The sequence below is a fragment of the Panthera leo genome, chromosome B1 (genome assembly GCF_018350215.1).
Source record: "Panthera leo isolate Ple1 chromosome B1, P.leo_Ple1_pat1.1, whole genome shotgun sequence".
NCBI lineage: Eukaryota > Metazoa > Chordata > Mammalia > Carnivora > Felidae > Panthera > Panthera leo.
The window spans coordinates 148,001,426-148,073,514 of record NC_056682.1 but is presented as its reverse complement, the minus strand read 5'-3'; the positions used below and the strand labels follow the sequence as shown (position 1 = coordinate 148,073,514).

The 72,089-nt window shown below is 38.5% G+C and overlaps 2 protein-coding genes and 1 pseudogene across 2 annotated transcripts in view; all 3 read left to right on the top strand.

The window, feature by feature from the left end:
* The window catches only part of AMTN (amelotin), a 14,635-nt gene extending 13,993 nt beyond the window's left edge, over window positions 1-642 (top strand). The window contains exon 8 of the mRNA XM_042934018.1: window positions 605-642. Coding sequence (XP_042789952.1) covers window positions 605-615 — 11 coding nt within the window. The 3' untranslated portion in view covers window positions 616-642. The remainder of the gene's footprint in view (window positions 1-604) is intronic.
* A 29,425-nt stretch (window positions 643-30,067) lies between these two features.
* Window positions 30,068-30,559, top strand: LOC122218488 (annotated as a pseudogene).
* A 4,094-nt stretch (window positions 30,560-34,653) lies between these two features.
* AMBN (ameloblastin) lies at window positions 34,654-51,680 on the top strand. The gene is made up of 11 exons (XM_042936709.1): window positions 34,654-34,716; window positions 39,966-40,034; window positions 42,546-42,596; window positions 44,163-44,210; window positions 44,711-44,821; window positions 46,225-46,461; window positions 47,588-47,626; window positions 48,121-48,180; window positions 48,276-48,320; window positions 48,757-48,801; window positions 51,055-51,680. Exons 1-11 carry the CDS (start codon window positions 34,654-34,656, stop codon window positions 51,589-51,591), a joined length of 1,305 nt encoding a protein of 434 aa, XP_042792643.1. The 3' UTR covers window positions 51,592-51,680.
* Window positions 51,681-72,089: the final 20,409 nt, after the last annotated feature.

Sequence of the window (72,089 nt, the reverse complement as noted above, 5' to 3'; positions counted from 1 at the left end):
GGATCCCCTATACCTAACACTCACAGTTGGTTCCAGTACTGTGAGGGAGTATTTTTATTGGGCCACCAATTCTATTGTATCAACCCAGAAAGGAGACATTTAGTTGCTGGCATAACATACTTTCTATCTTAGGTCTGATCTGGGAGTATTTGGAAACAGACTGTCCTTTCCCTTTCTCACCTCCCTCTGACTCCCAAACACACGCAGGCCTGCAGCAGTCACAGTTAATCAATCATGATACTTTTGTCCACTCACCCATCATAGATGAGACACAGAACCTTCTTAACCTAGTGTTGGAAGCAGTAATACTTCCTGTCTATAGTAATAGTCATAGTAATAGATAGGATTTAGCACAGTAGGTGAACATATGTGCCATTATCTTGAGATGGGACTTAAGAAATGTTGCAAAACTAAGCTCTTTAAGTACCAACAAGCAGAAATAATCATTTAACATGTACAGATCTCTGGAACCAAATGTCCTTGGAAAGAGCAAAACAATGATTTGAGATGGATACTCCTAGAAAAGAAATTTTGATCTCAAGTAAAAATGTTTCAATCCAATATGCTTTTACCTACATTTAAAAAGTGTTTTGTTTTCTTCCAGGAAATCAGTAAGCTGTTTCAATTTTTTTTCAACTAAGCCGCCTCAAATGCAAATCTTTTTCACTGATCATATCATGGAATAGATGGAGACACACTAGAGAGTATCAGAAGAAACTCTTAGTTTACCTAACTTTCTTGAAGTTTCAGAAAATATATTCTTCCTGGAGAATAATGACTTCTGAAAACAAATGGATAAATTTGTCTTTGAAATGTAACATTATGCCACCTTGGACTTGGAAAGTATACGTATTAAATGTATTTTGAAACTGAATTTTTTTCTTCTTTGGGGAGAGAAGAAAGTGGGACCCTTTCAGAAACTGCATTACATCAGGACTTAGATGATGTTCCAGATGGAGGGCTTTCTTTGGAGTAGGAGGCACTGCAGTCACGAAGTGGATATTGAGCAATGTAAAGATAATTTCTGATTTCCTCACAACCAACTTATTACCCACTCTCTCCCATAAGAGCCACAGCTTTAATTTTCTACAAGCACTCCCAAAATATGAAGTGGAAACAAAGAATTGTAAATCACACTGCCTGTCCTCAAGTTGCTTAAATACAGAGTTAGGGATTTTGGCATTTAGTGCTTTATTTTGGTATATCTAAAAGTGAGAAATGACATGAAGTAATCACTAAAAGTGATTCTCTTGCTCCACACATCTAAAAGGTAGAAGTTAGTCTGAATGAGTTTATAACTCAGACCACCACAGTTCATTCAGAGTGGGAAGGAATGGAAAGGATTCACAGAAACCACAATAGAGCCCCACAAGGGAAAACATGGATAGGTTTCATAGCATCTCTCACTATGTTTGACTCAGCCCCATCAGTATGGAACAAATCCAAATATATATGCCATGATAAGCTTTTCACGTGGTTAAAGATTTACTAATGGCTGACCATTTATTAGCCACAATGTTTCAGATTTGCAGAGTATGAATAATATACTTACAAACTGTCAAAGTTTTCATGGCCAAATTGAGTAAATCAAGACTGAATTTTCCAAAACTATTTTTCCATTAGTGCCATGTGATACAAATTAAAAGAGCTGTCAAATGGTTTCCTGGATGACCCATTATCAAAAAAAAAAAAAAAAAAAAGAACACATTCTCTCTCTCTTAGCCTCATTTTTCTCATCTGTAAAATGGGAGCAAAAAACCCTGCTATAAATGTCCCACAAGGTTTACACAAGTAGATAGTGCATAAAAGTGCTCTGCGAACTCCACACCACTATAAACTTTTAGTAGCCTTGTAACCAATTGAAATTATCTGTCCTTTGAGATCCACCCTTTGTCCCTATCCTCCCTCTCTGTGCTTTAATTATCAGTTTAGTTGTATGATTACCAGTTAGACAATCTAGACCGGGTGTCTTCCTGGAGCATGCTACTCCTGCAGGAACATGAAGACTTTCCAAGGGCTACAAACAGATGGTTTTGAGGGTGACATCTCCATTCTTAACCCCCACATGTGTGTTTTGCAAAGACTGACCTTGATCGAGAACATGTCTCCTCTTCCTTCTCTCCTTCTCTGCTTACATAGTCTCTTTCCCAACATTACCCAAAAAAGGACTGTCTCACCTACCACCAATCTCATTGTGGGAAATTGCTCTGTCATAGAACACCTCCAAGATACATAACAAAGAATTTCAAATATTGGTGCTGATGTTGAGAATGAAAATAACCTTTTGCAACTCAGTAGTTTCTTGTTCTTAGCTTTCAACAAAATTAAATGAGGACCTAATGGAATTATCATGTAATTGATCATTGAAAACTTTTTTTTTAAAGTTTATTTATTTTGAGAGAGAGAGACAGAGACAGAGAGTGCACAAGCAGGAGAGAGGCAGAGAGAGAGGGAGAGAGAAAGAATCCCAAGCAGGCTCCACCCTGTCCCCACAGAGCCCAACATGGGGCTCAAACTCACAAACTGAGTTTGTGACCTGAGCCGAAATTAAGAATCAGATGCTTAACCAACTGAGCCACCCAGGCATCCCAGAGCCAGAATTTCTAGAGGATGGATTCCTGAAAGTGAATTACTGGATAAAAGGATATGCTTTTTAATGTTTAAAATTTTGATAGATATTGGCAAATTATTCTCTAAAATGGCCATGTGGATGTACTTCTACCAATATTTCTCTACATCTTTTCTTTTTTTTCTATTTTTTTAAATATAATTTATTGTCAAGTTGGCTAACATACAGTGTATACAGTGTGCTCCTGACAATAGAGATTAAGAATATATGAAATTAAAAATGTTTAGTTATCCATTCACTTAAAGACATCAATAATAAACAAATTACATGTTGGTACAAATAACATATTTTTACATGAAAAATACTGTTTTTGGGGTGCCCAAAGCATCTGACTTTGGTTCAAGTCATGATCTCACAGTTCGTGAGTCTGAGCCCCACATCAGGCCCTGCACTGACAGTGAGGATGGGATTCTCTCTCTCCCCCCATCTCTCTGCCTCTCCCTCTCTCTTTCTCTCTCTCTCTCTCTCTCTCTCTCTCAAAATAAATAAATAAACTTAAAAAAATAAAAATAATGAAAATACTGTTTTATTAATGAGAAAGCCTTATTTAATTAAGAAAATGTAGTGAGAAGAGTGGATTTATCTTTGAAATTTCTCTCATGTCTGACTTAACAAAAGATACAATTCTCGGAGCATCTGGCTGGCCCAGTCGGTAAAGCATCCGACACTTGATTCCAGGGGTTGTGAGTTCAAGTCCCATGCTGGGTGTGGAGCCTACTTAAAAAAAAAAAAAAAAAAAAAAAAGATAGGATTCTCATACCTACTTATGCATTCAATCTGTATGTATCTGTCGTAATATCACATACATAACTGCTCAAAATTCCACTGAATACTCTTGAGAAAATGAGAATGGAAAAGCAAAATATAATCTGTGTATCACTACAAAAGTATTTTAACTCACTGATGTACCAAAAGGATACCAGGGACCCCCAAGGATCATCACCAAACTTTGAGAACAACTTTGAGCATTGTAGCATCCATTCTTTTTTAATCTTCTCCCTGGAATTATATTGAAAATATATGGTGACCTATCACAGGTGTGTGACTTCACACACAGGTCTTCTCATTCTTATTCTACAAACACAGTAGTTTTGATACAATCAGTTTCGTTCAATTCCCACCAAAAAAGAAAAAAAAACTATAGTAAATATGTAATTGTATGTGCTGCAGTATTAAATCTATTCTTGGCAATTGAGATCTTCCCATTCAACAAAGCACCAGTGAAAGCTGAAACCTGCTGTCAACTTCACAGTCTGATCGGTAAAATTTTCTGCAGATCAGTCTCTGTCTTTAAACATCATACAGAGCTTTTTTTTTCTTCCCTTACCACGTACTTCTGCTTCCAAGCACCACAAGACAAGTTCATACTGCCTTCACTTTGGTGTCCCAAAATTTGGTGGGTTGAGTCTCTGGGGCAGGGGTGGGGAGGACAGTTAGGAGTATTCCCAAGAGCCATGTGCGAAATGAAACAACCAGAGCAACTTAATTATTCACAACCCATATAAATATACCCCACTAAACCCAAATTCAATATGACCCTAAATCAACCTTCCTTAGGCCCGTCCCCAAAATCCCTGTGATCACCCCAATGCTATTTGACACAAGATAGAGTAAGATGAAAGGAAAGTCAAGGTGAGAGAGTCAAATGTTTTCACTGGTTGTGGTTAAAATATCTATTTCAAGAGCTGCAAAACATAAGACTCTGTGAGCACATTATTAGCCTCCTCTCCTCTCAGGGGCTGGGAAGGAACCCATACAAGTGAAGAGCACTGCAGCGTGAACTTGAACTTCATTAGCTTCATTATAAACCCACCTCTGTCTCCTAGATCTAGACATGTGCTTTGCCCTCCTTTCCTTGTGCTTTGTGTTATGTTTACATTAATCCTTTTTATGTCCTCATTAAAAGGCAATAAGTAATAATATCTACTTCATTCCAGATGACAAGGGGTGCCTGGGTGGCTCAGTTGTTAAGCGTCCGACTTCGGCTCAGGTCATGATCTCACGGTTTGTGGGTTGGAGCCACGCATCGGGCTCTGTGCTGACAGCTGAGAGCCTGGATCCTGTTTCAGATTCTGTCTCTCTCTCTCTCTCTCTCTTTCTCTGACCTTCCCCTGTTCATGCTCTGTCTCTCTCTGTCTCAAAAATCAATAAACGTCAAAAAAAAATTTTTTTAGATGACAAATTCTTCTTGGAGCCCAAAGAAGAGGGAAATAATATATACTTAGGGCATTCTATTTAGGAAGTACAAAACAGAATATTTTTAGAAAACTGAATTCTAATTTACTCTTGACATGATAATGGATACCAAAGTCTAAAGAAATGCCATCCAGCAAAAATATTAAATGAGCCATATAGGTCACTTTGAATTTTCTAGTAACCACATAAAAGAGGTAAAAAGAAGTAGGTAAAATTAATTTTGATAATGCATTTTGGGGCACCTGGATGGCTCAGTCGGTTAAGCACCTGACTTCAGCTCAGGTCATGATTTCAGGGTTTGTGAGTTTGAGCCCCCTGTTGGGCTCTGCGCCGACAGCTCAGAGCCTGGAGTCTGCTTCTGATTCGGTGTCTCCCTGTCTCTCGCCCCTCCCCTGCTCATGCTTTGTCTCTCTGTCTCTCTCTCTCTCAAAAATAAATAAAACATTAAAAAATTTAAAATTTAAAAATTTTAAAAATTTTTGATAATGCATTTTATTTAACACAACATATATATGTAATAGCATATTTTGACATATATGCAACATAAAAAATTAATAGTCTATTTTAGACTCAAACAAAAATCTCTTCGGTTTTGTTTTTGTTTTTGCTTTTGGTTTGCTTTGGTTTGCTTTGGTTTGGTTTTGGTTTTGGTTTTTTGGGTTTTTTTTTTTTTTTTTTGGTTTCTAAATCTTTGGAATCAAATGAGAATTTACATTTACATCTCAATTTAAACTAGTTACACTTCAAGGGCTCAATAGCCTCAGGTGATGAGTAGCTACCACATTGGACAGTGCAAGTCTAGATTTAAGAAGAGCCACCCGTTTTAAAGTAAAATTCCTTTTAACCTATGGGAAATCTAAAGCTTAGTATAAGTCACATGTCCAAGGTCACAGAGAACCTAGATTTGAACTTGGGTTTGCATAAGTTATAAAGTTGGAAGAAACTTTTTTAAATTTCCAAAGATAAAATTTTCTCAATAATGCTACAGGAAAGACCAAATCATCTTTCCATTCTTTTCTATCTTTTTATTCTCTATACATTAAAAAAAAGATACTATAAAATCATTGTCATATAAGATACAAAAAATGTCAGAAATAAGGAAGGATGATCCTCTCAACAAATGGTGCTGGAAAAACTAGACATTCATATGCAAAAAATAAATAAATAAAACAAAATAGAAAAGAAAAGGAAAACAAATCTAGACCCTGATCTTACAACTTTCACAAAAGTTAACTCAAAATGACTTATATACCTAAATTTACCCAGAATATAACAGAGCATAAAATCTAGGTGACCTTGGGTATAGGGATGATTTTTTAGATACAACACCAAACAAACAAAAAAAAAAAAAAAAAAAAAAGAAGAAGAAGAAAACCCAAAGTCCATTAAATTTAAAATTAAAATTGGGGCGCCTGGGTGGCGCAGTCGGTTAAGCGTCTGACTTCAGCCAGGTCACGATCTCGCGGTCTGTGAGTTCGAGCCCCGCGTCGGGCTCTGGGCTGATGGCTCGGAGCCTGGAGCTTGTTTCCGATTCTGTGTCTCCCTCTCTCTCTGCCCCTCCCCCGTTCATGCTCTGTCTCTCTCTGTCCCAAAAATAAATAAAAAAAAAAACAATGAAAAAAAAATTAAAAAAAAAAAAAAAAAAAAACATTAAAATTAAAATTAAAATTAAAGGGGTCCCTGGGTGGTTCAGTTGGTTAAGCATCTTACTTCAACTCAGGACATGATCTCATGGTTTATGGGTTCAAGCCCTGCATCAGGCTCTATGCTGACAGCTCAGAGCCTGAAATCTGCTTCAAATTCTACGTCTCACTCTCTCTCTGCCCGCTCCCTGTTCCCTCTCTCCCTCTCAAAAATAAATAAACATTAACAATTTTTTAATTAAAATTAAAATTAAAAATTTCTGCTCTGCAAAGATAATGTTAGAAAAATGAAAAAAAAAAAGCCACAGACTGGGAGAAAATAGTAGCAAAATTGATAAAGCATTATTATCCAAAATATACAAACTACTTATATAATTCAACAATAAGACAACAATACAATTTTTTTTCATGGACAAAAATATGAACAGACATCTCACCAAAGAAGATATATAGATGGCAAATAAATATATTAAAAAGATAAAAAGTTCAACATCATATGCATGAAATTACAAATTTAAGAAAAAACTAAATACCTCTACATGCCTATTAGAAAGGCTAAAATCCACAACACTGATAACACCAAATGCTGGGGAGTATGTGAAGCAACAGGAACTCTTATTTGTTGCTGGTGGGAGTGCAAAATGGTATCGCCAACTTTGGAAGACAGGTTTGTGGTTTCTTCCAAAACTTAACATACTCTTAAATAAATGATCCAGCAATTGTACTTCTTGGTATTTACCTAAATGAGTTGAAAACTGAAGAATCGTCATACAAATGTTTATAGCAGCTTTATTCATTATTGCTAAATTTGGAAGCATCCAAGATGTCCTTCAGTAGAAGACTGATTAACAAACTATGGGACATCCAAACAGTGAAGTATTATTCAGCTATCAAGCCATGAAAAATCCACCTTTTGAAGGAAACTTAAGTGCGTATTGCAAAGTGAAAGAAGCCTATCTGTGCATAATACATACTATATGATTCCTGCCAGATGACATTTTGAAATAGGCAAAACCATGAGATAGTAAAAAGATCAGGGTGGCCAGACGTTCGGAGGGAGGGAGGGATTACTAGGTGGAGCACAGAGGGTCAATGAAACTATCCTGTATCATACTGAGATGATAGATAACATGTCATTAGACATTTGTTCATCAAAACTCATGGAATCTACAACATAAAAAGTGAACCCTAATGTAAACTATGGAAAACTGTTAATAAAAATATATCAGTATTGGATCAATTGTAACAAATGCACCACAGCAATGTAAGATATTAGTAATGAGATCAATGGTTGGGGTGGGAAAGAGGACAAAGGGGAAATTTCCTTACTTTCTGTTCAATTTTTCTTTAAACCTAAGACCTTTTTTTTAAGGGTCTATCAATTTTTTTTAAAGATTCCTAAACATTTGTTGGTATTTTAAAATATTAGCCCAGGGCTACCTGGGTAGTTCACTAAGTTAAGCTTCTGACTCTTGATTTCTCCTTAGGTCATGATCCCAGGGTCATGAAATCAAGCCCCATGTAAGGCTTTGCACTGGGCGTGGAGTCTGCTTAAGATTCTCTCCCTCTGCCTCTCTGCCCCACTCTCACTCTTTCCATCTCTCTCAAAAAAATAAAAAATAAAAAATTATTAGCCCACAATATTTGCAATTGATATGATTTGCTAGAAATTATCAGGCCAAAGGATAGAAAATACCTCCCCCTGGTGGTCCAGAGACCGAAAAACCAGAAGTGTAGTGAACCAACTCAAGCCAAGGAAAAGAGAGCAATAGCTGTTTCAGGGGAACAGGGCACTTTTAGAAATAAATTTAGTCTCAAATCTGATAGCTATTCATAAAATCCAAGTTAGAACCCATGAACTCAGGAAGAAGGTTGAGGAAGGACAACACTTAAGGAAAATCAGAGAACGTATGAGCAAAATAAATAAGTGATTGATACCTTCTACAATGGGAGTGATTTGGAAAGGAGGAAACAATATTCCATAACTCCTCCAACTAAGTATCCCTTGGGTAGGAAGACCTCTGCAGGTCAGGAAAAGAAATCATCCTAAAAGAGCTGTAAAAATGCAGGCTCATTCTCCCAGTGAGATATTGACAGACCTCACCAGTAAACATCTAACCTAAGACATTAGGAGCCACATTCAAGAAACTCAATGGAACTAAGGAAACAGAAGTTGAAATTTTATTATTATTAACATAATTAAAACTTTAAATTTGTAAAACTAAAATCACATACCTAGCATGAAACGACTGTGTGACAGATGTTAGACCAACACATAGGACAAATAATTGCAAGAAGTATTCATTTCAGAGTAAAACTTGAGAGAAGCAAACCAAGAAACAGACCCTTAACTATAGAGAACAAACTAATGGTTACCAGAGGGGAGGTAGGTGGGGGCACCGGTTAAACAGGCGATAAGGATGAAGGAGTGCACTTGTAATGAGCACTGGGTGTTATATGGAAGGGTTGATCACTATTTTGTACACTAATTATTATTACCTGCATGGTAACTAACTGGAATTTAAATAAAAACTTTAAAAAAAAATTTTTTTAACTTTAAAAAGAAAGAAAAGAACAACTAGTTTGAATTAAACTTCCCTTAAATTTATAACCACAAGAAAACATCACATATAAGAACATCTCAACAAGTAGTATACTTATGTCCTTTCCAGAATCTATTAAACATTTTTAGAACCCAAAGAGCCTACCAGTCTATTTTAGTGTCCTTGTGCATCTGAGAATAGAACAATGTGAAAAGTCATAGAAGGCAATCATGGAAAGAATGGAAGTTAGCACACTTTCTGTGTGCTAACACACATCACCTTCTGCACAGATAATCCTGCTCCTTCCCCACTACCATTCAAGGTGGATAGCCATCACCGGTTTGGGTGGACACATTCATGTTACAAATTGTATCCTCAATACCCTGGGGGTAAACTCTGAATGTCAATATGTATTTCTTTTTTTTTTTTTAATTTTTTTAAATTTTTTTTGAAATTTATTTATTTTTTACAGACACACACACACACACACACACACACACACACACACACACACAAGTGTGAGTGGGAGAGGGGCAGAAAGAGAGGGAGACACAGAATCCGAAGCAGGCTCCAGGCTCTGAGCTGTTAGCATAGAGCCTGACACAGGGCTTGAACTCACAAGGCATGAGATCATGACCTGAGCTGAAGTCAGACACTTCAGCCAACCAACTGAGCTGGCTCAACCAACTGAGCCACTCAGGTGCCCCTGTCAATATGTATTTCTAAAAACCTTCATTGTCACCCTACATTCTAACCTTCTGACCTATGTTTCACTTATTAGGTTGCTGTGGGTTTTTTTACAGCTGTAGCTAATCTGCAGTTAAACCCATCTATTGTTTTATAATTTTGTTGACTGACATTTTCAATTCCAAATTTCTGTTTGGCTCTTTTTGAAATCTGCTATACCATACTTATAGTTTCTTGTTTCCTGATAAGTTTTTTGAGCTTTGGTTTTTTCAAAGCAAAGTATAATCCTAGTAATCTTGTTTCAACTTTGATCTCTCCTATTTGGTTTTTCTTCTCTTTCTTACTCATGAGGTCTTGCCCCCTATTGAATCAAGTTATCTTGGATAGCACATCAGATGTTGTTTCTAAAAATTTGTGCAGAAACAATTAAGGTCAGAGAGCATTTTTGTTTGCCTCTGCCAGGAGCCCAGGGGAATGTCAATTTGGATCATCTTAACCCAATTTTAGAGTTTGAGATTTTTCTGGTCTACTCAGATAATGGAAAGTTGGGCTTCAATTTCTCCAGAACTGACTTCCTTCTGGCTCACCCTTACTGGGCCCTAACAATAGCAGATGGTAGCTCTCTAGGGCTCCCACTTTTGGTGGGCCCTAGACTCTGACTGTTGCCCCTCAAACCTAGCAGCCCTATTGAACGTGCAGGTTGGTCACTTCCAGATTAGCCACCAGCTCCAGCGCAAAAATGATTCCAAATGTTGGACTCTCCTCTCTAGATTTCCAATCCCCTTCTGGATCTTGGCCTAGTAATTCCTCACTAGGACATTAACTCTTTGATGGTTTAAACTTTTTTCAATGTATCATTCACATGTTCTGTTTTCTCCAGCAGACAGAATCTGTCCAAACGACTTAATCTATCATTATGGAAACCAGAAATCCATTTCTGGTGTTTATTCCTAACCCACTCCACAGTATCTTTGGCAGGGAGGGCAGGGAGGGAGATCTACTAACAATCAAAAGGTGTAGAGTGCTCAAGGAAGCAGCTAGTCCTGGTACCTGATGGTTCCTGGAAACGAGGAATGTGAATGCTCAGCCCCTGTTCTTCTAATCTGAGGCTCAGTTGCTAATTCTGATCAAGTGGGAACAATTCCACACGGTACCTCATCCAATATCAAATGAGAAGTGATTATTCATTAGAAATATGACACATCTGGTATCTCAAATATTAAGCATTAATGGTCCCTTCTGGTCCTCAATCAGAAAAAAACTAACAAGACTTTGATAAGGAGGGTGTGTGAATTTGTATATGTACAAAATGAACTCTAAATATTACAGTAGTTATTCTGTGTACTTTGAATGTGTACATTAGTTTTCATTTTAAAAGTAAACAAAATCATGCCAGGACTGACTGTCAAAATATCCACTGTAATTTGGAGCTTGTGCACTTTCCAATAAAGAGATTTTCAGCCAGTCACCAGCTGATTCTTGTGACTTTATCTTAGAGAAGAAGCAAACAGAAAATTTTCTAAACGCAGAAAATTCTAGGAAAATCAGTCACCCAAATTTTACCATTTATGTAATACTACCATTAACACTTTCATGAATATTTTCTAGTCGCTTTTTTCTGTACATATTTTGTGTATTTTTTTCACAAAGCTGAATTATCTCCACAGTAACATATTGTATGATATAACATGCTTTTTCCCCTTAACTATATATCATAAATATTTCCCTGTCATTATTTTGCCAAAAACTCCATATTTTTAATGTCTAAATTGTATTCCACCTTACCAATTAACCATAACTTATGTAATCAATCCTTTAACATTCTTAAAGGGATTTTGCACCTTAACAAAATCTTTAATTATCTCTGTTACCACTATAAAAAGTGAAAATAGAATTCCCTATCACTGTGACCTTCTTTTCCTCCTTCTCCCCACCTGAAAACTGGTATCAGTGGGATGATATTTGGCCTTTTTTTCCTTCCTCCCTCCCCATGTCTGTGACATGATATATACCAAGGGTAACAGAAGAGGGATTTGGTAAGAGAAGGAAGGAAACAGAGGAGAGAGTTTTTAGGAATAATGTCAACTGAAAGACTAAGGTGTGGTCCTTTTTGACAGTGTGAAAGGTCTAGCTGGCTCATAGACCCTCACCATGAGATGAAACCCTCCTCAGTTAGCCCCATCCAGTGGGGAATCAGGTGGAACTAACAACTGGCTCTGGAAACTTAGAACAAAAAAAAAAGTGGAACCCTAGACTAAAGGAACCTGAAGGCCATAGAATATATTTAAGTCCAAATAGGTTTTTCTCCTAGTATAAAGCAATATGGAATCATAAATGGTTATTTCCATGAGAGATGGAGGAACTCTTATCTGTGAGTAACAGACAGGGTTGACTGTACCCATGGTCCTTGTTGTAGGACTTGACTCTGACCTGAAGGACTGTTCTGTACATTCCTGTGGGTACTGTGTATGTGCTTCATCAGCTGATGTAAGATTGCTCAGTAACATACTATCTCTCCCCACCCTCTCCCACTCTGAGGGATGTAGTTGTGGGGTTACAGAGAGAGAAAACTCATATTCTTTAATAACTATAGACATGTTTCTTTATCATTGTTCAAATCAGACTTTGTGTCAGCAAGCTTCTCCTAGTTAATTATCAATCATTTACCCCCTCCACGCCCCGTCTGCCCCACACACTGTAATTGCAGTCTGATTTGCTTTTCAAAGGAATGTCTCCCCACGCTAATTGAAGCTAGTTGCACCAATGCAATCCTCAGAAACATGCTTAGGGAAGATTTCACACCATGCCAGGCAAGTGGCTATTAGATGGATCTGCTGAAAGTTATGAGTTTACATTCTCTTGTCTAATCAAATCTCAGTCTCTGTTCCATTACAATAGCATGCACATGTAAATTTTTTAAATCATAACAAATTATTCTAAGTACTTTAAAGAAGTCAAGTAAGGGGCACACTGTAAGTTCAGAGTATACACGTGGCATATACAAAAAAAAGAAGTCATCTTACTTCATATTCTTCTTTCTGCACCCTGTTTTTGTTAATGGTACCACCATATTCCATATCGCCAAAGCTTATAACCATCATGACCCTTTATGTTTCCCTCTTCTCCTGCTAATCATATCCAATCAGATGCCAATCACCTCCACATCTGCTTCCACCTGCTTGTAAAATCATAAAGAAAATTGCATGAGATTATCTATTTAAAAACATTCGGCAAACCCTCTAGCATATTGTAAGAATGCAATAAAGGCTGGATATTATTATTAATTATTAATTATTAATTATTATTATTATATAAGGATTACCCTGTTTTCTGACCTGCAAGGGAAAGAGAATTTGACTGTCCACTTTCACTTTCAGAGAGAATAGGAAAGTTTCAGGAAGGTGGAAAAGAGTGCCAGCCAATAATTAACTGTGGCCTTAGAATTTGGTGAACATCCTACAGCCTGTATTTTGAAATCTATAAAACAGGGATGCCAGTTATGATTGCCCTATCACTTACAGCTGGTGTGCATGAAGTGAGATATAAATATAAAACTGCTTTTAAAAGTATAAAGTAACATATAAACATGTAGTATTATTTCCATCCTAACTATGAAATGAAAATAAGCAGGCTGGACTAGCTGATATCCAAGATGAAACTCTATTGATTGTGAAAAGATGTTCCAGAAATGCTTATGCCAAGAGAGATTCAGTATATTGCACAATTTTCATTTCACAGGAACAATGCTTTGCAGACCTGACAATGAAGGAGTGACTATAAACAGCCAAGAACTCTGTTCCATAGTAGAAATGATCACTCTTTACAAAAGGAAAACCTAATCACATTTATTTTTTTCATTTCCTATTTTTTGTAAAGAAGGTTTTGGTTGCAGCCATATGTTGAGAACTGAATCAAGATGAAGAGGGAGAATTAAACTTTTTCTTTTTCAGTATAAACAGGTTTTTTTATGTTTTAAAATTTTTTGGAAAAAATTTTAGACTTAGAGAAGAATCACAGAGTGAGTTTCCATATATTCTTCAACCAGGTTCATATAACATCTTACACACCTATGGTATGATTTTAAAACTAAGAAATTAACATTACTACAATATTATTAACTGAACTACAGACTTTATTTGGGTTTTATCAGTTTTTCCACTACTGTTCTTCTTCTGTTCCAAGATCTAATTCAAATCCCACATTTCATTTCGTTGTCATGTTTCCTTAGCTTCTTCCTATAGGGGCAATTCCTTAGGCTCTCCTTGTCTTTAATAACCCTTTGAAGTGTATTGGTAGGTATTTTGTAGACTATCCCTCAACTGGGTTTTTTCTGACGTTTTCTTGTGATTAGATTGAGGTTATAATTTTTTAATTTATTTTTTAATTCCAGTATAATTAACGTACAGCTTTATATTAGTTTTAGGTATTCAATACAGTGATTCAACAATTTCTATACAGTCAGTGCTCATCACTGTAAATGTACTCTTAGTCCCCTTCACCTATTTTACCCATCCCCCAACCCACTTTGCCTCTGGTAGGTGCCAGTTTGTCCTCTATATTTAAGAGTCTGTTGTTCTGTTTGCCCCCTTTTTTTCTTCGTTCATTTATTTTGTTTCTTAAACTCCACACATGAGTGAAATCATATGGCATTTGTCTTTCTCTGAGTCACTTATTTCACTTGGCATTACACCTTCTAACTTCATCCATATTGCTGCAATTGGTAAGATTTCATTCTTTTTATGGCTGAATAATATTCCATTTCATATATATATATATATATATATATATATATATATATATATATATACATTTCATATATATATATGTATATATATCTATATGATATATATATCACATCTTTTTTATCCATTCATCTATTGATGGACACCTGGTTTGCTTCCATAATTTGGCTATTGCAAATAATGCTGCAATAAACATAGGGGTGCATGTATCTTTTCAAATTAGTGTTTTTGTATTCTTTGGGTAAATACACAGTAGTGAAATCACTGGATCATATGGTAATTCTATTTTTTAATTTTTAAGGAATCAGATTGAGGTTATAATTTTGAGGAAGAATACCACAGAAGTGATATGCCCTTCTCAGTGCATCTTTCAGGGGATAAATGGAATTAGTATGTCTCATGTAATGTTGAACTGGTGTCTGTTAGGTTTCTCCACCATAAATATACTACTTTTCCCTTACTAAATATTTGGGGGAGATGATTTTAGGCTATCCAAATATCATCTTTTTCTGTAAAAGTTTGACCCACTAATTTTAGCATTTATCTGTGGATCTCTCCTACAGTAACAATTACTGTGGGATTCTAATGGAGAATTTCTATTTCCCTCATTTCTTCTCCATTTTTTAATTGGAATTCTTACATAATTCTTTTCTCCCCCAAATAAACTTTATTTGCTATGTCACCAATAGCAATCATTCTTCAACTTTTCACATGGTTTATGATCCAAATATCCTGACCATGTTATGGAGTTATCATGAGAATTGAGTAAGATAGAACATATACAGGATAAGACTCAATGGATATGAGTTCCTTCTCGTCCACTACCCATTGCTTAATTCCTAGATGACTCCAATATCTTAGCCATCCAGTTAACACTCAGTCAGCCATAATAAACAAAACTTTTTATTATTAATTAACTTTGCATACATGTAACCAGACCAAATAGACTATAAGGCCCCAAGATGAGCAAACAGATTTCCACATGGTCACACAGACTCACAGCACTAGTACCGTATACCGTATAAAGACAATCTAAAAATGTATTAAATGAATGGATGATTGGGTATTTGATGAATGCTAAGAGGAGAGATACAAATGTTAAGGGCCTTAAATGAGAATCAGTTTAAATATTCTTCCCTAGTTCAGGACATTCTTCCCTATCTCTCTCTTGTGTCTTTTGCTTCTAGATAGATTTAAATTTCAATGCCAATAGATTTCTACTTCATAATTCATTCATGTCCCTTGTTAAGCCATCAGAGCTTCTTCATATATCCAAACATCTGAGAAAATCACCCTAATTTTAAAACAGGTGAAGGATGAAAATGGGCAATTTAAAAAGATAAGCCAGAAACAGACAATAAATGCATGAAAGAGAAAGTTTAACCTCAAAAATTGAACTTCAGCAGGTTCAAATAAAAACAAGCTACTGTTTTTGCCTTATCAGATTAAGAAAAGACATTATATCAGTGCATCTCAAGCTTTAATGTGTGTTCAAATGACCAGAAGATCTTGTTAAAGCTTAGATCCTGATTCACTAGGGCACAAAAAGAGTCAGAGAGGCTACATTTCTTATTATCTCCAAGTGATGCCAGTGTTGCTGAAGCTGGGGACCACACAATCTCCAACCATAATGATAAGTATTGGTGAAAATATCTGGTGCTACGTGTAACATTCTGCTGTAAATCAGTGCAACCTTTTTGGAAAGTAGTCTGGCTATGTAACTTACACCTATGCTTGCTGGCCCTGGCTGTATATTAAAATTTCCTAGTGAACTTTACAAGCTATCTATGCCCAGATCCCATTCCAGCCTAATTAAATCAACATCTCTGGGAGTGGGGCCTAGTAGTGAGTATTTTCACTCAAAGGAAAATGAATATTTTACTGAATAGATAAAATTGTGATTATGTGGATATTTAATGAAATAATGAAATATAAAAGGAAATGTTAAAAATACAATGTAAGAAAATGCTTACAATATAATACTGAATTTTTTTTCATCTTTATGGAGGTTAATTAACCTATAGAATTGTAAGATATTTAGAGTATACACTGGTAATTTAGTAGACATATACATTTTAAAAGAATTCCCCCCATCTAGTTAATTACATCCTTTACCTCACATATTTATCTTTTTCTTTCTTTCTTTCCTGCCTTCTTTCTTTCTTTCTTGAGAATGGTTAAGTTTTACTCTCTTAGCAAATTTCAACTATATAATATAGTGTTATTAACTACAATCACCATGTTTTACATTAGTTGGTCAGACCTTATCCATTTTTATAGCTGAAAATTAGAACACTTTTACTAAACTATCTTATTTTCCCCAACCCCCAGGCCCTGGCAACTACTTTTCTACTCTCTATATGAGTTTGACTTTTTTTTAAACTCCACATGTAAGTGATACCATGCAGGATTTGTCTTTCTCTGTCTGACTTATTTCACTTAGCATAATGCCATCCTGTTCATCCATGTTGCCAGTGGAAGGAGAGAAGGATTTCTTTATTTCTCATGGCTGAATAATAGTCGTGTGTGTGTGTGTGTGTATGTGTGTGTAGCTCACATATTCTTTATTCATCCATCCATTGATAGACAATATAATGCTAAATGACACAAACTGTATGGTAGTATAATTTTAATTATTGATTAACTAATTCAACAGCTTCATTATTTAATGCCTATATGTGCCAGGTGCTATTCTTTTTTTTTAATTAAGGGCTTTTTTTAATGTTTGTTTATTTATTTTGAGAGAGAGAGGGAATGGAAAAGTGAGGGCAGAAGAGACAGAGAAAGAGGAAGAGAGAGAATCCCAAGCAGACTCAGCACTGTCAGCACAGAGCCCTGATGGGGGGCTCAGTCCCACGGACTGTGAGATCATGACCTGAGCCAAAATCAAGAGCCGGATGCTTAACTGACTGAGCCACCCAGGTGCCCCATAGCAGGTACTTGGAATAATCTGGTAAATAATACAAAAATCCTTTTCCTTAAGAATCCTACATTCTATGTATTATGTATACAAAGATAAAAGTAGAGACAGTGAAATGTGAGTAAAAATTAGTTGTAAACAATCTTTTTCTCCTTTAAACATTCTGGAAGCTTCATGTTTCAAATCAGATAAAAATAGACATTTCCCTCTAATATATTATCCACATGAGATCAAGATTATTTTTTTTTTTAATTTTTTTTTAACATTTATTTATTTTTGAGATGGAGAGAGACAGAGCATGAACAGGGGAGGGGCAGAGAGAGAGGGAGACACAGAATCTGAAACAGGCTCCAGGCTCTGAGCTGTCAGCACAGAGCCTGACGCGGGGCTCGAACTCACGGAGTGTGAGATCATGACCTGAGCTGAAGTCAGACGCTTAACCGACCAAGCCACCCAGGTGCCCCGAGATCAAGATTATTTAGCATTCTAAGAGTAACAGTTTATTGAAAGAGTTAAATTAAGCCTTCTTGACGATTTCAAACTCATGCTTCCTTTTTTTGATGATTGCTTTTCTATGTCTAGAAATTTTCTCATTTCCCTAGTTTATTCTGATACTGACATGGATCTTGGACTCCCTCTGCTGACCAAATGGTATTAGAGAAGAAGACTGAATGGAGAACAATCCTGGAAAATCACAAAGGGCAGTAACCTCTGTATGCACTTCTCCTTCATTCACTCAATCCAAGCACACTTACTGAATGCCTATTATGTACTGGCTAGGTACTGGAAAAAAACAAAAGAAATAAGATACTATACCTGTCCTTGAAATTCTCCTATACTTTTCTTCAGGAAATTACCAATCCCAGATTTCTTGGACAAGGCTCAAGAAAAAGCATCCACTCTCTGCCTAGAAAGATGATTGGTATGTATTCATGCTGGGCTATGACAATAACTTACATCTTTGTGAAAATCAGAAAATCCTTCCACAATACCCTCTAGAAGATACTGAAATATTTATGCTTCAATTTCCCTAAATAATGGCAGTCAGCATGAAGTAAGAGACCTAGACACTAGAGGAGAAAAGTCAAACAAAGCCATGAGAAGTTTGGGGTAAAAATGTGGTCGGTTGTCCCAAGAAAAACTTGGGTACATTCTTTTTTTCTTAACTTAGACACAAAGATTTGCATCGTTGCAAGACTAAAAAATTTCACAAAATGAAAATTCTTACCCCCTTCATTACATGACCACTAGTTACTGATTTGAAGTTTGGGGTGCGCAGACATGATATTCCAGGAATGACATTCCTGAAATGAACATTCCTTACAATTGACATTTTAGCCACAAATGCCCACAGCAAACTCTGCTTAAACACCTACTAGTGAGTGAATACAAGTTGCAAACTCACTGTTTTTTATCCAAGGAGTTTGACCCTTTAGAGCTGTGATAGTATAACAATTACAAAAACATGAAAAACTACAGATGAATGAATTTTAAACTAAAGGTATTAAAACATTTCAATAACAATGAGTACTTGGTGTTATATGTGATGACTCAATAAATTCTACTCCTGGAACAATGATTACACTATATGTAACTAACTTGGATTTAAATAAAATAAATTAAAAATAAAAAAAATAAAAGAGATGAGTGCTCTTATGAATGGGATGAGTGCTCTTATAAAAGAGGTCCCAGAGAGTTCCCTACCCCTCCCACCTGTGAGCACACAATGAGAAGATGCCAGCTGTGAACCAGGAAGAGGGCCCTTAGAAAAGGCAGCCATGCTGGCCCCATGATCTCAGATTTCCCAGCCTCCAGAACTGTGAGAACTAAATTTCTGGTGTTTTTATTTAAAAAAAAAAAACTCCAACTGGGGCACCTGGGTGGCTCAGTAGGTTAAGCCTCTGACTTCGGCTCAGGTCATGATCTCACACCTCGTGAGTTCGAGCCCCGCATCAGGCTCTGTGCTGACAGCTCAGGGCCTGGAGCCTGCTTTGGATTCTGTGTCTCCCTCTCTCTCTGCCCTTGCCCCACTCACACTCTGTCTCTCTCTGTCTCTGAAAAATACATAAACATTACAAAAAAAAAAAAGTTTAAAAAAACTCCAGTAACTTGTCACGACCTTTTTTTTTAACGTTTATTTATTTTTGAGACAGGGAGAGACAGCATGAACAGGGGAGGGTCAGAGAGAGAGGGAGACACAGAATCTGAAACAGGCTCCAGGCTCTGAGCCATCAGCACAGAGCCTGACGCCAGGCTCGAACTCACGGACTGCGAGATCATGACCTGAGCCGAAGTCGGATGCTTAACTGACTGAGCCACCCAGGCGCCCCGTCACGACTTTTTGAATAAAATCTTTGGCCTTGGATTTAAAAGTCTCTACTAGGCCACCTGGGTGGCTCAGTTAGCTAAGCATCTGACTTCAGCTCAGGTCATGATCTCATGGTTCATGAACTCGAGCCCCACATCAGGCTCGCTGCTGTTAGTGTGTCAGTGCAGAGCCTGCTTAGAATCCTCTGTCCTCCTCTCTCTGCCCACCCCCAGTTTGCTCTCTCCCAGAAACAATTTTTTTTTAAAGTCTCTGCTAATTGGTTCTGCCCAACAGAAGGCCTCATTCTCCTTCAAACCCACTGTACTGCATTAGTTTTAAGTATAACTTTACTTGGCCTAAGCCTTTTGTTCTTGTTGCATGGTAACAGCATCTTGTAATGGAGATGGGAAAACCCTATGGGGGTATTTTGGCAATTTTTTTCAGACATTTTTAACTGTCATATGATTGAAACTGCTATTGATGTGTAGTGTCAAGGGACAGTCCTGCTAAATGTTGTGCAACACATGAGCATGTGCCAAACAAGGAAGATTGGGCTCACATCCTACATGACTTCCAAACATCCCACCAGATTTTCACGGAAGTAAATAAAATAATTTGTATATCTGAGCCTAGGATTCAACTCTTTTTGATATATAACACAACGTGGTTTTTGCACAATGTTAATATACACAGAATATTTTAGGCCAGCACCTTCCTCTTAATCATGAAAATATCATGCTTTAAAGAAAATAGTATGCTTTGGTTTTGTTCAAATTTTTTCAAAAGTTGCTAACCATTGTAGAAAATCTTGTCTCGAAATGCAAGCATGCAAACCCATGTTCCACACTTGTACCATCTGCATTTGTAGCTGCAAATATTTGGTGCTTACAAATATTTTACAGTGAAGATTTGAGACAAATATTAATATTAATTGATATACATGAAATGTAAACATCTCATCACATTGTATTAATAATCATATTACTTTAATTTTGTGGTGTAATGGTTTCTTGTTATGTATGTTATGAAAATTAAACTTGAAACTTTTTCTTGAAACTGCTTGCTATTCTTCAATCTCACTTTCTTTCCAACCCTTCATCCCCCAGAGATTTGCCACAAAACTTCTGTATTGTCCCTTGAATTGCTATTTCTTTTTTTCAATAGATCTCTAATTTCCTGTTGATTATCAAAGCAGATGGTCTCTGTAGTCCCTGTGGATGTTCAAGACACAATGTACACCTCAACTTGTGGTTTCAAGATAGAATTTATTTACTGCAATATTCTGTCTCGTCCATCCCAGGCAACACAGGGAATTACCTTGACACACACTGATAGATAAGATCCAGCTCATTTGCAAGAATACCATACTTCCTCATTTTCTCACATCAACAATCTATAATTTGTCTGCCATGTTATCTGTGCTGCAATTAAGGTGATTTCCCTCCTTCTCTCATCACATATAGACAGGTCTAGTCTGCCATTACTCACCCTAGCACTAGTTTTTATTCTATGTTCACTGTACCTCTGCTCTTTCATTTTCCTCTACTTCTTGTTCAACGTGGCTTCTAATCTTACTTCCTTGAACTTCTGTCTTAGTTATTACAAGTGGTTAAACATCTGACTACTTCATTTTGGCTACTTGTGTAGTCGTGCTGAAGGATTATGTATTAAAATGCACTGCTTATTATATCTTTCTTTCTCCTTTAAATTATGGTAAGCACGTTATATTTATATTTAAAGTAATTGCATTTTTAAATTGCTTGTGCATGTACATTATGGAATGAATTTAATTTCAGAAAAGGAAATATTTGTTATAAGAAGAGGGCTTCAGGTCTGAAAAGAACAACAGGTTTACACTGGTCGCCACTGCCGACCCTTATTAGACACCTATCCCTCCTCTCTGTCCTGTGGTCCCATCTGCCCTTCAGAGCTCATTCAAGGGGATTTGAAATTCGGTTTTTGAAACTTCTGTTGCCTTTGAAGATCTCTTCTCTGAAATACTATGGCTCTATTTACTATAAATAGTTGGATTTTAATCTCATACTGTCTTGAACCACCACTGCTGATCGTTGGTGTGTGTACATGTGTGCATTATTCTCTCCAACTAGACTCTTAGCTTCTAGAAGGCAAAATTATTTGTCATGCCCTACACCCCCCTAGCACTATATTTAGCACAGAGTTGGAACTCAATAAATTCTGGTATAATAAATAAACCAACTTCTAAACTGTACATGGTAGCATAGCTCTTGGCATATCCCTCTGCTATAACACTTATAAAACCAAATTAGTTCTTGATGTTTGACTCTCTCACAAACCGTTAGCTCCTTGCAGAAAGGGACTGTGATTAGCCAGCTTCATAATCTCAGCATCAGAACACACTGACTAGTTCACAGAAACCATCCAGTGAGCGTTTGTGAATGACCAGATGATGCTTTAATTGAATCCATGAAACGGATTCTGGTGTAACTAACTGTAGATTATGTGGAAACAACTGAATGATAATGAATGCAATTAAGGTGACTGCCATAAAGGAAATCCTAGAATGGAGCTTCCCAGAATTTTATCTTCAGATTCACAGTACCATTTTGTCAAGATATCATGTCTAGTTTTCAATCCTTTCCTCAGCAGGAGTTTTCTCTACAAGGGAATTCTTTGAAAGAAATCCGAAAGAAAAGAGAGGTAAAGAAAAGGATAAAGCCCATCCCCAGGTTGGAAAGCTTTTCTCCTCATTTGAATATGAGAGGAATTGTATTTTGTAGAGTTTTGGTGGGACTAAATTTTGTAGTGTTAAAAATAATCCTAAATGTCTGAACAAGTTTATTCTGACAGTCATAACCCCTTCTGGGAGCTTCAAAATGCCTGCCAGGCCTATATCCCCTTCCAAAGTCTTCTTTAATCATGCTTTACTCCTTTCACCTTGCTTCCTTCCCTGGACACCACTTATTGGACTAGGGGTGGGTTCTTTTTCTGGCCAGAGTCTGTGAAAGTGACTTGAGTCAAAAGCTCTGCCCAATGAAGACCTCCTATATGCAGAGATGACTAGTTGAATCAGGTCCTCCCAGGAAATCTACCCTGGACACTTAGGAGACGCAGTTAGTAACAGCTGAATCATTCAGCGCAGCACAGGCAATAGCTGTGTCTCCCTACAGGTGACTGCCACTAAAAGAGAGAGCTAGAGTGCCCTAAAAGTCTTGAAGCTGCCAGCAGATGCCAGAGCAATTACAAGGTACAGGATGACATCCCATCTCCATGAGCCCTGAAAATGCATCTGTTCCTCTTTTGCTTTCATTGATTAAAAAGCATATTTCATTCTTATGGTTTATAACAGTGAGAGCCATAGACTTTACACTGTAGTAAGCTCTGGGACAGAGCAGAAAGACAATTCAGCCACTTATCCAACACACTACAGTAAAACGCTCTTAAGAGTTAGAGCAGGCATCAAAGGCCACAAGGCCTACCCAAGCAAGGCAGATAACATACACTAGGGAAGACAGCCAGGTATAGACGATAAGGAGATGCTTGCTCTGTTGCACCCCAGTTTTGGTCATTGTTATCATTTGGAAGGATAGATGCTATTTGCTAGAACTTCCAACAATGCATGTCCACCTAGCACATCTCAAGAGTCCATTAATATTCATTATTATTGGTTTATATCACTTATAATCATTATCAACAGTCAACTTCCACAGACATCATCTGGAGAAATGAAACCACGTGGCAACTTTACATTTTCTAATTCCTTAATATATATTTATCTAACAAATATTTTTTAGGTCATGCTCTTTAAAACTCAATGCCAGTTTTAATTAAATCACAAGAACCCTAAAATTTAAGGTACGCTGACTCTACTGGTTTACTTTCTGTTAATGCTCATTTCTTTGGTTTTTGGGGAAAGATGGCCTACCCATTTCTTGGTTTTTCTAGCCTATATTTTCCCTGGGTAATTACCCCCAGAGACACCTTCAGAAATTGCCTATCAGACACAAATGTGGATTGAACATAATGTGATTTTCTCTGAGTCTTTAATCAGAGACTGCCAGTCTAACCAGCCCTTCCAAAACAAATCAGTAAGTTTTGTTGCCTTGAAGGATTGGAAAAATAATGTAGTTCAGCTAAGAAATGAGTGAGAAGACCATACTGAAAAAAGCAGTTTGGCAACACAACACACACATGTGCAGAACACTTACACCAATACTTACAACTCCACACTTTAGTGCAGTAGAAACTGTCTTGTTTTGTTCTGTTTTCTCAAAAAATTGTAGAGGAACCCATTACCAAAATCAAAGTAATTAAGGCAAGGGTCTAGGCTTCCTTATGTTTTAACAACTACTATGAATTAATACTGTGAATTAATATTATGAATCAACATCCAAAGCACATTAAAATGTCAAAGTAACTAATGCTGTATTAATATAACCCATTCAGGCCCAATTTCCTGTGGAGGAGCAGTGTGATAATAGCATGTATGAATTTGGGAATCAGACTGACCTGGATTCAAATTCTGACATGCTTTTCAGATATGTATCTTTGGAAAGTTCCTTAGCCTTTCCGAGCCTGTGTTATCATCTCTAAAGATGGTGACAATAACGCTTACTTTATAAAGCTGATATGAGTATTACATGAAATAACATAGAAAAGTGTCTGTCCATTGTCTATCGTTTAGCAGACATTTAATAAAAGGTTACTTTCTTGTTTCCACCCCATCTTCTCCTAGGGGGATGGAAGGATCAATCTGGTTTCACATAGATATGAGAAGATACAAGGAGAGGTGACTCGAATGTACTTAGACACAATACTGAGGACGAAGGATCTTTGCCCTATGCCTTGAGTAAATGCAGGTCTATCCTTTCCCTTCATCTCAGACAGATCTGTCTGCAGTGGCCAGAGTGGCTAGATATTAGTTCATTTATTCAAAAAGTGATTTTTTTAACAAATATTGAAGCAAACCCTATTAAGTCAAGCTACAGTGGGAGAGCTGTGGGCTTTGGACCCAGACTAAACTGGAAATTTGATTCTACAATTTACCTGCATGGCCATGAGCTCCTTGATGCTTATTTCTATATCCAAACAACAGGGATCATAACAATACCTGCTTTCTCGGGTTCTTGCGAAGAATAAATATAGTAATATGGAAAAGTACAAGGCATAGAGTAAAAGTAGAATCTAATAGATAGTTGTCCCCTGCCCCCCTCATTCTGTGCTAGATTTTATTACGTCCTGGAAAGCACAGCACAACCAGTCAAGGATAAATACATCCTGCTGGTTTGAGGAGCAAATAACCTGTGATTCATCATGTGTACTTCCTCTATTATTTTTGCCTGCAGTTATGTATCTCTTTGCACTTCTGTGTTTCAGCCAGAAATGCTGAGACAACAGAAGGAGAGCAACAGGATCTTTGTCTTGTCTGAATAAGAAATCCTGGCTGCTTTCTGGAAAAAGTCATTCTTACACTTGCAGATCAGTCGGTTTAGAGGCCAACATCAACCAAACATTACCTTGATCCATATAAAACTCAGTAAAATTCTCCAAACTCTTCATCCCTATGAAGACTCCTATGGTCAGGAAACTTTTGAAAAAATTTTAATTATGTGACCCAAAATTTTCATACACCCTGTGAAACACAGTGTCTCAGTGTCACAGTAAGATTCCTTAATTCCTGCTGTAATCCACATCTGCCTAGAAACAGTTGAAATCACTTCTCAGAAATTTACTTCTCTGTAACCCAAATTAAAATTAAAACTGAAATAAGTAGTTGTGTGCGCCATAAGTCTTCATATCCATTATATAACCCATAATGCTCCATTCCTTGGGCTTATGAGAGAATGAGCTCCTCCACATAAGTGAATTTTCAGGTGGATCCACTTCCTGCTCTACTCACCTCAACTAATTGAGAAATGAGTTTTGGAAAATGGAGAAATGTGAAGAAGGGGCAAAGTTCCACCTTTCAAATTCAAAGCAGTGTGGATAGGCTTTTGAGCTAGAAATTTTTGTGGCTTATATTAGTCTATAGTTATTGACCTAAAACTGAAAGATTTGAAAGAATTTGGTCTTAGGAGTCTCCGGGGCACGTGTGAGCCTTTAGAATGAGCTAATAAGATAGTACACCTGGGTGACTCAGTTGAGCACCCAGGTCTTGATTTTGGCTCAGGTCATGATCCCAGAGTCATGGGATCAAGCCCAATGTCGGGCTCTGAGCTGAGCATGGAGCCTGCTTCAGGTTCTCTCTCTCCCTCTCTCTCCTTCTGCCCTCTCCTCTGCTTGTGTTCACTCTCCTCTCTAAAACAAATTAAAAAAATAAAAAAATAAAATATAAAATAAAATAAAATAAATAAAATAAAATAAAATAAAAAATAGAATGCATCAGTAAGGGACTCAGAACAAAGAAAGCAGGGAATTTGCTGACATACTTGCTCTAGGTTCCAATTTTAAAGGAAGGGGAAGTAAAAAAAGGCCTCATCATTTTCTTCTGGTTTGTTAAGCCAGCTCTGCAGGGAAGGAAAGGAGATCATAATTCAAGCCCAGAGCTCTTTTTATCTACCAGAATATTGCTGTGCGTGCCCTCGAAAGTGATAAGGATAAAGAACCCCAACACATTCCATTATTTTAGAGGCAAAACATCTGTAATTTGACCTCTCTAGATGAAAAGATAAAAACATTACCTGACCTAATTATAACGGTACAATGACCATTACAAATGTGCATTCCTATTTTAACAGCAGCTTCTCAAGCATTATGAAATATTAGGTTCTGTGTCCTCAGGCTATGTTTTTTATGTTTTGGCTTTGTTTGTATTTTATCTTTGTTCTTGGTCTAAGCTATTATTTCTGGTCACTATAAGGGTTTCTAAAACTGGAAATAATCTCTCCATTCCTTCTGAATTTCTTATGATCTAAAAATGATAAAATGATGATGTTTATTTGAACTGTAACTCAAATTAGAATAAAAAGGAACTAAAAATATCTCTTGGAAGGACATGGGCTTTAGCACTATGTGCTGTCTGTTTGGGTGGCTTTGAAGAATTTTTTGCTTATTTCTGAGTTCTTGAATATGCTATAAATAGCTGCATTTAAAGATAATGACACTTAGGGTGCCTGGGTGGCTAAGTCAGTTAAGCAATTAAGCGTCTGACTTCAGCTCGGGTCATGATATCACGGCTTATGAGTTGGAGCCCCACATCGGGCCCTGCACTGACTGCTCAGAGCCTGGAGCCTGCTTCAGATTCTGTGTCTCCCTCTCTCTCTGCCCCTCCCCTGCTCACACTCTCTCAAAATTAAATAAACGCTAAAAAAGTTTTTAATAAATAAATAACGATAAATGACACTTGAACTAGTAAGGTATAAATCCACTGGATAAATATTATGCTACCCTTTGCTTGATCCCTTTAATTCTCTCACATCCTACATCTACTCTGTAAATTCTATAAGGTTTACCTCGAAAAATATCCAGAGTCTAGCCACGTTTCACCGCTTTCACTGCTACTATTATGATCCAAGACACCACCATCTCTTGCCTGGATTACTGCAGTCTCTCCTAACTTGTCTCTGTGCTCCTGCCTTTGGCCCCTTTCAGTCTCTTGAACCTGGCCAGAATTGTCCCATTACAAGATCAGATCACGCCCCTCCTCTGCTCAAAACCTCTCCCTGGTTTCCTACTTCACTTGGAGTAAAAGCCAAAGCCCTGACCGTGACCTATGAGATCCTACCTGATTTCATCTCTCACAACTCTGTCATTCAGCCCTCACTGGGCTCATTCACCAATCTTTACACACATCTGGAACATTCTGTCTGTGCACAGGCTGTTCCTCTGCCTAGAATGGACTTCTCCCTCATTTCTTTCTCATGTGGTCTCTTCACAATGAGTCCTTCCATGGCCACCCTACCTAAAGTTTCAACACACACTCCTAACAATTTCTATGCCCCTTTCCTGCTTAATTCTTTCTCCTTGGCACTTACCAGACTACACATGTTATCTATCCACCTTGTTTACTGACTCTCTCCCCCACTAGTAGGTGAGCTCCATGAGGGGGTTTTGTCAGATTTGGTCACTTTGGTACCTCAGTGCCTAGAACAGTGCCTGGTACACATTAGATGCTCAACTGTTGAATGCATGAGCAATTTCAACCTCTCATTTAGGCTGCAATGAAATTCAAACATCCAGTTAATAATAATTCATTTTTTATGTTCGGCTCCTTTTCATTGAGAAATGTTAAATGTTTGGTATAATTTGGCTCCAGCTTCAGACAGATCAGCATTAAATCCAGATTTCCACTTACTAGCTGTGTGACTTTGGGCAAATTACTCAATCCCACTGAACTTAGTTTCTTCATCTATAAAATGTTGACAATAATAGTATCTGCCTTATGGAGTTGTTATAAGTAAAAATGAAATAAACGTCCAGGGCCTTGAACATAGAAAAGACTTAATAAATATAATCTATTCTTCTCATATACATTACTTTTTTAATGTATGTATCCAAGTATCAGATTTTTACACCTTCGAGAACAAAAAAGATTCAAAAGCTAGGATAAAAGTTTTCATTTTCATGGTATCAGCCTTTGGCTATAAGTAACTTATATGCAAACAAAAAAAAAAAAAAGAAAGAAAGAAAAAAGAAAAAGAAAGGGAGCTAATTTGCCTCACTGTTCTCCTAGGCAGTTATTACCTTATTCATTTTCTTAAAGGAAAGACCAAGATTCAGTATGTTTGGCATCATGATCATATCACATCCTATCAACTGGATACATTTTTCACTAGATTCCCGAGTATCACTTAACTTCTGCCAATCTGCTTGTCTCTCACCTTCAATGCAACCAGTTCATTTCTTTTCATTGGTCATTCCTTCAATATGGAAAGGTCTTTCACCTTATTAATGTCAGTCTGTATTCTTTATCGGCAATCTTAGAGGTTTTTTAATGTTTATTTATTTTTGAGGGGGGGAGGGGCAGAGAGAGAAGAAGACAGAGAAGCCCAAGCAGGCTCCCCACCATCAGTGCAGAGCCCCCAACACATGAACTGTGAGATCATGACCTGAGCTGAAACCCAGAGTCAGATGCTTAACAGACTGAGCCACCCAGGTACCCCTGCAATCCTAGTTTTAAAACTCACTTTCTGCAAGACTGCTTCTATAATTCTCTCCCATTCTAATAACCTCCTTATATGACATCCCTTTAACATTTATGCTACATCAATAATTTGCATTATTTGCATGCTTGCAATGTACCAGACACTGTTCATTTACTCCTATGTAGATTCCTTTATTGGAATTGCCCAAGACACACAGCTACAGAATTATGAATCTCTATCCCAGCCTGACCACGCTGACCCCAGAGCCCATGTTGTTAGCAATTAAGCACTCTGTACCTTATCTTCTTTCACATGATAAGCCTTTTCATAATAAGGCTAATTCATGTATCAGTGTCAAGTATGGTGTCTTTAACTAGACTATGACATTTTTGAGGAACAAGAGCTTGGGTATCTCTTTATTGTCATTAAATTTAATACGATATTCTGTTTGTAGTAAGCCTTTAATAAATCTTCTTCAGCAAACTGAGCAAATGACTAGCACACGATATGTTTCCTGACTTGCTTTCTAATTATATACACCAAAGACTTCTTCTGAGCAGGGGGAAAAATTGCCATTTCTACAGTAAAACTGACTCTGATGTCATCACATAAGGTCAATGTGTGAAGACCTGAAGTCATTCTGTATTGACTTGTGGTCAACTCTCCCATTCTTCCAAAAGTCCCTGTGAAGTGGGTTTATAATGGCTATCACCTGGCAGGTAATAATCCAGAAGAGAAACAAATGAATCATCATTTTCATATATAAAGCAAGCAGGTGTTACTTGGCAAGCTGCCAAGAACTGCTGTATCTGTTGCACATACTTCTGCTATAAACTCCCTTGTTTGCAAAGGATCAATGCAAATTGATTCACAGTCAGTCCAGGTATGTGACTTTGGAGTCCACCATGCAGAGAAGGCAAAAGGGATAGAAAATGAGCTCAGCGTGATTCTACGTGTATACAAAGTATAACAGCAAGAAATCACTGTGAAATATAAAGCCTTTATATGAAAGACATATTAACTTACATATGTTTTAATGTCTATCAAAAAAATTTACATCAAACATGGCAAGAAGTTAATCTGTATGCTATATAAAGTGTTGTATAATAAATGCTCCTTGCACTGGGTGTTGTATGGAAGCCAATTTGACGATAAATTATGTTACAAAATTAAAAAAATAATTAAAGAAATAAATGTTTCTTGATATATAGAAACACAAGTTAATAAGAACATCAATTTCCTGTGGCTAATAAGCAAAAACATGAATACAAAAAGTGGAAATACGGTGGTAAATAAATAGGTGAGGAAAATATTTAAACTCGATAGTGATCAAAGAAATGCAAATTAAAACACCCCTGCGAACAGGGGGAGCGGTGCTGGGCATGCAAGCCCAAGCCTGCCTCCCGGGCGCAGCATCCGCACCACCACACCCCTTCTTGCCCTGGCCCTGGGGGCTGAGGGTCAGCGCTTCCTGAGGACGCTGCAAGCTCTGCTCTCCCCGCGTAAATTGACAGACAGACATGAATGGATAACAACAGAAAAATGGTATCAGAACAGTGGGAATCAGCAATTTTGCACAGGAAGCTTTGGGAGATGTTGTTTACTGTAGCCTGCCTGAAGCTGGGACCACACTGAACGAACAAGATGAGTGTGGTGCATTGGAATGTGTGAAAGCTGCTAGTGAACTCTATTCTCCTCCATCAGAAGTAACTGAAATTAATGAAGCTCTTGAGGAAAATCCAGCACTTGTCAACAAATTTTGCTATCAAGATGTCTGACTGATCAAGATAACACTCAGTAATCCTTCAGAACTGGTGAGACACATGTAAAATCTATTGAGTAGTGAAAATGGAACCCCTAAATAAACTAGTATCAAACAACTTAATCTAGCATAGTTGTTTTAAATTAGTGGTGCATAGAGGATTTAAAATAGCAATTTTTAGCAGTACCAGTGGAAAAAGAAACTACTTGCAACAACTTATGATTGCAGATAAACATAATATGCATCTTTTTTGCAACACCCTATGATTTTTAGGCTAGGCTCCAGTTACAATATTCAGAATCCTGAAATTGCCTGTGGTCAAAAACTAGTTATAAAAATTATGTAATTCAAAAAATAAAAAGAATAAAAATTTTGTAATTCAAGGATGACTTTTAAGCCTTAGGGAATATTGTAACTTGCTTACATCTAACCTTGGATTAGGGTCAAAATGCTTAAATGACCAGTCCATTGGAAGTAACTGGCAGTGGAGAAAGGTTTGTTAGTTGTATAGTATCAGATAAAGAATGATACTATCTTAACTGTGCAATATACTGTCCTTGCTGGTGCTATTTTTTTTTTAAATTTTTTTTTAACGTTTATTTATTTTTGAGACAGAGAGAGACAGAGCATGAATGGGGGAGGGGCAGAGAGAGGGAGACACAGAATCCGAAACAGGCTCCAGGCTCTGAGCCATCAGCACAGAGCCCGACGCGGGGCTCGAACCCAAGGACCGCGAGATCATGACCTGAGCGAAGTCGGCCGCTTAACCGACTGAGCCACCCAGGCGCCCCGGTGTTATTTTTATATGGTGAAGCAACAGTCTTGCAGGAAGATAAATAGTTTAATAATAAAACATTCAACTTCTTTGTTAAAAAAAGAAAGCACCAAGTTATCATCACAAGAAAAAAATGTAACTATGGTGACAGGTATTAACTAAATTTCTCATGGTGATCATTTGCAATATATGCAAATGTCAAATCATTACATTGTATACCTGAAACTAATATAATGTCTCATGTCAATTATACTTCAATCAATAAAAATATAAAGCAAAAACAACAACAAAACCCACCACAAAACACTGTATTACACCCATTAAATGATGGGAAAATATTAATTAGGTGAACAAATTCTGACAAGTGAGTTGCTATACATACGTTGCTGGTAGCATATCAACTTAGATAATTCAGCAATACTTATCAAGAGTCAAGGGGTGCCTGGGTGGCTCAGTCAGTTAAGCGGCAGACTTCGGCTCAGGTCATGATCTCACATCTCTGTGGGTTCAAGCCCGGCATCAGGCTCTGTGTTGACAGCTCAGAGCCTGGAGCCTGCTTCGGATTCTGTGTCTCCCTCTCTCTGTGCCTCCCCTACTTATGCTGGCTGTCTCTCGCTCTCTCTCTCTCTCTCTCAAAAATAAACATTAAAAATAAAATTTAAAAAAAGTCATACAATTACGCATGCTTTGAACAAGGAATCATATTCATGGTAAATTATACTAAGAAAATAATTCAAAATATAATTTTTTAAAATATTTACTAACCAAAATATCTATGGTGAAAAATTAGAAACAATCAAAGATCAAAAAATTAGAGTCTTGGAGCACCTGGGTGGCTCAGTCAGTTAAGCGTGCAACTTCAGCTCAGGTCATGATCTTGTGGTTCATGAGTTCAAGCCCCACATGGGGCTCTGTGCTGACAGCTCAGAACCTGGAGCCTGCTTCAGATTCTGTGTCTCCCTCTCTCTGCCCCTCCCCTGCTCATACTTACTCACTCACTCTCTCTCTCTCTCTCAAAAATAAACATTTTTTAAAAATCTTAAAAAAAAAAATAAGAATCTTGAGACACCTGGGTGGCTTAGTAGGTTAAGCATCTGACTCTTGATCTCAGCTCAGGTATTGATCTCAGGGTTATGAATTCAAGTCTGGGTTCTGTGCTAGGCATGAAGTTTACATGGAAAAAAATTAAAAAAATAAAAAGGAGTCTTGAGCATCAGTCTGAGGAGCTGTTACTCACATAATTTAAAATATAAGATTTATCCCTGTAGCTAATTAATACTTATAGAGCCTAAAGCCTAATATAAAATTATACCTACACTATCATCATAACTATGCTGAATATGAATCCAACATATGTAAGTACTGTCAGAGAAAAAAATGAAATCATTTGATAAGGTAGTAAAATCCTATCTAATATGTCTTTCTTTTATATTCATATAATTATTACCATCACCATGTTATTTTTCTGGTTATTGCTCTTGATTATGAAACAAATAGAAGCCAATAAAAATACTAATTTCTGATACTGTCTGCAGTTTTCAAAATAACTTTGACTATATTATTAGAGGGAAATAATTCAAATTTGATTCTAATGCTATAAGACTATATGGTAACAAGTATTAATAGATTTCACAAAAATTTATTTTCCATATTTTGTAACATTAAAAATCAGACCTGGGAATGCAAGCTGGTGCAGCCACTCTGGAAAACAGTATGGAGGTTCCTCAAAAAACTAAAAATAGAACTACCCTACGACCCAGCAATTGCACTACTAGGCATTTATCCAAGGGATACAGGTATGCTCTTTTGAAGGGACACATGCACCCCAATGTTTATAGCAGCACCATCAACAATAGCCAAAGTATGGAAAGAGCCCAAATGTCCATCGATGGATGAATGGATAAAGAAGATGTGGCATATATATATACAATGGAGTATTACATGGCAATCAAAAAGAATGAAATCTTGCCATTTGCAATTACATGGATGGAACTGGAGGATATTATGCTAAGTGAAATTAGTCAGTCAGAGAAAGACAAAAATCATATGACTTCACTTATATGAGTATTTTAAGAGACAAAACAGATGAACATAAGGGAAGGGAAACAAAAATCATATAAACACAAGGAGGGGGACAAAACAGAAGAGACTCATAAATATGGAGAACAAACTGAGAGTTATGGGAGGGGTTGTGGGAGGGGATATGGGCTAAATGGGTCATGGGCACTAAGCAATCTACTCCTGAAATCATTGTTGCACTATATGCTAACTAATTTGTATGTAAATTTTAAAAAATAAAAAATTAAATTAAAAAATTCAGATATAAACATTATCCCAAACCAACATGATAATGGGCTCTATAAAACCCTAAATAATAACAGTCAATGTGGTGGCCTAGCAGTCAAGAATATGGTCTTTGGAGATTGACTCCTGAAGGACATTCTATCCTTTCTAAATCCCAGTCATCACAGTATTTATCTCATGATAAAATGAAGTGCATCATGAAGATGAACTAAGAAAAAATGTAAAGCACAGCATGTGGTACATGTTAAGTGGTCAATAAAATAACCTATTAATATTATATACAGTAGACATTAGTGTAAGATCCATGAAAATTTTATTATTCCTTTTATTATGCCAACATACAAAATCAACTTAAAACTTGGCCTTCCTTGACATGACCATACTCTCCACTCTTCTTCCATTCCAGCTTAATGCATGACACTCCATCAGATTCTTTCCCTGGAAAACTTAATACTTATCAATTGATTCAGACATCAGCTACTGATTGGGCATTTTGACAAATAGCCTTCAAGGCTCAGCATGAACCTATCCTCCTCATACCTGACCCCAAAGCCTCAAAGGATTTCTCCAACCTCAAAAAGTTTAGAGCATTCTTCTATTAGCAGTTTCCCAACCTCACAACTATTGACATCTCAAGCTGGATACTTGTTTTTGTGAGGGGCTTTCCTGTACATTTTAGGATGTTTAGCAGCATCTCTGGTCTCTACTCACTAGATGCCACTAACAAATTCCACCCCCCCTTCCCTGCCAGCAAACTGTAACCACCAGAAGTAGCCTCTTGTCCCCCAGACATGTTCTGTGTTGGGGCAAAATCATCCCTAATTGAGAATCACTGTTCTATAGCATTATTATTTTAGCAGTTAATCCATGTGGGACCATCCTTTTTGATATTATATAGGCTTTTTAATTAAATTATTGTTGGTTTGCTATATGTCTCATTAACTATTTTTGTGTATTTCTCTTCTTTGAGTTATTTGCTGATAAATTTCTGACAAGTAGGTGTACTGTATTATACTCCTTTGTATCTAGCAATGATTGATTGATCAATGTCATCTACTATTGAATGACTCATTCATTCTGGCATGGTTCATAAGAGCAAGATGCCTGTGTCTAAATTCTGGTCCCACCGCTCACTGTCATTTTGGGTAATTTAGTTCACCTCTCTGTAGATCAGTTTTCTCTTTGTATAAAAAGGGGAGAATAGTATCTTCTTCAAAAAGTCATTTGGAGGATTAAATAAATTAATATATGTAGAACACTAAAATAATGCCTGCCCATAGTAAATACTATCCAAATATTACCAATTATAATGTGAATATAATGTCAAAGGATACAACTTAGTGGAATGAGTGATTTCTGTTCCCACAGGAATATTTTATGTGTTTGAAAAAATATGATAATCTATCCAAAAAATTAGAAGATCATGTAAAAAGTAAAACGTGAAGATCTATAACAAGCAATTTGTCACAATGTAGTGTATGAATGGTTGTCGAATGACTGACAAATATTTGGAGTCAGAGAAGAGAACATCACAGTGGAGTAGAAAGTGGGGGAAAGAGTCACCAAAGAGGTAAAAATGGACTGGAACTTTGAAAACAAGCTGTGAAGAGATAAGAAAAGAGGTTAGGCAGAGAGAAAGGTTCAATAAAAGCCTCAAGAAGAGACAAACCATGGCACATTCTGGAGAGACTGAGTAAACAAGTCTGGCTGGAGTAGAAGGTTGAAAGGGACCATGTGTGAGAACAAAGCAAAAATCAAAGTCCATGTTTTGTCCCATGCAATCAACATGCTCATTAGCAATTAAAATCATAAGAATGATACATTTTAGTTCATTGTTATAACTAACATAACTGCCTTTGGTGGCTAGAATAGTCACAGCCAAGGCCCATAGTCCAATATGAAGTAGATATGCACCATAGATTTCTTTATTTCAACAAGAACAATAACTCATGATCACTGAATATTTTCTGCATACCAAATAGTGTGCTGAGCACTTAATATTCATTAATATGCTTAACGTAAATAAATTAAATTAAATTAATGCCATCCTATGGTAGACCACATTTCACAGATTAAATAATTATACAAAAATACTGTATATATTCAAGTTGAGTGGCTCACCCAGTATCACATGGTTAATGTCATGGAAGGGTTTTCAAAAGCTGTGCTCCAGCTACTGTACTGACATTTTCCACAGGATCTTCTTTATCTAGCTTTTTCTTTATAAGTTTTTCTGTACATGTCCCCTCATGTATCTCAGATCTTCTGCCATTCTGAGCTTTTTTATTTTTGCTATACTCCGGACACAGCATTTTTTTTAATTTGTTACTCTCATTTTTTTGAAGTAAAGGTATGGTCTTGATCAACATGACATAGTAGCCATCAGCTGTAGTACTTCCTTAATGTCTATCATCACTGCTACACATTGATATCCTCATGCTAATTTACAGATTTCTTTGTAATTAAATTCCTTTTAATTAGGATGTATTAGGATTGTTTGCTAACTTTCCCAGTAACATAAATCAAAAATAAAAAGCTGTTGACTTGGGGCGCCTGGGTGACTCTGTCAGTTAAGGGTCCGACTTTGGCTCAGGTCATGATCTCGCCATCCATGAGTTTGAGCCCTGCATGTCAGCTGTGCTGACAGCTCAGAGCCTGGAGCCTGCTTCTGATTCTCTCTCTCTCTCTGCCCGCCCCCCTCCGCTCTCATTCTGTCTCTCTCTTCTCTCTCAAAAATAAGCATTAAAAGATTTTTTTAAAAAGCTGTTGACCAGATGCAAAATGTTTACTTCAACTGATTACAACAATCATGATTACTATCCCAATGTACAGTCTTGCATAAAATGGGAGATGAAATTGGAAAGGTGAATGGACATGTTAATTTGACTGTCTAGTTATAGAGGGTGAAATTTACATTATAGCTTTAGGGGTCCTTAAAAAGTTTTTGAGTGGAGCTGTGAAATGCTGAAACCAATATTTTAGGAAGATAAATTGATGTGGGTATGCAGGAAAGTGGAGGAGAAAGAAACTAACGCAAACATCTGGAAAACAGTAATCCAGGATTGAGTGTGAAGGTCATTTTTAAAGGGTAGAAGCAACATCATTTATAGTATATTAAGTATTTAGCTTAAGAGAAAGGCAGAATATATGAATTCTATGAAAACATCATCATTAGCCTATCATGATCATGCTCATAAACTGTAAAAGACATATTCACACACATCCCATTTTCCTGGTTAACAGTCAACTAGGAAGCTTAATCCCATGGATTCAGCATCAGTTTCTATGCAGACGAAATGCCTTCCATCAAGTCCCTTCTCTACCCTCTTTGGAACTCATACACCTAACTGCCACTGCTCCTCTTTTTTAACACACACACACACACAGACACACACACACACACACACACACACACACACACACACACGCACACAGTGTCTCTGTGGTGTTTCATGTAGCTTCTCCCACTCAAAGAACAAATCACCCACTTACTGAACACCCACTATATGGCAGCCCCTGTATCTTTATCATCTCACCAAATCTTCAAAACAAACCTATGGTCGTAAATGATCATCCTTATATAACAAAGGAAGGAACTAGGGCTCAGAGAGATTAGAGGACTTGATCAAGCACCAGAACTAGAATAGAGACAAATGGGAAAGATGGGGTCAAAAATAATACTTTTTTTGCAAAAACATTTTACTATTTATAAAACATATTTACATTTCTTATTTCTTTACATCCTAAAAATAATTCTGTTATCAATAGGAAATGGGTTTTATCAGGAACAATTTCTTGGATATCATTATTTGAAGATGTTAAGCCTACACTTAGGTATGAAGACATCTTTTCTCCAAAATACCAGCTTCCTCGGTGTTCCCTGTAATTGGTAAGATCCCTATTCCCCTAAAAAGTATACTGACTCATCCCTTCTTAGGAAACCAATCTTAAATTCTTACCCCTACCACATCTGAAATCACACCTTTGGAAAGATAAGGAGGGGCAGAGAAATAACAAAAGCAGTTAAAGTCCAATCCACATCCAAGACATCTTTACCTGTTCCTGGAGAAAAACCCATCCATGTTGACATTAGCCTTTTAAGTGACACAGATATGACTAACCTGGCTTGGTACTAAATGCCTGAAAATAAGTCTATCTAAAGATTGAGATAAGGGTGCCTGAGTGGCTCAATCTGTTAAGCATCTGACTTCAGCTCAGGTCATGATCTCACAGTTCATGAGTTTGACCCCTGCATCAGGCTCTCTGCTGTCAGTACAGAGTCCACTTTAGATCCTGTGCTCCTCTCTCTCAATCTCTCTCTCTCTCTCTCTGCCCTTCCTCCTCTCTCTCTCTCTCAAAAATAAATAAGCATCTTTTTAATCTTAAAAAAAAATAAAATAAAGAGTGAAATGAAACTAGTGCCCATTGACCTGATTGGTTCACGGAGAATGTTTTGACTTATGTCCCTCTTTCCCCAAAGAACATGCACCAAAGATTTACCTGAAGTTATTCTCTCAGAGGGTCCAATTAAAGTTTCTTAACAAAAGCTTGCCTAACTCTAGTCTATTATCTTCAGATAAAAAACTATCTAGGAAATTCTGAGGAAAACATTATAATGTACTCATTATCCATCTAATATTTCCATTTTCTCTTTCAATCTCAGAACATTATGTTATGCTTCCTTCTAGAGTGTTGGGGTAAGGGAGGGAAGATACATTTACTATAACAAGTATGAGGGTGAAAATCTTGAGAATGTTGGCACTGGGTCACTAGCTTTATCTGCAGATAAAAACCTGAACAAAATAGATAATGGTTAATTTTGCACCTATTTTACATATATTTCCTTCAGCTCACCAAAATGATTGTCTTCAGAGCTTATGTCCATTATTCCTTTACTGTCCTCCCTGCAATTGAGTTCTCTGAATAAATACAAGGGTTGGTTTACAATTAAAAATAATGAGACTCTACTGGGCCAATGTCCTTGCATGCAATAAAAGGGTGTGGGCTAAATTACAGGAGCGGAGTTTGGTTTTTTTCCCCGTTTTGCTTCACTTTGATTGGTGGATTGGCGCTTTAAATAAAGGTTTCTGGTCTTCCCTGAATGAGAGATACAGAGCGAGTCCTAGGCACAGACCAGAAAAAATTTTAATCTTCTTTTCTTAGAACTGTCTTGGTTGGCATCACCAGGCCCTGAGAACACAGTGCATGTCAACATTGAAGGTAAAATGTGATTTTATGATTTCCATGTGATTCCTGTAAGTTCTTTTTTCCTATCTCCAAGTAGCTTTTATACAGAGGATTTTTGTTTGTCACCAGAAGCTGAATAATAGTTTATTGTAAACCATTAGCATGTTCCAGAGAAGACATGCCTAATATCTTACCAGCTAAGAAAAAAGACTAATCTATAGACTTTTTTTTCTTTTTCTTTTTTTTTCTTTTCTTTTTTTTTCTTTTTTACTATTTGTGATTATTAGTGACAGCGCCTAATTTAGAAAGGCATTAGAAGACAAGCAAATTTCTTGGGTAGGTAGATTTCTGTTCATATAAGAGTAAAGAGGCTTTTCAACTTCTAGAATAAACTTAAAGAGATAATTCATTTTAGAAAAAGGAAAACTCAGTTTTGAGACCTATTTCCCACTAATATCAAAGGCATTTAAAATATTCAGTTCATTCTTACTTTTTTAATATTTATTTATTTGGGGGGAGAGCACAAGTGGGGGAGGAGCAGAGAAAAGGGGGACAGAGGATCTGAAGCAGACTCTTCACTGACAGCAGTGAGCCTGATGTGGGGCTTCACCTGGAAGATCATGACCTGAGCCGAAGTCAGACACTCAACCAACTAAGCCACCCAGGCATCCCTCATTCTTGTTTTTTAAAAGATAAGTTTTGTTATGTTTATCTGGATAACTGAAACATAGAGTGATACATTCTAATATATCTGCAAATAAAGGTTTGCTATAAAATAATCATTGTATTATATTTCAAATGCATTTCAAAATGTACTCTGGAGAGAAAGTATAACATCCTGTGAATGATACTTAATAGACCAAAATTTCACATAATGGAACGGATTTTCAAATTCATAATTCATTTTATGAAATGAAACACAGCATTTAAAGAACACAGCACAAAGGTTGTTCCTATATGTTCATTTAGGTTGTAACTCCATTAAAAAAATCACTTAGATATTTTTTAATTGATTGTCAATTCATTCCAAAAACTAGTAAGCATAAATAAGCTTAGAAACATTTAATTGTGTTTTATTTTTATTTTTGTTTTCTTGAAACTGATTGTTTTGGAAGAACAGAGATGTGGCTCATTTGAAATATTGCCTTTTAACCATTCTGAAATAAAAATTCATCTGATTTAATTCTCCAACCCAATTCTGTTTCAGATCCCACTTTCCAAAATGAAGGACCTAATACTGATCTTTTGCCTCCTGGAAATGAGTTCCGCAGTGCCGGTAAGTCATAGGTTTCTAGATTTTCTAGATTCTTGGATGCTAAACAGTACTGAAGGACATGGTCTGAAGTTCGTGCATGGACTCATTTGAATTAATCCAGTGGTAGAGTTCCTACTGAGTCAAAGGTCATAGGTGTCCAGACATCAGCTTACCATCTGAAAGCAGTAGGTCAATGTAATATTTTTATTCAAAAAGATATTAAAATATTCTGAAGAAAATTTTGAAGTCTTATTCCATTCATTCAAATATAAAAGACTTATGTAGCCTCTGCAATGCCATGGCACAATTTTATTATAACCACTTGCTGCCGTTGTGCAATTGAAATGGAGAAGAAATTTCTCCAAAAAAGTAAAGTCCATTTTCTTCATTTTTAAAAGAATAATATTAGCCAAATTATGATGGTTACAAAACAGAGCTAAGTAATTCCATTTGAAGCTAGTAATTAAGTAATTAACCAACAGATTTGCCTCATGGGGGAGATATTATATGACTGAGAGTTGAAGTTTCTTAAATCAAAACATGCTATGGCAATGGGGCTAATTGTATGTTATAGTCCTATACCTGGCTCATTCTAACATATGTTGATATGATCTCATGAATACAATCCTCTGGGTACTGAACTCTACCAGCCAATAGTATGTGTTTCTATTTTCATGAAGACTTTGTTCTGCTGCCATATGCATTTGGCAAATATTGACTGAACACGTGACATGTATCCAGCAATGTGCTGGGCATTGGAGCCACAAAGGTAAGTTTGACATGATCTCTTGTCTTGAGGAACTCATAGTTGGACTTAAATAAACTTTCAAATATTTCAGTTCCCTGACAAAAAAAAAGATTAGCTACTTGGGTTTCTTAAAGTTAAATGTTTGGGAGAAAGGGGATAAAAACTGGCTACAAGGATGAAAGCCTCAACTCTGCGAATAAAAAGAGTTTCTATTCCATTACTCAACATGAACTTTAAGTGAAAGAAAAAGTGAAGCTGCCACCCTAGCTTACCTTTGTATAATACTGACCCTGGGGTCAGCCTCAGCCATCCACTGTCTAATACCTTGACACTCCTGGAACTTATGCTGGCCCACACCTGTGTCAATCAGGTCCACCCTGAGGGACATGACAATTGTTTAGGATTGCCGACTGACTGCCTGTCAAGTTAGATGTTCTACTTTTACTCCCTCCTTGGAAATGTACCCTCTGTCCATTTACATTCATGTAAATTTGTTGTTAATTCATGACTTGGAGTAAATGGAAAGGAAAGTATACTTTGTAGTTGAATCTGTCCAAGATACCTTATTTGTGTACTGGCCACTGGGAGGAAGGAAGGCTTTACTCTCACAGTCCCCCAAAATGCTGAACAATCTGCTCACTACACACACACACACACACACACACACACATCAGTCTTCCTGTCTACACAACTGATCTTTTTCTCTGCTTAGAGTATTTGCTACACATTTATAACTCTTTTTCTGCTATCCATTTCCAAAACTGAATTATTTGGAGCAATTTGCACCATGACTAAGAGGGCAAGATTTTACCTGTATAAAAAAGCAGAAAGTGGAAGGTAGATAACACACTCAGGAAACTATTCCTCAACTTCTTACTCATGAAAAAAAAATCCCAATATATTTAGTGGGCGCTCCATAAATATTTGTGTATAAATGAAGGAAAGAAGGCATTGAGAACCTGGGACCCTGGAAAGTAAGGATTTCCAAAGAACCAAAGACCCTCAAAATCCAAAGTACTCTAATTCTTACTCTTCCATTCTCCATTTTTTTTTCTACTGGTATTTATGCATATTAACAAAGATTGCTTTAGAAAGAAAAATATCTTACACTTTAAAAATCTAGTTGTAAAAAAAAAAATCTAGTTGTAAGTATAACTATATTTTTAACAACTTTTAAATGAACACATTAAGTATAATAAAACTTGACTTTTTTTAAAGTGTACATTTTGAATATGATCAAAAAATATAAACACAGATCAATAGATTTATACATAAAATAATTTTTCATGAATGACGGAGCATTTGTTGAAACCCCTTGAATGGATGGCAAGTTAGGTTTTGCATGTGCTCTTTGCTGAATGCCATGATTCCATGCCACATTCCATGAACCAGAAGCACGTAAGCTTGGCAAAACCACAAGAAAACTGACCTTAAGTTTGTCCCTTTTGCTTACCTATAGGATAATTTCTTTAAGAATACAAAGTATTCTTGGTTTTCTATTTTGTAGCTTTATCCTACACTGTATTTGTGCTCAATGTAATCTCAAAGTTAAAACAAAAATTTCTGCATTAAGATACAAAGGGTAGATGATTCATGTGGGAGCAAAGCCATTAAATATGATGTTAATTCTCCCAATTAATTTAAATTTTTCTTTATTCTGCTTAAAAACTCAAGTCAAAATCCCTCAGCTGGCCTTTATGCACTGGGCTAGGCTTTCTATTTCCAGTATGCATTTAGGGAAGGTTCTCACCAGATATCTCAAAATTATTCTTATTTCCGTCTAGATGTTTCCTCAGCAACCTGGAACACCAGGCATGGCTAGTTTGAGCCTGGAGGTATGTATCGTCAGAGTATTTACATGCAGTCTTTACATTTGTATGGTCTTGGTAAGAGAGAAACACCATGGGCAGGTTCTGTTTTCCTACTCAGAAGTCAGTGGCTTTCTAGAGAAGTTCCAGAGAAGCGTATGACATTTATTAGAACCTCATCTTCTCATTTTACTGCAATTTTAAACTCTCAGATATTTTACTCTTCAGAGTGTCATCTGTGTGTGAATCAGATCAATACTAATATTTAATACCTAATATATATTACATATACATTATATAATTACTATATTAATATAATTACTACATTAATTAAAACACATTGCTCTGACGCCACAAATGGTTTACATTTAATTCCATCACCTTATAGTATTTTATATGACAATGTTCCCCTGAAGAGAATTTACCCCACAAAATGTGGTTGTTTATAAGAACTCCTGTAAATAACATTAACCTGGTTTTGTGGCACCTGCTTCATAGCCTATGTTTGTCTTGCTGAAGTTCTCATAACTAATAATACTCTGTTTAGAAAATCTCAGCACACTGGAAACATTTGACCATGTCAAAAGAAAATATTAACAGTTATGAATAAAAAAACATTTATGAGATTATAAATTTTTCATAAGACCTTGCAAAGTTTATTCATATCATGATAATCTGGGGGCAATTAATATATACATAGGCTAGAAGTTTATTTCAAACGGAAGCTAATTTCACAGAGTTACTTTTTTCTCACTTTCTAGCTTAAAAACAACTCAAAGCACTCTAAACCTCTTCCCATTAAATTGAAATTGACTTTCTGTTGAATTGGCAGCATTCTTGACCACCTATCCAGATACTCACCATTTTCCCCAGTGTGTTTTACATTTATTATTTTGAGGCCTTTTTTATTTGGGAAGGAGGTAAGGGTGCTTTGTTTTGTCTTGTTTTTGTTTTGTTTGCCTGTTTGGGGATGGATTTATAAAAGGCAAAGTAAATTAAATGGGGAACGGAGGAACGCGTCAATGAAACAATGTTCTCATGATTAAGTTTCTATTTCAATTGAATGAGCTATTTTCCAATGTTTTAATGTGACCTTTACTTAAATGATACCTTTTTCTCTTATTTGATTAATGATAAAAAGCAAACTCACTATTTTAAATTTTTTTTTTTAATTTTTTTTTCAACGTTTTTTTTTATTTATTTTTGGGACAGAGAGAGACAGAGCATGAACGGGGGAGGGGCAGAGAGAGAGGGAGACACAGAATCGGAAGCAGGCTCCAGGCTCCGAGCCATCAGCCCAGAGCCTGACGCGGGGCTCGAACTCACGGACCGCGAGATGGTGACCTGGCTGAAGTCGGACGCTTAACCGACTGCGCCACCCAGGCGCCCGCAAACTCACTATTTTAATAGCAATAACAACAATGGCACAACCACATTTAACATTTCCACTCTTCAATGATGATTTGTTTCTATTTTATTTTATTCAGCTGACCCACTGCAAACTTTGTGCTAATACCATATATTGAGAAAATGGTTGTACCATATGAAAAGGAATATATGTGGCAAACACTAACCCATCTTTTTTCTTGATAGACAATGAGACAGTTGGGAAGTTTGCAGGGATTAAATATGCTTTCTCAGGTAACCTTATTTTCGAATATTTCTTATTGCAAGAATTAATGGTGGTGGTGGTAGTGATATTATTAATAGCAACATTGTAATTCATAAAATTTGTGAATAGATGTTATCCTAAGTATTGAAAGAACAAATGAGTAACTGAGATAACCTAAAACAAAACAAGACCCTTGGATGGGATGGTAGGTAAAACAATATTTAATGTTCTTGAGTAAGAAAAAAATCCTTTCTAGTACTTCAATTTTATTGAACAGCCCAAAATATGAGTGCTTAAAAAGCTAAATCTCAAGTAAGTTTATGGGAATCTTGCAGTCTGTCTTAGGATGGAAAGTAAGTCTATTGGAAGAGAGCATTTACCTGTCCACATTAAATTCACCGATGTCACACTTACTTTGGCTGTCTCCACACTTTCTATGGATTTTGTAGAAAATGAAAACCAAGTTTAAGCCACTACTGAAATAAAAGCATGTGTTTTTTTCTTTTTTTTCCCCCCTGCATATCTTTAGTATTCAAGATTTGGTTTTGGAAAGTCATTTAATTCTTTGTGGATGCATGGTCTCCTGCCACCACATTCTTCTTTCCCATGGATGAGACCAAGGGAGCATGAAACTCAACAGGTAGGTTAATTGCATCAATGTGCTTGAAACTTCATGCTTAACAATATTTGCCTTCTCTAACTTATCATATACTAGCTACAGACAGATAATAATAATGAATAAAAAAGTATTCAAGTATTAGCAAGTCAAAACTTATAATTGTTTTTAGTACTTAGGAAAAATTAAAATAAAGTGGTCCAAACTTTCAACTTATTTGTATATTTATTTCAAATAGGAAGATATGGCCTCCAAAATATAAGAGGCCTATGTTAATGACATGAGCCATAACAAGAGAGAAACTATCTTCAAGATGGAAGCAGGCTATATCCTGGACAACTCTCATCTTAGTCAAGAGTCCCAAATAATTATTCAAAGTCACATTTAAAATGATGCCAAAGTCCTGGTTAAAATATCATGAACCCTACAGTAATCAATAAATACATCAATCAGTTAACCATTATTTTTTTGGTGCCTAATAAATGCATAAGCCAAATTATAGATTGGGAGTGAAAATGAAAACATTTAAGAATGGCTCCAAGGTTCATGAAGTTTCAGATCTGATTGGGAGATAAGATAAGACAGTGTATTACAAGGTGCTAAATTATGAGGTATCGGTAATAAAAAGCCATAGAGTTTAGAGATGGGCAGTAGTTGAAGAGGCAAAGCAGAGCCAGATTGTTGTGAGATTTCCATACCACTTTGAGGAGCTTGCAAATGATTTAAAAATAACAGGAAGCCATCCACCACAGTTAATTTCAAAAAGGAGCAAATAAACATGGTTGTTTTAATAGCAACTTTTGATTCCAGTGTTCACAAGTAACATTATTCACCAAGCCACATTTAGTGGGACAATAAATAATGTTAGTAGTGACTGTTTCTCCACTTGATTATTTCCAAAATGGACTCCATGATGCAGGAATTTGATTGGTATTTTACTTAATTATCACTTCTCTCCTTTCATTAACTCAAAACATATATTATTTATCAAGTGCCAGGCACGTGTTAGGAACCATGTTAAGTGTTAGGGCTATAAAGTCAAAGAAGACATAGTATTGTCTCTCAGTTGACGGTGGGCAAAGATGTCATTGTAATCCAGTGAAAAAGTGGTAAAAGAGACATACCTAGAGGCAGCTTTGGGAACTCCGAGGAGGAAACAACCATTCTACCAGGAAGTCCAATAGTTTTCCATATTCTTCAGCACAGATAGTCCCAAAGGAAGTGGAGGAGACAGCCACACAAAAGACCGCCCCAATAACATTGACTTTACATAAATTGGTGCTTCCTAAATGAACATAAGCTTCAGGCCAATTCCCCGGACTCTCTTGCAAGTAGAAAGCTTCCCAAGCCCTTTTGTTTTAGAAATTCTAGACACCACAGTTCAGTGAGCTATCGCTTCCTGACACTCCTTTCAAATTTCTCTGCAGTATGAATATTCTTTGCCTGTACATCCCCCACCTCTCCCATCGCAGCCATCCCTGCAGCCTCAACAGCCAGGACAGAAACCTTTCCTCCAGCCTACTATTGTAACCGCCATCCAGGACGCAGCCCAGAAGGGAGGACCTCAGCCTCCAGTTTACCAGGGACAACCGCCCTTGCAGCAAGCAGAGGGGCCAATGCTTGAACAGCAGGTGGCACCATCAGAGAAGCCACCAAAAGCCGAGGTAATTCTTTCTCAAAAGTCCAATCAGGATTGCGCACTAACTCGAAGGAAAACTGATTTGCAGAGCATATTTAAATAATCGGAATTTTCAGGCATAATTTATGACAATACAAATATGTTTTTAAGCAGTTGACATATCTGTCCTTTGCCATTAGAAACAAGGCATGGATTCTAAAAAGATCCTGTGCCTCTTAGTTTCTTAGTCACATAAGATGAAAGCTTTCAGGGGAAATAGGACAGCCCAGAGAATTCTATGCTTCCTATCATCAGGATCTTTTTCAGCGTTGGAAGGACTGAGAAGACTGATTATCCCACAGCATTGCATGTAGTATTTTGGATTATTATTTCTCTATCTGGTGGAGAAAAAACAATCATGCAATAATGTAGAGAAAAGAGCAGTAGAAAGAAAAGGAAGCTACCATGTAACTAGTATGCTGCAGGCATTTGACATTCCCCCATGTCACCCTGATTAAAATCCTATAAAGATAGATATTATCATCCTTTTTAAGAAGAAGACAGACTGGGGCGCCTGGGTGGCTCATTCAGTTAAGCGTCCAACTTCAGCTCAGGCCATGATCTTGCAGCTCGTGAGTTCAAGCCCCGCATCAGGCTCTGTGCTGACAGGTCAGAGCCTGGAGCCTGCTTCAGATTCTGTGTCTCCCTCTCTCTGCCCCTCCCATGCTCATGCTCTGTCCTTCTCTGTCTCTCAATAATAAATAAATGTTAAAAAAATTAAAAAGAGAAGACAGACTTTGTGCCCTGCCTGACTAAATGAAGGTGAAAATCAGGAAATTCATTTTAGATTGCTTATTATAGTCATAAATAAGTTAAGAGTATGTCCAGTTCTGAGGCGCCTGGGTGGCTCAGTCGGTTAAGCGTCCGACTTCAGCTCAGGTCATGATCTCACGGTCCGTGAATTCGAGCCCCGCGTCTGGCTCTGTGCTGACAGCTCAGAGCCTGGAGCCTGCTTCAGATTCTGTGTCTCCCTCTCTCTCTGACCCTCCCCCATTCATGCTCTGTCTCTCTCTGTCTCAAAGATAAATAAACATTAAAAAAAATTTTTTAAAAAGAGTATGTCCAGTTCTACTTTTATAGTTTAGTAATTTTAATATTCATCTATGATGCAGCTACCAGGAATGGATTTTGCTGATCCACAAGGACCATCAGTAAGTACAGATCTCAATGAGATACTTTATTAAGAAAAATATCTATACTTCAAGAAAGAAGAGGGGTGCCTGGGTGGCTCAGTCGGTTAAGCATCCGACTTCAGCTCAGGTCATGATCTCATGGTTTGTGGGTTCAAGCCCTGCGTCAGGCTCTGTGCTGACAGCTCAGAGCCTGGAGCTTGCTTCAGATTCTGTGTCTCCCTCTCTCTCCCTGGCCCTTCCCCACTCGCACTCTGTCTCTCTCTCTCTCTCTTAAAAATAAATAAACATTTTAAAAATAAAAAAAAAGAAGAGTGAAAATGTTTAATTGCCCCATTCATTCATGAATATGAAGTATAATGGGTTCCTTTGTTTTCTTAAATATTAAATACTTATTTGTTAGACTAATCCACCTGAAAATGCATTTCATATAACACTTAGAAATGGCTGTAATGGGAGGTTTGCCTGTATTATAGCAAAAATGAATTACTAATTCTGTTTTCTACCACTTAAAGGTGTTCCAAATAGCTCGTTTGATATCCCGGGGACCAATGCCACAAAATAAACCTTCTCCAGTAAGCTTTTTAAAAAATATGCCTCTGCTTATAATTTACTTGAACATTTTTCCTTGGAAAATGCATTTTATGATGATTATTGTATTTATATTTAGCTTTATCCAGGAATATTTTACATGTCCTATGGAGCAAATCAATTGGTAAGTCTGTAACCTACAAAAAATATCATTTTAAATTAAATATTATCTTAAGAGCTATAGTTATAAAAGTCTAGGCTTCACACAAAAGATTCCATATTCTCTGAGTGCCTAATAGCAACTGAAATGTCAAGGAGGCACACTTTCTATCTGAGTAACTCTAGCCAGATACACACACACACACACACACACACACACACACACATATATACAACAGCATTTAGGAAAGGTAAATTTTCTATCTGAATTATCCAACTTGGCTCCATGCATTTAATAATGACTCACCTCTACACTTTACCCTGCCGTTGGACACGGCATTAACTTTAAGGTTTAAGGAAAGGTTAACTTTTTACTTTACTTTTAACTTTGTCTTGAGTAGCTAATGGGATAATAGGAACCTACTGACTGGTAATAAGATGCACTGTTTCTTTTTGAACAGAATGCTCCTGCCAGACTTGGCATCATGAGCTCAGAAGAAATGGCGGTGAGTAATGTCCTCAAACTGTTATGAAAATAGTGGTCAGGGCAGAACAGTCACAAAAGACTTGCTGCAAGAGGCATTGGCCATAAATGTCACTGAATATACAGCACAGGACTCAGATTGTTCCACTCAGAAACCAAAACCTTGATTCTTAGGCAACATGCAAAGATTTCGCCACGTTTCCATCTAGTCACTTCTGAGTCACGACCATTCTAGAACATAAGATTTTGCCCTGTTTCTTGAATATGAGCAGAGGAGAAACCTTTACTGAAAGGCCATTATCATTGAATGGCATATGCTTCAAACCAAAAAAAAGACACGCATGATTTGTACAGAGTTCCCATTTCTTCTCGGACCAAATAAATTCAAAAGAACAAATTCAACAGCTTTGCAAACAACTTAGACCTCGACATTGAGAGATAAAAGAGAAAAAGAAAACAACTCTATGTATTATGTTATCTTCACCCCAAGTGTAGCCACCATCTGTCACCACACAACACTGTTACAATGTTGTATACATGAACCTAACGTGACGTTGTGTGTCAACTATATTCAGATAAGAAAAAGAAAACTAACCAAGTTTAAAAGGTGATTAGTGTAAAATTCAAAGTGTGTTAATAAGTTAATTTGAGCATATTCTTTTTCTATTATCCATGCATATGACAACTTTAAATTTTGAGACCAGTAGACTTGCACAATTTCATATTTTCCCCCAGAAATTTCTACCTGTTACCTCTGTTAGAGGACAAAACAAAAGAAAAAAAATACCATACTAAATTAAATTGTTATCAACTATAGATCCTATCAAATGAATAAATACCATAAATATGCTATCACCGAAAGAAAGCTCTCATCCCAACATTCTTTTTTTTTTTTAATGTTTATCTATTTTTGAGGGAAAAAGAGAGGCAGAGTGAGAGCAGGGGAGGGGCAGAGAGAGAAAGACACAGAATCCAAAGCAGGCTCCAGGCTGTGAGCTGTCAGGACAGAGCCAGACGGGGGGCTCAAGCTCACAAACTTCGAGATCATGACCTGAGTCAAAGTCAGATGTTTAACTGACTGAGCCACCCAGGTGCCTTTCTCATCCCAACATTCTTGAGTGCCTTGTATGAACTAGATGCATAGGAAGACACTATAGAGGCAAGATAAATTAGATAAGATTTCTGTTCTCAAGGAGTTTACTCTCTAATCAATGGGAAAGTTAGATACAAGGGCAGATAGTGTCAAAATGTTGTGATAAGGGCAAACAGACCTATAAGAGAGGTAAAGGGGAGAGGCAGGTAGCCCAGACAAGGGGTTCACAGTGCCATCCCTCAAGGAGATGATGTGAGAAGCTGAGATTTAGAGAGTGGAGAGCCAAGAGAAGGTAGGAGAAAAGAATGCGGTATCCACATACTACCAACACAACTGGCTGAAAATTCAAGTAAGCGTTAATTATCATCTTATCATTTTATTTATTTATATTCTGCCTCATGCTTAAAAGATTTTGTAGTAGCTTATGAAAAGCCCCCAGTAAAGGTCACCAAAAAATTGAAGATAGAATTTAAAATGAGTAAGCGATTAATTAAATGAGATTACAAACATGCAAATTACAAAGCCCTACACAATCATTGCAAGTAGCCCAAAATTGGAGGCTGGATATTTTGGGGCAGCAAAGGCAGAAAAAAAGAGACCTGGTAAGTTCTACAATTCTAACCGTCCACAGGAAGAAAATATTTCAGTTCCTCCAGAGAGATCAAGCTTCTTTTTCTGATACATGTTCTAAAAATAAAAAGAAAGAAAAAGAAAAGGAAAATCTTAGAGAGGGCTTTGTTCATTTGAGAAATGATGTTGAGGTGGTTTTCTAAAATACCCCTCAACAAACTCAGCAATGGGCCAGTTTTTGTTTGTTTGTTCATTTGTTTTATGATGGCATTGCCTATTTTGGCTGCTTATTGTTTTCTTAACATTAACTTTGAACTTCCGTTTGCCTGTAGACTTGGTTCTGCCCCGCTTCCCCACTTCTCTCCTTCCTGCTTTCATTCAGACTTGGCAAAGGGTCTCCACCTGCCTTCCACCTTTCCAGAAAAGTGCAGAATCCTCTCCTTTATATTTCAAAGCCAGTTTAGTGAGAAATGTGCTTACCCAAAGCTGTCAACTCACTCTTTGTTCCCTAACAGTTTTTTATGATTTCTAGGTGAATCTGACCAATTGTGATTGCGTGGTATACTTAATAGTAGGTGATAACGGTACCTTTGGTAAATGGTTTATTTCCAGGGAGGCAGAGGAGGCCCCATGGCCTATGGAGCCATGTTCCCAGGATTTGGAGGCATGAGGCCTAACCTTGGCGGGATACCCCACAATCCAGCCATGGGTGGGGATTTTACTCTGGAATTTGACACCCCAGTCGCCGGAACCAAAGGCCCTGAGAAGGGCGAAGGAGGTGCACAAGGCTCCCCCAGGCCGGATGTCAACCCGGCCGATCCGGAAAACCCAGCTCTCCTTCCAGAGGTAGCACCTGGTGCCCTGGGAGGGCTTCTTGCTCACCCAAAGGGCAACGACCCCAGCCTGGCAAGAGGTCCTGCAGGGCAGAGTGCCGGACCCCCCAGGGTCACCCCAGCAGAAGCTGACCCACTGATGACCCCTGGATTAGCAGATATTTATGAGACCTATGGTGCCGACGTGACCACACCCCTGGAAGAAACGCCCACAGATACCACAGCCATCCCAGACACTCAGCAAACATCCATGCCAGAAAACAAGGCCCAGCAGCCCCAGATCATGCATGATGTGTGGCATTTCCAAGAGCCCTGAGAGCTTTGAGATTATCAGCTACTTTCTGTATGCACAAGCTCCCCAGCTTTGTCCCTATAGTATATCTCTTTACTGAAACACTTACTACCCTGCCGCAGCAAAGGCGTTAAAAATGCTGAGCATATATTAATAAATACAAGTGGCTAGAAATAGTGTAGGTCCCCTTCTTGCTTTCATTCTCTTATTGAAATAAAATGTGTTGGCTTTCTCTGTGATTTAGAAATACTCTTAATGACATCAGAGCAAGTTTAAGGGTCTCTGCATGTGAAAATCGCTGTTTCTTAGCTGTCTTGGGCACTATAGAATTTCTCTCTCCAGCATGACACCGTCATATCCAGGAAATGCAACATTGCTTTGGAAATTTTTCTCCAAGCAAAGGCACACATTCTCAGAATTATGAGAGACACCATTCAAACATTATTAAACAGGGATGGGTGAACAATCCCTGACTGGTATTACTGGGTTTGGTAATATTGGATTTAAAATTCTCATTGTAGAGTATTTTATTTAATCTAGTAAAAACACTTAGCTTATTTTAAATAAAGAATTTTTCTCGTTGAAAATATCAGGAATTATATGTTTATTATTTACATATATTCAAATGGTTAAGAAAGGCATGCTCATTCCCTACCTTTGCTATTCTTTAACCCATTTTATTTAATTTGTTCATTCTTTCATTGAAAGTTTATTGAGTATCTACCAATGTCCTAGGCACTGTGCTAGGCAATGGGCACACAGTCGCTTCCCTCACAGCTTACACTGGGCATGACTGACAAGAAGACAGACAACCACAGTTTTTGTTTTTATGACAAAAACAGCCATTCTGAACCAACTCACGTATTTTACATACATTATCTCACAACAATACTGCAAAACCCACAACATACATGAAAAGTGCTATGAAAATGCCAAGCACGGAGGGGGTGTGGGGGGAGAGAAAAAAAAAAAAGAAAGAAAATGCCAAGCACAGGGTGCCGCCAAAGCCACAGAGGAGACAGCCTCACCCAGCCGGAGAGGCATTGGAGGGGCTGGGAGGGATCAGACAAGTTTTCTCAGAACCGTTTGCAGAATAAGGCCTCCAAGAGGAAGAAACACAAGAAGAGTCATGTGGGTGCCACGTGAGATTTAGCTCATTCCTGTGAAGCACACTGTGGTAAAAAAGGGAATCAGCAAATGATTGCTACTTGTCACCAAAGCTAGATATTCAGTCAGGGCTATTTGCCTAACTTGACAGGTTCCGAGGCCAGTTCTGGTCACCTGTGAAAAGTAGCCTCCCACCCCATTCTGTCCACCCCCTCCCAGGTGGCCCAGCCAGGCCTTACCCTCTCCAGGATCTAGATTCCTGTCCCTCCCCTGTGGAGATTCTGGGGATACAGCCCAGGAGATGAGCTCCGATGCCTCCGGACCTGGGATACTTCGGCAACCACAGCAGGACCGTGCAGCCATCCCTAACGTCTCCCCCTTTTCAGGCAGAGCTCCGCTCACCCCTACCCTATGACTAGAGCCCGAGGAGACCTGCAGGAGATTAAAACTGTGTCCTGTAGCGGCTCTGGCAAAGGTGCAAGGGTTGGAAAATGAGCCCCACCGTAGCCAGCAGGTGCCCACTGAGTCCCACCTTAGCAAGCCAGACAGTCTCCTAAAAAGCAGGATAGTAAAAGATGTCCAGACAGACACCACATGTTGTCATCTTTGAGTCTTTGGGAATGAGACCCAATCTCCCCGATCCTGTATTTTCATCTCCATCATGGAGCTACAAGCCAATTCACCCCACATGGTTGTTGTGAGGTCTACATGAGATGGATAGCGCTGGGATAAAATCGCTAAGTCATAGCGGTTTCCACCTTTTCCTGCTGATCCTTTCCCGAAAGAGAACCCTGCAAAACAATCAGTAAGAACAGAATGGAATTGTTCCCATCATCTGAATGTGTGCTTTTCCATTCACACTCCACAGCTAGCCTTTTGACTTCTTCCTTATAATTCATAGCATGCATTTGTTTGTTTTTATTTTTTTAATGTTTTTTTTTTATTTTTGAGAGAGACGAGCATGAGTGGGGGAGGAGCAGAGAGAGAGGGAGACAGAATCCAAAGCAGGCTCCAGGCTCTGAGCTGTCAGTACAGAGCCCGACATGGGGCTTGAACTCACAAACTGTGAGACCGTGACTTGAGCTGAAGTTAGACGCTTAACCAACCGACTGAGCCACCCAGGTGTCCCCAGAGCATGCATTTGTGACATCACATATGCTGGTTTCCCTGGTGAATCATATCAAGGGCTCAGAGGTGGCCTCTCCATTGGTAGGCTGGGCACTGAACAGTGTTAATAGTTAGATCAGTTTGACAAGGCAGGGATACAGTGTTGTTGAGCCCTTGAATAACCTCTTTCCCTGCCACCATATCCACTTCAAACACTGGTCCAGTGAGCAAGCACCAAAGTGGCCAGAGAAAGAGGATAATGTCACCCACAGGAAGAACCATCTTCATTATTGAGAATTTCCTCCACCGTGGCTTCCCTCTATTGGGCATTTACATGAGAAACAAGTGTGTTCATACTATAGCCCATCCTGAGAGTCCTATCCAAATAGCCTGCCTTCTAGACCTCCTTAATACTAATTTTCCAATTTTATTATCTTTACGTCCCTGACCAGCTGACCAATCTGGTGCTGTGCTGAGTCAGTGTAAATGTGTAACTCGAGCCATCTCCCCTTCCAAACAAAATAGACGACCAGACACACCTCTTAAGGTCCTGCCCACTGAGTGGCATTGTGGTGCACTAACCGTGCACTTCCAGCGGATGCTGGAATACAGTACAGAAATGCACGAACCAGCAAACATTCTTTAATCTCCATTAATTGATCATAGATGGGTGGTCACAGGACTGATTCCCCAAACTGGGACACTTTTGACAACGAAAAGTGGTGTCATGAATGATAAATGAATGTTCACAACAGGTATAAGCCAGTACTAGCTAGGGCAAACCTGGACATCTGGTTTTGGGGTTTTTTTTTCATTTTGTTTTTGGCTTTTGGTCATATGGAACTCCCCATGAGGCTAACTGTGTGGATTGAGGAAAGGCATCAAAGTCATAAAGAGAAAGTACGTGGAAGCCTGAACCAATCACTTGTGCAAGTTACTTGAGCCCTCCACACCCGCTGAAACCTGGCGTCATATATATCGTTTCCACTTACAGTGGAATGCTGCTGTTTATACTCAGTTTTATGGTTTCAGTGGATCCTATACCACCTAGTTCAAGATAGGCAACTCAGCATAATCACTTGGCTCGCATAGCCCGGCATGCTGTCTCTACCAGGGTCCAGTAGCAAGGCAAGAACTTCTTTTCACAAAGAAAACCCTAAAGCTCTGTGCTGTTATTCTGCCAGCACTTGCCAGAGGTTCCCTGCAGCCACAGATACTTCCCATCCATTTGAGTCCCTGCGTCATAATGCACAAGTGACAGGGAAGCTTCTGTTACTGAATAGACACCTTTCTTGCCCTACGTTTCACTTAACATTGACAGTGTTATCAAGTGATAACAGTTTGTGCTACATGTTACCTTCAAAACACAAAGAAGCCCCGCATGCATTTTGCTTTTCTCTTCTTGTGGGGTACTGGGAGCTGCCACAGTTTGCCTTTCACTTTAGCTATCCTGACATGCCCAGGACTACCAAATGTCTAGAAATGTCAGCAGCCCTGCGGACTTTTGCAGTATTTATCTTCCACCTCCTGGCTTGCTATTCATGCTAATCAAAACCTGTTGCACTGTGTCTTCAGCGTAATGTACTGGCATGGTTTCTTATGGGATATGAAGGTGATCCAGCACCCTTAGGACTGTATTATGACAGTAGGAAAATTGACACAGCCCTGGGGAAAGACAGTTGAGGTTTGTAGTGTCCCTGTCTTTTAAAAGCAAACTGCTTCTGGTTTTTCTTACTGCTTGGAATAGGATGCAAGTATATGGTGGATCAATAACTACATAATAGGCGCCAGGAGTTATGCTGATTGGTTCCAATAAAGGCACCACACCTAGAACTACAGCTACAACTCACATCATCAGCTGACTGAGTTTGCAGTAATCTACCATGATTTCCCAGGACCCATCCAGCTTTTGCATCAGCCAAACAAGTGAGTTAAATGAGGATGTGGAAAGACACCTTCCCTGTATCCCTCAAGACTTCAGTGGTGACACTAATCTCCGCAATTCCCCCTACAAGACTTACCATCTGGTGGGGGGAGGGGGGAGGGGAGGGGAGGGGAGGAGGAATTGTAAGAAGAGACACAGCTCCAGGAGCTTCCTTCCTACCGTTACAGCTTGTGTTCCATTGGTGTAGGAATCTAGGTGGGATTCTGCCAGTTATAAGATACATCTATTCTCACTATACATTCTGTGACTGGAAAATGACTTACTAGATAAATCCATTGGCTCCACTGTCAGATGGACATGGACCAAGATTCCATCTCTCATCTGATTTCTATAAGCTTTAATTGGTAAACTGTGAAGGCTTTGCCTGTTCAGGACCACCATCTAACAACCTGCTGGAAGTCTGGGTATTTCCCTTCCCCCACTCCCTCCCACATGCCCTAGAACACTGCGTCAGTTTCTTCTGGAGAAGGTTTAGGGACACTACGGCATACACATGTAGTCTTTTCTCACAGGAACCTGATGTCCCCTTGACTGGGGGGCTGTAGGTCTGGGAACTGGATAAGACACTGTGAATCCCACTAGGTGACTTGAGTTAGGCTCAATGAACCTAGATTTTTTTTGTCTTCTCATGTCAGGCCACATCTTAACAGAATGTCCATCTATTTTTATCGAGAAACCCATGATCTACTAGGCATCATCACAGATCCTTGCTGGTCAAAGCACTGTGATTATTATTCCATCTTGTGGCCTACCATGGTAATCACATCCTCTTTATCTGAGGGATAAACACCACCATCTGGCCTCTCCTGTCACAGAATCCTATGTTTCCCATTGAGACCCAAAGCAGCATCCCCATCATCATATCTGCCCTACAGAGGAGAAAACCACAGAGCTCATTATGCCCTAGTGAAGAAAGTATTTTCTGGACCTTTCTGGAGACAGGAGGGTGGAGAGCTAATCTGGAGCAGTAAACATAACAGACCCATTATGCCCATGTGTCTCAGGAGTAGCACATCTGCCACAAATATAAAGACAATAGTTTGGGGGTGTCTGGGTGGCTCAGCTCACTGAGCAGCTGAATCTTTTTTTTTACTTTTACTGTCATTGAGCAGCTGCATCTTTTTTTATTTTTACTGTAAGCAGGCTCTTATTAAACAAAATTCTAAGTGTATACTTTAAAACACTACATTATGCTTTAAATTATCTCCCAGAAGGAAGGTCTGAGGTACAGAAAGAATGAATAGTAAAACTGATACTGGCAGATATTGTTAAACAAACATTCAATGTAAAACAATAATAATAATGTCTAGGGGCGCCTGGGTGGCTCAGTCGTTTAAGCCTCTTACTTTGGCTCAGGTCATGACCTCACGTTTTGTGAGTTCAAGCCCCACATCAGGCTCTCTGCTGTCAGCACAGAGCCTGCTTCAGATCCCCTGCCCCCCCCCACCTCCGTCCCTCCCCCACTCATGCTCTCTCTCTCTTTCAAAAATAAACTTTGAAAAACTTGGGGTGCCTGGGTGGCTCACTGAGCAGCTGAATCTTGATTTCAGTTCAGGTCATGATCTCACAGTTGTGGAATCGAGCCCCACATCGGACTCCACACTGGGTGTGGAGCCTGCTTAAGATTCTCTCTCTCCCTTGGGGCACCCAGGAGCACCGCACTCATTCGGTTGAGCATCTGACTTTGGCTCAGGTCGTGATCTCTTCGTTTGTGACTTTGAGCCCCACATCCGGCTCTCTGCTGTCAGCCAGGAGCCTGCTATGGATCCTCTGTCCCATCTCTCTCTACCCCTCCCCTGCTTATGCTCTCTCACTCTCTCTCTCTCTCTCAAAAACAAATAAAAATTTTAAAAAAACAAATAAAATTTTAAAAAAAGATTCTCTCCCTCTGCTCCTCCCACACACGTGTACGAACACTCTCTCTCTCTTAGAGAAATAAATAAATTCAATAATTTTTATGTAGTACAGGAATAATTTTATTTTTATGTATATTGAGTGATTCTGGTTTCCCACTAACAGATGCAAAAGTGAGGTTCCTTTTATTCTATTTTTTTAAATTTTTTTAATGTTTATCTTTGAGAGAGAGAGAGAGACAGAGCATGAGCAAGGGAGGTACAGAGAGAGAGGGAGACAGAGAATCTGAAGCAGGCTCCAGGCTCTGAGCTGTCAGCACAGAGCCGATCACGGGGCTCGAACTCAGAAGCCATGAGATCATCACCTGAGATGAAGTCAAACACTTAACCAACTGAGCCACCCAAACACCCCAGAGGTTCTTTTTATTTTTAAGAGTGTATTTATTTTTGAGAGAAGAGAGAGAGAAAGAGAGAGAGAGAGAGAGAGAGCTAGCATGAGCAGGGGAGGGGCAGAGAGAGACGGGGACAGAGGATCCAAAGCAGGCTCTGCACTGACAGCAGCGAGCGCCATGTGGAGCTTGAACCCACAAATCACAAGATGACCTGAGCCAAAATCAGACACTCAACAGACCTAGCCACCCAGGTGCCCCAAGGTTCCTTTTAAAATAAATTTCTTCTCATGTTTAAATAAAAAATATTAAGTAAATAGTACAAGTTATAATAAGATATGATAATCACAGGGGCAGTATAAATGACTATGTCGATGAATGAAGTTTAGGAAGACACCGATTTAATTCGATCTTCTCATTTATGGATGAGAAGATTCAATGCCCAGAGAGCAATTTGTTCTTCAAGTTCTAGTTGCTGTCAGAGGCTGAAAAACCGAGGCCTTCAGATGCCCCACTCAATGCTCTCCCACATGGACCCTTCACAGCAGTTGAACTTCCATTTGAGAATCTGGCAAAAGCTAGGAGTCATCTTTCCTAAGAAAGAAAGAAAGAAAGAAAGAAAGAAAGAAAGAAAGAAAGAAAGAAAGAAAGAAAAAAGTAAGTGGAGAGAACACAGAAAATTCTGCCAAAAAATTTCAGTGCTTACTCAGACGGCCTAAAAGCCTAATCATTCAAATACACACCAGTATATGGTAATGCATGAGCTGAAGCAAATACCCAAACTGACCCCAAGTCACAATCTGAATTTCATTAGGACTTGAATATACTCTCTTCGGGAAAATAAGTCTCAAACACATAGAAGCTCTGACTCCCTAAGTGTGTTCCGCTTCCATCCATAGAATTCAGCACTGAAGGGTTGACTTGTAGAGACAGCCTGTGCGAGCAGCCAAATGACATCCACAGACAGACTATGCTGCATTTTGTAGACGAGACCAAACTAAAAGTTTAGACAATTCCTTTCTTCCATAACCATGAGAGACAGGAGGAAAAGTAGAGCACTGGCAAGCACCCTGCACAGAAGGCAGACATTAGGAACAAACCCCACTCTGAGAAACCGTCATTATGAGGCTGTTGGTCATAATACCTTTGCTGATGCCTCCAGCACTCTCCTGTACTTTCATCTTTCCCCGGGGGTCAGCAGCTTTCCACCCAGAGACCTGCCTAACAACCGGTTTGATAATGACTTAAAGATAAGCTGTAGTGAGCACAGGGAAGGAAATGACTGTGGGTTTTTCCAGAGTGGATGGGGATTTACATTCTAATTTATTCACAAACTAGAAATGCGCAGGTGATATTTAAAGATGTGTTTGAAAAAAACTGACATAAAAGAGGTCAACCCTAGAGTTAAGTGTCTAGCATACTTTGAACATCACTCCAATATGACTGTCTAGGACTAGTCTATCCCTGCAAAGCAAGGAGGGCTGAGTCCCAGATAACAGAATGCAGGCAACAACCTAAGAAAGAAAGAAAGAAAGAAAGAAAGAAAGAAAGAAAGGGAAAGAGGGAGGGTGAGAAGGAGGGAGGAAGGAAGGAAAGAAGGAAGGAAGAAAGGAAGGAAGGAGGGAGGAGGAAGGAAAAGAAGAAAGGAAGGAAGAAAGGAAGGAAGGAGGAAGGAAGGGAGGGAAAGAAGAAAGGAGGGAAGGAAGGAGGGAAAGAAGAAAGGAGGGAAGGAAGAGGGAGGGAGAGAGGAAAGAGAAAGAAAGAAAGAAAGAAAGAAAGAAAGAGAAAGAGGGAGGGAGGAAGGAAAGAAGGCAGGAAGGAGGGAGGGAGGGAGGAAAAGAAGAAAGGAAGGAAGAAAGGAAGGAAGGAGGGAGGAAGGGAGGGAAAGAAGAAAGGAGGGAAGGAAGGAGGGAAAGAAGGAGGGAAGGAAGAAAGAGGGAGGGAGGGAGGAAAGAGAAAGAAAGAAAGAAAGAAAGAAAGAAAGAAAGAAAAAGAAAGAAAGAAAGAAAGAGGGGCACCTGGGTGGCTCAGTCGGTAAGCATCCGACTTCAGCTCAGGTCATGATCTTGCAGCCCTGTGAGTTCCAGCCCCTCGTCAGGCTCTGTGCTGACAGCTAAGAGCCTGGAGCCTGCTTTGGATTCTGTGTCTCCCTCTCTCTTTGCCCCTCCACCACTCATGCTCTGTCTCTGAAAAATGAATACACCTTAAAAAAAATTTTTAATATAAAAAAGAAAAAGAAAGAAAGAGAGGGGGAGGAAGGGAGGGAGAGAGGAAGGAAGGGAAGTAGGGAGGGAGGGAAGAAGGAAGGAAGAAAGAAAGAACAAAAGGAAGGAAGGAAGGAGGGAGGGAGGGAAGGAGGGAAGGAGGGAAGGAAGGAGGGAAGGAAGGAAGGAATCCTGATTGAGACTGTCTCTCTGTCTTGGATTTCTAAGGCTTTCTTTCATATACACCCAGTGCCCAAATATGCCAAGCAAGCTACTTTAAAGCCAAGTTTATGAAATGTAGTTTTTCCTTTAACAGCAGATTCTTAAAAACGTATCATTTGTCTCTTTTTTTTTTTTTTTTTTGAGGTTTTAGAGACGTTAGCACAAAGCACACATTTTTATGGAAGATTCCATCCTGATTCTAAGGACTGTCACCTAGTCAGTCTCCTGGAAAACACACTTGTTCAACAAAGATCTGAGTGAACACCATACATTAAACACTGTTCTAGGCGTTAGGAAAACAGCAGTGAACAGAGTGTCAAATCTGTGATACAGCATCAAGTGTTGGTAAGCCCTGTGAAGAACACTAAAGCAGGGTGAGGAAAGAAAGAGAAAGAAGGAACGATGGGGTGGTCACGGAGGGCTCCCTGAGGAGGTGACATTTGAATGCAATGATTTCAAAACTAAAATGTCCTTAGAGAAAAACTACTCATGCACACACTTGTAAATTTTTTAAAATAAAACACTGAATGCTAAATAAGCTACATAACTTGCTCAAGGTTGCACAATTGCAACCACAATTGGAAGCCAGCCTGGATGCAACATTTCTAGTCTGCTATTCTCTGCCACCTTCTATCACAGACTGAGGCATCTTCTTAGTTTTGGTGTTATACAGATGAAAGAAAACACATAAATTAACCCTTACTCCGTGCCTGGATTTCATTAGAACTTGAGAACATCCTTTCTTGCATAAATACTACACACCAGGGGTGCCTGGTTGGCTCAGTCGGTTAAGACTTCAGCTCAGGTCATGATCTCCCGGTTTGTGAGTTCAAGCCCCACATCCGGCTCAGCGCACTGCCGTCAGCCTATCAGGGTGGAAACCCCTTGGGGTCGTCTGTCCCGTCTTTCTGCCCCTTCCCCACGTGTGCTCTTCCCAAAATAAATAAATATTTAAATAAGAAAATAAATAAGTAAATACCACACAGCAGTATAATTTAGTAATTCAAATCCCAATTCTGTCCTTTCTGGCTGTGAGCCCATTACTTAACCTGTGTGTGTCACAACTTCCTTATCCGAAAACAAAATAAAACACTCAACGCTAAGAGAGGTAATGACTTGCATACTAAGCACTCAGTAAATGCCAGGTATCCTTTTAGAACTGCTGATGTAGATAATATCGTCTATCATTACAACTATAGCAATTATTTGTTTCCTATTTGTTTACAATCTGTCTCCCCCACCAGCCCTCTGCCAGCTAAGCTCTCTGATGGCAGGAATATGTTTGTCTTGTTTACCTCAGGGCTCCCAGACCCTGGAACAGTAACTGACTCAGAGTGTGTGCTCGGTAAGTATATACCAAATAAATTAGTGTATTTAAAATGCATAATTACCATAGTCATTGGAAAGGAAGCAAAGCTAAGGAGACTTTTTGCTGGTAAAAACTGCCAATGCCTACTTTGACTTAATGAGGCTTTAATCTAGAACTTGCTATTTGTTGTCACAAGTGAGGGCTCTAAGTAAGCCAATACCTGGCTTTACTTAATAGAAGCAGCTTCATCTATGTGGCCCCTACTTCTTACCACTTATTGTAAGAGGCAAGCTTAGGAGCACCTGAGTGGCTCAGTTGGTTAAGTGTCTGACTCTTGATTTGGGCTCAGGTCATGATCTCACAGTTCATGAGTTCAAGCCCCACACTGGGCTCAGTACTGATAGCACAGAGTCTGCTTGGGATTCTCTCTCTGCATCTCTCTCTCTCCCTCTCTCTCTCTCTCTCTCTCTCTCTCTCTCTCAAAATAAAAAAAAAATAAACTTAAAAAAAAAAAGCTTAGTTAAGCTGCTACAATGTTCTTAATTCAGCTAACACATTTTGAGCACCTGTTAGGCTCTGGCACTGTGTTTAGTCCCTAGAAACACAACAGCACCAAGACGAATAGGTCACTCAGATGCTGTGGCAAACGCTCCTATCTAGATAAGCATTCAAAGGACAGAAAGCTGCCTCTGCCGGGAAAGAAGAGGGAAGTTTCAGAGATTCCGTTTTCCAAGTGGAGGAAGGAAAGCAAGAACTCTAGGCTCAGTAAACCACACGTGCAGATGGACAAATATGTGGGAAGATCTGGCAAATCTAGGGAGGGGAAATGGAACAATATGGCAAAAGTGTCATGATGTCAGGGATAAAAACAGGAAAAGACAGATGATGGCTTGTACGCCAGGCTGAGGAGTTCACATTTGTTCTGTAGCTCCCAGAGAAGAGTGTTCTATGACAGAACAGCTGTGAGTGAAATTAACCCTGATAGCAGTGTGGTGGGCTGGAGGGTGTCCTTGGATGGGGAATGGCTAAAGGCATGAACCCTGTTAGGGCTGTCTCTGTCCTCTGAGTGTTCCTTCCTGTCTCTGTTTTGTCTTCCTAATGTGTGCACACGTGTGTGTGTGCGTGTGTGCACGCGTGTGTGCGTGCATGTACAAACCCTGGGGTGTATACCTCTCTTCCTCTCTGTTTCTCTTTGGCTCTCTGCTTTATATCTCTCTCTTTGCCTCTCCCACTATCATTATTTAATGTATTGAGTCTCAAACATGGAATATACTAACAGTTGCTAAGAATTGCTCAAAACAAAATATCACGTGGCAAAATAGACTCTACATTGAAAGTCAGTGCCTCCAACACTGAGCCTAACCAGCAATGAAACCCTGGAAAAATCACCTAATCTCTCTAGGCCTTAGTTCCCTCATCTGCCCCATAAAGGGGATGATTTTATTTAATTCCACAAGTATTTACTGAGTGCCTAGTATGATCTAAGTACTAGAGACTTAGTAATGGAAAAACAGACAAAAGCTCCTACTTTTACTGTAAAGGAAAGATAGACAACAAAATCTAAATTAGAAAAATATGTGTAAATTGATGATAAGTACAACAGAAAAAAAGCAGAATGGGAATTAGAGAAGATGATGGGGTGACCATTTTCATCAGGTTAAGCATCACTGAGAAGGTAGCATTTGAGTAAAGATCTAAAGGAAGCAAGAGAGTGAGCTATGTCAATTCTGGGAAAAAGTATTCCAACCAAAGGTCACTGCCAGTGCAAAGGTCCTAAGGCAGAAGCATACCTGGTATCATGATAAAGTAACAATACCAGTATGGCTGGAGCAGAGGAAGGATAGAAAGTAGGAAGAGATGGACATCAGAGAGGTGAGATCAGATCACATATGGCCTTGTGGTCATGTAAGGACCATCTTTGATGCAGACTGAGATGGAGAGTCATGATCTGACTTACATATAATGTATCACTTGGCTGCTGATTTCAGGATAAACTGAAGAGGAGCAAGAAGCAAGCAGAGCAACTATGAAGGTGGTAACATTGGACCACAGTGGATGGACATGGTGCAAAACGTCTGATTTTGGATCTGTTTTGAAGGTAAAGCTGGCAGGATTTGTCCAGGAATTGGAGAAGGGTCAAAGAACCCCAAGATTTTAGGTCTGTGAAACTAGAAAGACACAGACACTTCCCTTTAGGTGATTCTAAAGTATCTTCTGGGGCACCTAGTGGCTCAGTCATCTAAGCATCTGACTTCGACTCAGGTCATGATCTCGCAGTTTGTGGGTTCGAGCCCCACGTCAGGCTCTGTGCTGACAGCTCAGAGACTGGAGCCTGCTTTGGATTCTGTGTCTCCTCCTCTCTCTGCCCCTCCCATGCTCATGTTCTGTCTCTCTCTGTCTCTCAATAATAAATAAACGTTAAAAAATTTTTTTTTAAATAAAGTATCATCTGACTCTGAAACTCTATGATTTGGAGATTTTTTTTCTCTTTTTTCCATGGTGGAAACTTCCCCTGAATGGGAAACTAGTTCTTAAAAAATTGAAAATGTATGATATCTCTTTTAAATTATTTTCTCTCCTCAGAAAGCCTTACAATAAAAAGAAAAATCTATGACAGAAACTTTCTTTAAAAATCATGAAAGGGGAGGAGCCAAGATGGCAGAACAGCATGGAAGTTTTTTGTGTATCTCACGTCCATGAAATACAACAAGACCAAATACGGCCAGACTAAACCATCCTACACACCTAGAAAACTGATTGGAGGATTAACACAATAATCTGCACCACAGAATTCAGCAGGTACATGGCGCGGAGAGGTGAACTTGGGGAGAGGGAAGCCGGCGGTGGGCAAGGAGCTGCCTTTGCAGGTGGAGACAGGACAGAGACTGGGGTGGGGGAGAATACGGGAAAAACACCCCTCCCCAAAAGCAGCTGGAGAGAAAGTGGAAAATTGGAAACAGCCGCAGGGACTAAACCTAAAAGGGAGAAACAAGAGGGTTTAAATTCTATTAAGACTGTAAACAAGGGCAGCGCAAAGTCTGCAACTCCACAGCTCGATACCTGGCGGTGTTCTGGTGGGAAAGGCGAATCCCCAGGAACAGAGTGGGGTCCGGAGGTTCTCGGTCCACACGGGGAAAAGCGGTTCCACTGCTGTAAGAACGTTTGGTAGAGACCGTTGAAGCCACCTGGTCCCAGCAGACCCCAGAACACGGCCACATTCGCTGGTGCTGGAACAAGGTGGTTAAGGGTGAAGCCTGGTGCCATATGTGTGTTGTTATTTTCCATAATCCCTGAGAAGCTGCTGCTACACTATCTCATGAAATTTTTCTGGGGCAGGATGGCACCTGGCCGCAGTCTCAGGGCACCAGCAGCAGCAGGGTCCAGCGGGAATTCCTGGGTGTAGCTGACAATCAGTCATTGCTCATTCGGCCATTGCTCGGTGAGACCCTCCCGCAGAGGGGCGGAATGGGTCAAAGCCGCAGTCCTTCTGAAGTAAGGGGCTGGGGAAAACAGCCGCACCTGAGACAAAACTCAGGAGAGAGGTACTTCCTGGGGCCTGGTCACGGGAGAGTGGAGAAGCGGGAGTGGATAAAAGCTGAAGACAGAGAACGGGTTCACAATTGCTGATCTGGGAGAACAGACTGGGTACCTGGGTGACTCCATTTTCACCGCTACTGCACATGCGCGTACGCAACTACAAGCACTGCAACACTCCACCCCAGTAGGCTAGCAGCGCCATCTAGTGGAGAATGGAGCTGTTACACTGAGCCCCGCCCAACTGGGCCAACCTGGCTCTTCAAGAACAGAAGTCTCACGGCCTACTTAGTTTATAGACTATAAAGCACTACATAGTCTGACTTCTAGGGGAAAACGAAGTAATTTCAGTCCTACTTCAATCCGTTAGCAGGTCCATTTATTCAATTGTCTTTTTTTTCTCTTTTACACTTCTTTTCTATTTCTTGAATACAGAAAAAGAAAATCATTTTTATTTTCAATTTTTATTAAAAATATTTTTCTTTGATTTTTTTACTGTATTTTTACTTTTGTGTAAATTTTTTCAAATTCTATCTTACTTCCATCATTCTATTTTAGTCTACTTCAGTGTATTCACCTATTCAAATTTTCAAATGATTTCCTTGTTTTCTTTTTCTTTTTCCTCTTTTTCATTTCCTTTCTTTTTCTTTTTTTTTAATTTTTTTTTAACGTTTATTTATTTTTGAGACAGAGAGAGACAGAGCATGAACGGGAGAGGATCAGAGAGAGAGGGAGACACAGAATCTGAAACAGTCTCCAGGCTCTGAGCAGTCAGCACAAAGCCCAACGCAGGGCTCGAGCTCACGGACCGCGAGATCATGACCCGAGCTGAAGTTGGCCGCTTAACCGACTGAGCCACCCAGGCGCCCCTCCTTTCTTTTTCTTGAATGCAGAAAGTGGAAAACTTCATTTTTACTTTAAATTTCTATTAAAAATATTTTTCTTTAATTTTTTACTATATTTTTGCTTTTATGTAAATTTTTTTAAATTCTATTTTACTCCCATCATCTCATTTTAGTCTACTTCAGTGTATTCATGTTTTCAAATTCTCAAATGATTTCCTTTTTTGTTCTCCCTTTTTTCCTCTAATCTGTCAAACCACTTTCAACACCCAGACTAAAACACACCTAGGATCTAGCATCATTTATTAAATTTGTGTGTGTGTATGTGTGTGTTTAATTTTTAATTTTAATAAATTTTAATTTTAATTTTTTTATTTACTTTTTCTACCTCATTAATTTCTTTTCTCCCTTCAAAATGACAAAATGAAGGAATTCACCCCAAAAGAAAGAGCACAAAGAAACAACAGCCAGGGATCTAACCAACACAGAGACAAGCAAGATATCTGAACCAGAATTTAGAATCACAATAATAAGAATAGTAGCTGGAGTCAAAAATAGATTAGAATCCCTTTCTGCAGAGATAAAAGAAGTAAAAAATAGAATGAAATTAAAAATGCTATAACTGTGCTGCAATCATGGATGGATGCAGAGGCGGCAAGAATGGATGAGGCAGAACAGAGAATCAGCATATAGAGGACAAACTTATGGAGAATAATGAAGCAGAAAAAAAGAGTGAGATTAAGGCAAAAGAGCACAATTTAAGAATTAGAGAAATCAGTGACTCATTAAAAAGGAACAACATCAGAATCATAGGGTCCCAGAAGAGGAAGAGAGAGAAATAAGGGTAGAAGAGTTTTGTGAGCAAATCATAGCAGAAAACTTTCCTAACTTGGGGAAAGACACAGACATCAAAATCCAGGAAGCACAGAGAACACCCATTAGATTCAACAAAAACCGACCATCAACAAGGCATATCATAGTCAAATTCACAAAATACTCAGACAAGGACAGAATCATGAAAGCAGCAAGGGAAAAAAGTCCCTAACCTACCAGGGAAGACAGATCAGGTTTGCAGCAGACTTATCCACAGAAACTTGGCAGGCCAGAAAGGAGTGGGAGGATATATTCAAGGAGCTGAATCGGAAAAATACGCAGTCAAGAATTCTTTTTCCAGCAAACAAAAATCACAGGAGTTCGTGAAAACTAAACCAGCCCTGCAAGAAATCTTAAGGGGGACTCTCTGAGGGGAGAAAAGATGAAAAAAAAAAAAAACATAAATAAATATATATATATATATATATATATATATACACACATATATACACACACACACACATATATATATATATATATATATATATATATATATATATATGCCAAAAGCAACAAAGATTAGAAAGGACCAGAGAACACCACCAGAAACTCCATCTCTACAAGCATCATAATGGCAATAAATTCCTATCTTTCAGTATTCATTCTAAATGTCAATGGACTCAATGCTCCAATCAAAAGACATAGGGTAACAGAATGGATAAGAAAACAAGATCCATCTATATGCTGTTTACAACAGACCCACTTTAGACCTAAAGACACCTTCAGATTGAACGTAAGGGGATGGAGAAACATCTATCATGCTAATGGTCAACAAAAGAAAGCCAAAATAGCCATACTTATATCAGACAATCTAAACTTTAAAATAGACTGAATCAAGAGATGCAGAAGGACATTATATGATAATCAAGGGGTCTATCCACCAAGAAGACCCAACAATTGTAAACATTTATGTGCCAAACGTGATAGCACCCAAATATATAAATCATTAATCAAAAACATAAAGAAACTCATTAATAGTAATACCATAATAGTAGGAGACTTCAACCCCCCACTCACAACAGTGGACACAGCATCTAATCAAAAAAATCAACAAGGAAACAATAGCTTTGAATGCCACACTGGACCAGATGGACTTAACAGATATATTCAGAACATTTCATCCTAAAGCAGCAGAATACACATTCTTCTCCAGTGCACATGGAACGTTCTCCAGAATAGACCACATACTGGGACACATCTCAGCCCTAAGTAAGTACAAAAAGATCAAGATCATACCGTGCATATTTTCAGACCACAATGCTATGAAATTTGAAATCAACCACAAGAAAAAATTTGGACAGGTAACAAATACTTGGAGACTGAAGAACATCCTACTAAAGAATGAATGGGCTAACCAAGCAGTTAAAGAAGAAATTAAAAAGTATATGGAAGTCAATGAAAATGATAACACCACAACCCAAAACCTCTGGGATGTAGCAAAGGCAGTCATAAGAGGAAAGTATATAGCACTCCAGGCCTTCCTAAAGAAGGAAGAAAGATCTCAGATACACAACCTAAACTTACACCTTAAGGAGCTGGAAAAAGAACAGCAAATTAAACCCAAAACCAGCAGAAGACAGGAAACAATAAAGATTAGAGCAGAAATTAATGCTATCGAAATGAAAAAAAAAAAAACAAACAGTTGAACAGTTCAATGAAACCAGAAGCTGTTTCTTTGAAAGAATTAACAAAATTTATACACCACTAGCCAGTTGGATCAAAAAGAAAAAGGAAAGGATCCAAATAAACAAAATCAAGAATGAAAGAGGAGAGATCACAACCAACACAGCAGAAATAAAAACAATAGCAAGAGAATATTATGAACAATTATATGCCAATAAAATGGGCAATCTGGAAGAAATGGACAAATTCCTAGAAACATATACACTACCAAAACTGAAACAGGAAGAAATAGAAAATTTGTACAGACACATAACCAGTAAGGAAATCAAATTAGTAATCAAAAATCTGCCAAACAAACAAGAGCCCAGGACCAGATGGCTTTCCAGGGGAATTCTACCAAACATTTAAGGAAGAGTTAACACCTATTCTCTTGAAACTGTTCCAAAAAATAGAAATGGTAGGAAAACTTCCAAACTCTATGAAGTCAGCATTACCCTGATTCCAAAACCAGACAGAGACCCCACTAAAAAGGAGAACTATAGACCAATTTCCCTGATGAACATGGATGCAAAAATCCTCAACAAGATATTAGCCAACTGGATCCAACAATACATTAAAAAAATTATTCACCACAACCAAGTAGGATTTATACCTGGGATGCACGGCTGGTTCAATATCCACAAAACAATTAATGTGATTCATCACATCAATAAAAGAAAGGACAAGAACCACATGATCCTCTCAATAGATGCAGAGAAAGCATTTGACGAAATATAGCATCCTTTCTTGATAAAAACCCTCAAGAAAGTAGTGATAGAAGGATCATACCTCAAGATCTTAAAAGCCATATATGAACGACCCGACGCTAATATCATCCTCAATGGGGAAAAACTGAAAGCTTTCTCCCTAAGGTGAGGAATAAGACAGGGATGTCCACTCTCGCCACTGTTATTCAACATAGTAATGTAAGCCTTAGCCTCTGCAATCAGACAACACAAAGAAATAAAAGGCATCCAAATCAGCCAGGAGAAGGTCAAACTTTCACTCTTTGCAAATGACATGATACTCTATATGGAAAACCCAAGATTCCACCAAAAAACTGCTAGAATTGATTCATGAATTCAGCAAAGTTGCAAGATATAAAATCAACGCACAGAAATCGGTTGCATTCCTATACACTAACAATGAAGCGACAGAAAGAAAAATCAAGGAATCAATCCCATTTACAGTTCCACCAAAACTCATGAAATACCTAGGAATAAATCTAACCAAAGAGGTGAAAAATCTATACACTGAAAACTATAGAAAGCTTATGAAAGAAATTGAAGAAGACACAAAAAAATGGAAAAAGATTCCACGCTCCTGGATAGGAAGAACAAATATTGTTAAAATGTCAATACTACCCAAAGCAATCTACATATTCAATACAATCGCTATCAAAATAACACCAGCATTCTTCACAGAGCCAGAACAAATAATCCTAAAATTTGTATGGAACCAGAAAAGACCCTGAATAGCCAAAGCAATCTTGAAAAAGAAAACCAACGCAGGAGGCATCACAATCCTGGACTTCAAGCTATACTACAAAGCTGTAATCATCAAGACAGTATGGTACTGGTACAAGAATAGACACTCATCTCAATGGAATAGAATAGAGAACCCAGAAATGGACCCACAAATGTGTGGCTAACTAATCTTTGACAAAGCAGGAAAGAATATCCAATGGTATAAAGACAGTCTCTTCAGCAAGTGGTGCTGGAAAAACTGGACAGCGACATGCAGAACAATGAACCTGGACCACTTTCTTACACCATACACAAAAATAAACTCAAAATGGGTGAAAGACCTCAATGTAAGACAGAAAGCTATCAATACCCTTGGGGAGAAAGCAGGCAAAAACCTCTTTGATCCTGGCCGCAGCAACTTCTTACTCAACACGTCTCTGGAAGCAAGGGAAACAAAAGCAAAAATGAACTATTGGGACCTCATCAAAATAAAACCTTCTGCACAGCAAAGGAAACAATCAGCAAAACTAAAAGGCAACCGACAGAATGGGAGAAGATATTTGCAAATGACATATCAGATGAAGGGTTAGTATCCAAAATCTATAAAGAACTTATCAAACTCAACACCCAAAAAACAAATAATCCAGTGAAGAAATGGGCAAAAGACATGAATAGACACTTCTCCAAAGAAGACATCCAGATGGCCAACAGACACATGAAAAAATGCTCAACATCACTCATCATCAGGGAAATACAAATCAAAACCACAATGCGATACTACCTCACACCTGTCAGAATGGCTAACATTGACAACTCAGGCAACAACAGATGTTGGCGAAGATATGGAAAAAGAGGATCTCTTTTGCATTGTTGGTGGCAATGCAAGCAGGTGCAGCCACTCTGGAAAGGAGTATGGAGGTTCCTCAAAAAACTAAAAATAGAACTACCCTACAACCCAGCAATTGCACTACTAGGCATTTATCCAGGGGATACAGGTGTGCTGTTTCAAAGGGACACATGCACCCCCATGTTTACAGCAGCACTATCAACAATAGCCAAAGTATGGAAAGAGCCCAAATGTCCATCGATGGATGAATGGATAAAGAAGAGGTGGTATATATATACAATGGAGTATTACTCAGCAATAAAAAAGAATGAAATCTTGCCATTTACAACTACGTAGATGAAACTGGAGGGTATTATGCTAAGTGAAATTAGTCAGAGAAAGACAAAAATCATATGACTTCACTCATATGAGGACTTTAAGAGACAAAACAGATGAACATAAGGGAAGGGAAACAAAAATAATATAAAAACAGGGAGGGGGACAAAACAGAAGACACTCATAAATATGGAGAACAAAATGAGGATTACCGGAGGAGGGATGGGCTAAATGGGTAAGGGGCACTAAGGAATCTACTCCTGAAATCATTGTTGCACTATATGCTAATTCATTTGGATGTTAATTTTAAAGAATAAAAAATAAAACAAGTTAAAATAAAAATAAAAATAATAAAAAATAATGAAAGAAAAATGTCCATTGTTTAAAACCCCAATCTCTTCCAGTTACTTATCTTTTGAACACTAAATTATGCTGGGTCCTTACATTTCTTGTAGATAAAGCAAGTATTGGATTGCTGAGGGGCCCAGAATGATCTCATCAGAGGAAAGCAAAAGAACCAAGATGGGCCTAAAGCCAGAAACAGAGGGAAATCGCCTGCGGGCAACACTCTGACTCCCTAACTCTGGTGGCCCCAGTCAGTCGGTGGCCTTCGTGCCACTGTTGGCCAAGACCTGTGATGGCGGTATTGTGGCAAATGGAAAATGGAGGCACACAGACCTCTGTGCAAACCTGCGCTCTGTCTGTGTAGCCTCAGCCCATGTTTGTCACTTACTCGCTGTGAGTCTCAGTCCGCACCATCTACCATTCAGAGTTTGAATACAATATATCTGAAATACATAACTTTGTCCCTAAGTCCCATGCTAAATAAATGAGTAGCAGCTCCTTG

What these genes read in the sequence shown, in the direction of transcription:
- AMBN (XM_042936709.1), top strand. Translation starts at nt 34,654, where the DNA reads ATGGTTCATAAGAGCAAGATGCCTGTGTCTAAATTCTGGTCCCACCGC. An exon ending in GGGAGCATGAAACTCAACAG is followed by an intron (nt 44,822 to 46,224) that starts GTAGGTTAATTG and finishes ATTTCTCTGCAG; the next exon opens with TATGAATATTCTTTGCCTGT. An exon ending in AGAAGCCACCAAAAGCCGAG is followed by an intron (nt 46,462 to 47,587) that starts GTAATTCTTTCT and finishes TCTATGATGCAG; the next exon opens with CTACCAGGAATGGATTTTGC.